Consider the following 72,089-nt stretch of genomic DNA (forward strand, 5'->3'; position numbering starts at 1 on the left):
GAGGGGGCTGCCCGCCTCCGCCTCGTCCCRTGGGGAGCGGAGGGAAAGGGAGGGGGTCGTTTCCATGGAGATGGGGCCGCAGCCGTGAGGTTTCGGAGTGAAACTTTGCCGCGGGCGGGCGGCGGGGGCCGAGCCCCGGCGGCGCTGAGCGGGGCGGTCGGGCCGGCTGTGAGAGCGGGGTCCGTCCCCTTCCACCTCCCCCGCGGAGCCGCCGGGGGCGAGCGCCACCCGGGCACCCCGCTGAGGAGCCGGGAAAGTTTTGCGCCGCGGAGCCGCCGCCCGCCCACGCCCCCCTCGGCGGCTGCTTGGCGGCCGTCCCCCCGGCAGCTCCCGCGGAGCGCTGCTATGGCACCCGCCCGTCGCCGCGGGGCGAGCAGGGGGAGGCCGCCTCCGGCTGCCCGTGCGCTGGCGGCGGCGGGGGGGCGCGCAGCCCCGGGCCAGCGGGCGTCCTCCTCCGGCCGGCAGTGACCGCCCCGGCCCCGCTCCTGCCTGCTCGCCATGCCTGCCCCCGCCCGCCTCTCGCCGAGCACGGTGCCGGGGAAGGGCGAGGGGAGCCGCCGCCCTGTCACTCCCTGAGCCAGCCGCCGCCTCACCGGAGAAGCCCCGTGTCTGACGGGCTCGGCGCAGCTCCGCAGCTCGCTGCGCCGGGAGGGCTGCGGGCACCGCGCACCTCCCCACAGGTAAGCGGCGAGGCGAGGGGCAGTGCGTGTGCTCGGGGTCTACCCTTCGCCCCGAACTTCAACCCGCCCGCAGCCGTCAGCCCTCYTCGGGAGCGGAGGGGCTGCGCCGTGCCCGTTCCTGCCGGCGGTGGCTGGGGGCACCGGGAGACGCGCCCTGCCCTCGGCGGCGAGGGGCAGGGAGGGAGCGGGCACGGGTGGGTGGGTTTTTTTCCTGCCAGAAATGGACTTTCTGCCTCCCGAGCGGAGCGGGCTGGCGTGCCGGCGGCTGCCGCGCTCCGCGCAGCTGCTACACACCCTCTTTTGTCTGCGCTCGGGTCCGAAATACTTCGGTGCTGCCGTCGCCTGCCCCGCCGGTCGGGATCCCCGCTCAGCCCTGCCCTGCTGGGGCTGCCCCTGGGCTGCGCCCCCCGTGCCGCCCCCGACCCGGCGAGCTGCCCCATTGCTTTTATTTTCACAGGAGTTGGGCTTTCCTTAACCTTTGTTTGCGGGAAAAATGGTGGTGTGCTGGTTATCTGGAAGGATGAGAGACAGATGGGGATGACAAGGGGGTTGCCCTATTCCCTTGCGTGCGAGCATAACTCAGTGCTARATAAATCGCTCGCCGGGTAGACATAAGCTTACTAGTGAGGCAGACTTTGGAACAAAAGTACTGCGAACAGCTCGGGTGCCTGGCAGATACTCCCGATATCCTAATAACATAAACATTGTTAGTGTTTGCGCTTGAATTCAATACGCGTGCAGCTGTTGTGCAGATCTGGAATTGCAGGAGCTGTATCTGCTTGACACTTAATAGCCTATTGTATGCGGGGGTAATGAAATGCAAAGCGGGTTTCATTGTTCAAAGGCAAAAGTATCCAGACAAAAGTATTCCTTTAGTGTAGCGTTCCGTGTAACATGAACTGCMAAATAACCTGTAGCGATGTAGTGGACTTGCACTTCATAATGCTTTTTGGACATGAGAACTACATTGTTCAATAAAATTCTCTCCGCAAAGGTTTTGTCTTCTCTGACTTGTCTTTCTAGATCAATATGCTAGCAACTATTCTCTAAGTGGATGGTACATACAATCCATGTGATGGAAACCAAGTGTCCAGATAGGAAGAAACAGTGATTTTTTTTTTTTTTTTTTTCTTCAGTAGTTTTAGTGCTGCTTTGTAGAAAGTGTGGAAAAACCCACAACATTTAAATCAGAAAATTATATTTTCATTGAATGTAAGTTTCTTAACAATGAAGCTGAAGGGTCATTCAAGTTTGGAATGATTTAGCGGACTTATGTTGCCAGGAAATGTACTTCTATCTAAATACTTGTTAGAAGGTAATTGTAAGATAATTTTTAGTAATTCAAAACATGCATTACAATTAGACGTTTTTGTCCTGAGAACAAAAAAAAAGCACTCGTGGAAAAAGATAGGAGGTACTTAACCAGTAATTTGGCAAACAAAATAATATATAATTTATATTTTGTTGGCATAGAAACATTTTATTTGTTGSTCCTAGGTTGGATTGCAACAATGATCCAAATGAAAGTTGGGCTACTGATGCAAGCATTCAGCATGTTAGAATTATTTTATTTTATGTRCAAAAATGGTTTTTAATATAACCTTGCTGGAATTCATTTTTATGGAAGCCCTGTAATCAGATTATAAAGAGTGGKCTGTTTGAATCTAATCCTGTGAAGTATGGACTAAGCAAGCCTACTCTGACAGAGCAGTGAAATGCATGCTCACTCTCAAGCAGGTATGTTGTTCCAGCTTCCATCCCTACCCGAGGTCTGAGTTCATTGCACAGGGGGGTAAGTTCTGGTAACTTCAGTGAAACTCTTCACTGTCTTAACTGCTCTACTGGATTCTCTCCGGACCAAGCTCTCTCCTGGGGTTTCCTGCCTCCCGTTCGTTGAATGCTGGGCCTATAATACAAAATACCTGTGCCATATGTGCTCACCTACACCACGTCTCAGGGGTTGTATGTTCTCTGTTGGTTCTCACCTCTCAGGGGTGAAAGGGGAAAATGCAGAGTCAAAATTGGTTAAGGAGTAAAGTACATCAATGCAACAGCAGGAGGAGACTTCTGCTTCTTGTTTTTATTTCAGTATGTTTTAGGAGCCAGAAATCTGAAATGCTGAAAATCAGTGAAAACTCTCACTAAAATTACTGGAACCAGACAAAGTTATGATATAAAAGATATGAAAGCTGTTGTGAATAGTTTCCTTTAGGAAAAAAAAAAAAAAAAAAAAAAAAAACCAAAAAACCAATAGAATCCTGACAGTCTTGTCTGTAATAGTGTAGAGAATATAATAGAAGGGGAACTTTGTGTCTTAGCTAGTGATGATTTGATTTGCTGCCATTGTGCTTCATAAACAGATCAGTTACTTTTAATCTCCTTTAATCAAATGTTTGCTCTCATGATACTGGAACAAAGGGGCAGTTGCAAATCATTTTCTAGTGTGCAAGATGGGAGAGTAATGTAGGAAGACCCGTGAAATATGCAAACAGGCATATCATGCCAGTTTAAGCATCTTAAGGTGCTTCAGACCTCTATGAGGCTGGTAAACAGAGTCTAAGGAGAATACTTCTGGAAAGGCAGCTGAAAACCAGGTAGAATATTCTATTAGCTAATATTTGTACTGGAGTTCTGTGTAAAAGCTTTAAGTCTTTAAGAAGACTTCAATCTATTATCTGAAACCTTGCTAAAAATTCTGATGCTGCGTTATGATGAATGTGGGAAGAAATCCCTTACTATCAGGACTTAGGGAGGTCCATTCTTGATGCCCATTTATCAGCAGAATATTTGTATTGCTTCCTGTGCTGTTAACTGCCTTTGAGTAACTCAAAGGTACTAATGGATAGTTGAGGCATTAAAAATCTTCTTAGAGAAGTTTGATACATATTTTAAGACACAGAGATGTGTGTACTCTCCAAGCCCAYTGGAAGGAACTGGAAGTTGCAGGCAGCATTGAGTTAGTGCTCAAGCTTTAGGTAATACTGTAGTTGTACAATARAAGTGCTACAGGGAAAAGTTTCTGGTTTTCTTCTTTACTGGGTAGAACATAAGAACTTACTTACCCAGAGTAAGTAAGTGAGAGTGTGGGTTGAGTGGACTGTTGGTTTTATAGGAAGGGTGAAGTGGTGACAACGTCAGTCACCAGGAGCAGATGTTTTATACAGCTGTTATTCTGCCCACTGGTTTTACCAGCTCCTTAATGCCCACCACTTGTGGAATGTGTGATAATAAGCATGAACTTTTATGTTGAGGCWTCAGCCTAACTCTGAAGCAAGGTGTTGTTACTCCATTCCATCACTAACCATTTTCACATCAGACAATTTGTACCAGGTGTATGTACATACATAACTGCTTTTCAGACAGATGAATCTTGCCAAAGGCAGCCCAAGTGACCTGATGACAGAACTTGGTACTGAAATATGACATTATATTGGTCTCTTAGTATAAATGAAATTACATTTTTCTTCCTGTACTTTTTACAGGATCAGTGATTTTAAACTAGATGATTCATAGCCTTTTCTTAAAAATCAGTTTTTTCTATTTTTGCACAGCTGGCCAAGTGGGATGGATAACCTGTAGCACAGAGCTAGGTGAAGCCTTTTATCTGCTGCAGCAGATAGAACTTGTTTCTATCACTCAGTTTTCTTTTGCTGACAAATATTAAAAAGAGYACTTGATTGTTTTAAAATGATTTTATGTCCAGAAGACATGAGAAAKAAGGATGTTTATCCTCTGTCCATCTGTGTTTCTAGTTGGGGAAAGTAATTGTTCTTTTTTCTGCATGTTTTAGTACCTAAAAAAGTGTAGCTGGGTGGTGCAARGCCACCTAACCAAAACTGGGCATCTGAGGAACACTGCAAATGAGATGTAATGATACAGCAGAGATTTTCAGGAAAAACAGACTTRTGGAAAAYAGAGCAATAAACTACCTTTTTTGTRTATAAAGAATCAGAGAAGTCTTACRTGAAAGGTAAATGGTTTTTGCTTTACTCTCTTGTGTCTCTCAACTTCTTATTATTTATGTACCACTGGAATTGTTGCTTTTGTTGGAAGTGTGACCATTTTCCTCAAATTAAAGTAAGTAGAAGCAAAGGAGATGTTTCTCTACRTTGTCTTTTCATTTTCCCACTAAGCTGAATGATGAAAGTCTTACTAAATCAGAAGAAACAGGATTTTGTCACTTCAGTGAAGAATGCTTTAGATATACACAGTAATCAGATAGTAAAAATCACGAGATGTAAAATATAGCATAGGTTATTTCTCATAGGAACTAGTTTAAAGACAAAGAAGTAGAAGGGAAGAGAAAAAAAATCCCTTTTTATATTAATTTATCTTTTTCTAATTGGTGTTTCACAGATACAGTTGGACTGAGCTATGGTTTTAAAACACATCGATAAAAAGAGCTAAAATTTGAGTCGGTTGAAACTGACATACTTCAATTCATGCTGGCTGTAAAATGGGAAAGACATTTTCAACAAAGCATTAATGCAATTGGGTGCTAATAGCCTACAAGTTCTGACAATTGGTTTGTTTCACTTAATTCTTTATGTAGTAAAGGTTTGTGCTTTGATACCTGTGAATCTGAAGCATTAGCTCAGAGAATGGATATGGTATCAAACCAAGCTTTTTAGAGCTTTTCARTAGTAGTCACACTACTAATATTCGGGGATATTCTGAAAGTATTTTTAATTTCTGTCAATTTAAACCATCATCAAAGCACATTAATTAGAAGGCCATTATAAATGTCACTTATTATGTTGAATTGGGTGTCATAATGGTAACAGTAATGTAGGGTGTTTTTTTTTCCCATTCTCCATCTGAATGTGTCTGAATAAATTGCTCTGCTTATCTGTAATCAGTTGCACATTGTTGAAGAATGAGTTTGTATCTAGTTAATTTTATCATTTCCATTTTGCTAGGTGTTAAATGAAAGAAAAAGTGCTATTACTCCTCCATGCATCTAGTGTGAAATTGTTCAAAATCCTGGAGTTTTCTCTCTCCTTTGGATAATTCAAAGTAACAAAGGCACATCACATATATGATGCACATGTGAGATGTACAACTGATGTATTCCTTCATAAGGAGGGATGAAAGCAGCCTTGTGTGTTGGGGCAGCATTTTGCTGCAGCAAACAAGCTTTCCCAAGGACTGTTCCTTGGAGCACACAGGGTGTTTGACAGCTGCTGTAGCTTCTGTCTTTTGCATGATCTTGTGCTAGACAGGCTTGGTGCATAAGGTGTGAGGCAGCCCACTGCTTGGAAAAAGGGATGTGCCCTGGAACTGTGCTTTCTAGAGACACGGATGTCATGGTGGGGTCAACTGAATAAACCTGATACARTGTCTGAGACTTGGCAGAGGTGTGCTGCTTCCTGTAAATTATTGTGTATTTAACAGTTGGCTTGTCCCACCAGAGGTGTGCCTATTATTTTTTTAGGAAGGACAAGTTAAATGACAAAAAAMAGAMAAAAAAAAAAAAGAGGGGAGGGAGAAGGGAAAGTGGAAAAAAGAGCAAAAGACAAAACAGAAATATTGAAGATAGAAAAAATATGAAGGCAGGAAAAGGATGAGATATAGTAAGTTGCATTTCTAAAGATAAGTGATGCTACTTCCAGTGTTATTAATGAAAAGAAACTCGAATAATGAAGACAATAGTAAGAATAAAAGATGCRTTGGTATTTAGTTTTTGAAGCATCTCATGGAAAACCAGACTGGRAAATGAAGAGATTAATTCTTGTCTCCCTGAGATGCATTTTAAATGAACTGTCTTTGTTGTGTGTTGAAGTAAAACGTCTGCAAAAATGAAGTTAAACACTTCTTCCAGAAGATACACTGTAAGTAAATCATTTCAAACTGACATAGGAAAGCAAAGGGAGCTATGAAGGATAGTTTGCTTACAAAGATAGAAACTGCATTTTGAAGTACTTGAAAGTTAGGTGAACTGTTGTTTTCAGTTGCCAGCAGACTAGTACTCTGAACCCAAAAGTTATTACCATGTTGATCCATGCAATTTGTCGTTGTCTCACAGAAGACCAGTGAGTGCGATGAGCACAATGGGGACATCCTTCAAATAGTGGATAATTAACTGGTATTTATCGTTAATACTTAGCTACCATAGTTACGCAGCTTTTTCTTTCTGATATGTTTTCACTGTATCTGTGTTAAGAAACTAATGAAGTCAAGAYTTGTTTCCTGGCCATGAGGTCAGCCAGAGTGGTCTGGCTCTGTGTGGGTGTTAAACTGCCTTTCAGATGATCATATCCAAAGTGACTGTTTGGAAAGAGCTTCTGGACTGACCCAGCTAAATGCCTGAGGGGTGCTGGCTGACCTTGACCACAAATGTCCYTGGCATCCTTGTGGTAGTGTCAAAGACATGTGGTGGGTCCCACTGCCTGAGCCTGTGCCTGGGGACACCAGGCAGTACTGAGCATGAGATCCATCTCAGCCGAAACAATCTTACTACAATGATCCTAATATACGCAGATTGTAAATAGAAGTAGTATGTGAAAATCTATATTTGGAAGACATTGTGTGCTCTAATTATGTTAAAAGAAATCTGATGTCAGTTTGCTATCACAGTAGTAACTACAGTAACATGGAAAATGRAATTTGGAGCATTATGTTTGGATGCACAAAATTTGTGGAGTTGGTGGCCAACAGAATCCTTGGGTTCCRTTAGAAAGASTRMTGCYAGCAGGATGAGGSAGGTGATCCTGCCGCTCTRCTCAGCCCTRGTGAGGCACATCTGGAGTGCTGTGTCCAGCTCTGGGCTCCTCAGCACRAGAGAGACATGGAGCCCTTGGAGCAGGTCCAGTGCAGGGCTGTGAGGGTGGCTGGGGACTCTCTTAGGAGGAAAGGCTGAGGGAYCCAGGCCTGTTCAGTCTCGAGAAGAGATGACTGAGASGGGACTTCATCCATATGTATCAATATCTAAAGGAGGTGCCAAGAGGATGGAGCTGGGCTCTGCTTGGTGGTGCTGAGCACTAGGACAAGAGACCATAGGCAAAAACTGAGACACAGGAGGTTCCACCTGAATATGAGGAAGAACTTCTTTACTGTGCAGTGACTGTGTGGTGGAGCAGATTGCCACTGCTCCACTCCAGAGAGGATGTGGAGTCTCAAACACTGGAGATATTGGAGATCTGTCTGAACACAATCCTATGCCTTGTTCTCTAGGATAACCCTGCTTGGGAAAGGAGGTTTGAACAGATGACCCTGTGTGGTCCCTTGGAACCTGACTGATTCTGTGACCATACTGTCGAATGGATTATAGGAGGTTTACCAAATAAGCAGAAAATTTGAACACAAAATAAACCTCTAGCTGACAGTTCCTTAATGTCACAATTTTTTGCCTGGTAATAATAGCCTGTATAAAAATGACTAGCAGATATTAATAATAAGCATCCAGAGGCCTGAAAGACTCTTCTTGTGAAGTACTGTCTTGCCTATTAATACAGTTGATAGACTTTAGAGCAGTAAAATCACTTTGCATTAATTCAGTGCCAAAGTGCTTTCCCCAAACCCTTCCTATGACCCCTACAAAGCGTTTACTTTGCTCTTTGCCAGGAAGATTTTCTTCTCAAATTACTTTGCAGATGCCTATTCTGAATTTATTGCCATTCTTTTGCTAATTTAATATTATTCTCCTAGGACGTGGCCTCATTAACTGGTGCCCACAGTGGAATATCTGCATACATTGCTGGAACATAGTTCAATAGACTATATTGTATTAGAAAGACGTGAGTCCAATCCAAGCTTGCAACCAGTATGCAAACCAATTAAATTACACACAGAAGCATTTACTGGTTAAGGACAAGCAATGTTGTGTTTTGCAGAAYGTCAGTTTGTAACATTTTTATTGTCACACTAGCTGTATAGTTGAAATGGTAATGAAAAGAGGTTATAGCTGAGACTGTAGTTCTTTTTTCTTTAAGTTCTTAATCTTGTAAACTTTTAAATTCTGTTAGATTGGTGTTTGGTTTGGTTTTTTTGATTTTTCTCTGTGAAATTTGGAAATGATGACTAGATGGCATTACATACATTATATAATTCCTGTAAAAGAGGTAAGAAAGATTATCACAGAATCACAATAAGATGATGAGAGGCTGGGCCCAGATGAAGTAGTATAACTTTCTGGTAATTTTTTGTTGTGCAGCTTTTATGGCACGCAAGTGCATGATTATAGGTTAGGAAAAAAATCTCCACTGAAAGGATTGTCAAGCACTGWACAGGCWGCCAAGGGAAGTGGTTGAGTCACCATTCCTGGAAGTACTTAAAAAGCATGTAGATGTGGCATGTAGAGACATGGTTTAGTGGTGGACTTGGWAATCAGTGCTAARGCAATGGTTGGACTTGGTCTTTTSCRACCTAAATGATTCTATGACTTAATGACATATGATGATTGTGGTTTTTCTTACTTTCTCCAAAGAATTTTAAGAGTACTTAATCTTTGTTTTTACAACTGTTTATGTCAGTGTGCATGTTACCAAGTATTTACCCTATGTTAGGGAAGGCAAACTCCAAAGGGAGTATGTGGAGCACAGACTTAGGGAAAACTCTTTATCTCTTTTRTAGAATATTCTAATTGTTACTAGACAAAATTTAATTTTGAGTAAAGTTTGTCAGTCTTGGTTTTTTAGGTTTGCACTTAGGCGGTAATTTTCAGCTGATAATATTGAGTGCCTTGGAAATAGGCCTAACACATTGCTTAAAACTCCTTAAGAAGCCAATATCAGACTTACCCTCAGGTTAAATATGCCTTTGTTAAACCTTGTGACTGAAGGGRTAGACTTGAGAATTCAATTTGGAGCCTTCTTTCCTAATTTAGCTATTCTCACAGCTATAGAAGTGTTTACTGGGGAAATGGGGAGGAAAAAGAAAAGGGAAAATATAGGTCTGCTACAGCAGACCATAAATTCAGATGGGGAAAGTGAGAGTCTAGTTAAACCAGTCTGGAATCAAGAAGGCACTTGGAGAGGGTTCTGATGTTATGGAAATTTGGATTAGAAGATTTTCCTGATGAGTCATGTGCTCTGAAATTAGCTGAGAATGTCACCCTTCCAACAGTGAGACTGTACTTGGGAATACCCATATTGCTGAAAGCATGTCTGAACTTTGTCTAGGACTCTGAGGCTTGTGGCTTCTCAGGTTGAACCTGAAGCTTGGAGATCTGGATAATGTTTGTTATGTGGGTTCTTTGATTACTTTATATTAATGGTCTCAYTGTTGTGCTTAATCACCTACATTTGATTCAGTTACAGTAGCTGTGTGCTGTAGCAGAAAACCCACAGAAACTGACATGATTTATTATTCTTTTGTAAAATATTGTYGGTAAACAACTGCAGGTAAATTCTCACTTCTTGACAATTGTAGGACTGTGAATATAATGATATTATGAAGGCAGAATGTAGACAGATAGGTCAGCAACAACCACAAACATCAATTATTCTACAGTGACAAGACTGTAATTTTTGCAAATCATACCTTCGTCAAGTAGGAGGGAGGCTCTTATCTGAGTAACTGGAAGAAGTGGGTYTTATGTAGCGTGGGTAGAACTATGTGTGGCATTAATATCATAACARTATTTTCCTTCTTGTCTTTCAGTAAATCCACAAGGATTGATGAGGTCTTGGCATTTGTCAAGCTTAGCAATTTAGAAGAGAAAAAACATGGTAGGAATAACACTTGGGTCTTCAGCAGTGACAGCAGAATCTTTAACATGGAGAAAGAAGTTAAAGGCCCCTAGAAAAGGGGTCTGATCAGTTGTGCCTGCTGCTCTCCAGAGGTTTGTACCTTTAGAACTCTTTGCAAATACTCAGTTCAAAAGCTTCTATTCAACAACTGCATTTCTCCAAAAGATTGTCCTTAGCATGGTGATATGCGTGTTTGTACTGCTTCTTGTCTCCCTTTTCACCACATTTCTGCCTTTTAGACTGTGATGTGCTGTGGGTAGTGTGTCCTGGGGGATGTTCTGGCCATGCTCCAGCCCACACACACTGGTTCACWACATGGAAAGTAGACAGAGGGTCTGCAGGAACAGGTATTCACAGAAGTTGCTAAGATAAGCATGAGGTTCAGGTTCTCAAGATTTTTTGAATCTAGATCTTGAAGCAGTTTGTTCTTTCAAAAGCTGAGACTTTGAGCATGTAATCATGTGGATCTTGAAGTTAAGGTGCTGGGCAGTTTTTAACAATTCCTGTGCCTAAAATCACATCTTGATAGGAAATTGCCTTCTCAGACAGAAACATCAATGAGATGATGAGACGGAAAATGTCTACAGATCCTACTTTATACATTTCTTACTGTTTTAGATGCAGTGAGGTTTTCCTCAAAAAATAGAATTTGAGATTTGGTCAAAACAATAGAAATGATTGAAAAAGCTTTGAAGATCASTTTCATGTACATCACATGTAAAGCCATGTGGCTGTGATTAAACAAGCTCATTGTGAGCAAAAGCTAGAGGATGACTGTTGCTGAGCATAACTTGCTTTAAACAGATTTTTCAGAAAGATTATCAGTCATCATGATCAAAYTGTAAAAACAGAAAATATGAGCTGCAGCAGAGATCTGAAAAACAGACAAAGAAATGATCCTGGATTTCATCAAAACCCAAAAGATTATATGACTTCATGTTACACTTTGGGAGAATGATAAAATTGAAGTTGATGAATGGCTTCTGTTAATAATTTTATATTTGGCTTGTGTTTTAGTTTTCAGGATACTTTATTGTAAAACTTTTTTATTATTCATTCTTGGTATGGCTTTTGCTTATTTTTACAGAGACAGRCTTCATATTTATAGCACAGCAACTCTCCACATTCTCTCTGAATAGCTCTCGAAGAGTGAGCATGGAAAAAGCATGGCTATGTGGCAARCTAGTATTGCATTATTTGAACATTTGTCTGAATCTAATGTAGCCCTTCTGGCAGATATGACAGTAATTTCTGTTTTTCTGAAGCAAAGCTGCCTTTTCCATATATGAGTTTGTGTGTATGTATGTGTGTATATGTGTGTGCATGTGTGTGTGACACAGAAATCTTAGTACAAGAGTGGGGAGTTTGTGCAACAATTGCTCCTCTCTTTGCTAAAAAAAGTAAATCCAGGTAGTGGATTTGCTTCATATGGTGGCTTGTAAGCTCTGCTTTGGTTTTTTGCTTCAAAGAATAGCTGCAGAAGCRCCTTAATGCTGTAGCCCTACTTCATGATGTGAACCCAAGCCATYCCTGTGTTGTACAGATGTAAACAAGATACCAGCGTGTAGTAAAACATGTAAGAACCTCATGGACATGTTGTTGTATGTAAGGTGTGGTAATTGCTGACTTACTCTATTCCTCTGTGAAATAATACTTTAAATACTACTGTTTTTTTGTGTCCAGTCTCTCTTTGTTTGTAGTGTAGATCCATCCTCTCCTCCTTTGCTTCACTCCTGTTTTGCTTTTTCCTACATCAGAGCAGCAGATGCCTCAGGAATCAAATTAGATTTGCCTGTATTTARGGTGCACACAGCTAAGAACTGTATACTGGACTCCTTCAAAGCTAATTTATAGAGTTGTATGACTTAAAAAGGTCAGCAAAGACAAAAGAATTTGGATTGTCTGCTATTGTTATATTTTGCATCAGCATCAATCCTCAATTTTAATCTAAGTTTTACTATGTGTCACAAAACCGATGGAGGGTTAGATATAACAGATTGAATATTGGATGATGCCAGTCAAGAATTGTCTTTTCCTGCTGTGAGCTGAAGAATGCTGTAAAAAGATTGAATTATTCTTGTTTGGTTACTGTTGCTCTGGTAATGTCTTGAGATCCTGACTCTGAAGTCAGAGGCAAAATTCTTATGTATTTCAGCAAGGTTAGTATTTCACTCAGTATGTTAGGGAGTCGTGGGCCTAGCGCTGGTTCTTTTTTACATGGCCCAAAAATGTCAAAAATGTTTTCTGTGAATTATGCCTTTATTACACAAGCAAGCCCAAACRGCTCTCAGCAGCTAGAAATGTTTTWGTTCAAARCCATGACAATCAGTTTCTGCTAATAAGCTGCCATGCTGGGAAATCCCCAAAGCCTTCCAGAATGTGCTTTCTGCAAAGAAGACATTCTAGTTTATCTAAGCCATGTTAAGGTGCTATTTTTTTGTTGTTGTCTTAATGTCCCTGAACATATGCTTTTATCAGCTGGATTTTTAAAAGTCTGTGTTCTTAATTTCTAAATGATATGTGTAACATGTCTGAAGTAGAATGAACTTTGGAAGTGGAGAGATTTATTCCAYCTAATTTCTTTTATTATAGTAGAATCTTATGAAAGCATGTGATAGGTTGCTTAATCAAGATAYTGAGTCGATGTTTCATTTTCTTATTAGTGATATTCAAACTCTTAATGGAAACATAGTGGGGAAGATGTCTCTCCTAGTCCAGGAGAAACACTTTCAAGAGGACTTTTAGAAATGCCTTACACAGGTGTGGAATACCTTCTGAGGCCAGTAAATTTCAGGTGGTCACATGTTCATTCTGCAAAAAAAAAAAAAAAGAAAGACCATTAATGAAAGCCCATATACCTAATTTCAAAAATAGTAGTAAAATTTAATTAACCTTTACCTCCCAACCAGTGTGCTTGAGCAGTTAAGATTGGAGTTGTCAGAAGGGTTATACAGATGTGTTGAGAGTTTACTTTCTTCCTTAGGGTTTTGCAACCCCATTTGTTGGGGTTGGAAACATTAATTTTCTGTGATCTGACCTGCTGTTTTGTATAACAGGTCTCACATAAGGCTGTGAGAGTGAGAGGCCTATGCCTAATAAAGCTCTTCTCCAAATAYACTCTGATAGCTGATGGGTGCATTTTGGAGAAAACCTATTAAGTTCTTTCATCTACTCAGCAGTATTCACTGATCCAGAAAAAAAGCTTCCTCCCAGGTTCAGATGTGAAAAGAAGYGACTGAGTGTGCACGCTTCCATTGACAGAAAGTCACTGGGGACTGACTGCCAGGCTGAGGTCTTCATTTTCTCTGCCATAGGTCAGACTTKCAGCAGCTGCCAAGGCAAATTTGGGCTTGCTGTGAGTATTGGTGTTTGTGATTCATTAGGCTTAAAGTGTCTCATTGTATGAAAAGGGTTAGGAGCAGCCATTGCTTAAAGTGGTTGTTGCCACGTGCATTCCTGTGCTGGACAGTTTGTGCAGTTGCTGTAATTGAAACATCAGTATTAAATCTGTAGTGCATTTCTGAGCTGTTTCAAATGCAGAGTTGTACACCTGAGCTTTATACAGCAGTATGTAGAAATAATAATGATCAAATTGTAATGGTCTTGCTGTGGAAGCACAGGCATAAGAATCTTGATGATGAGGGATTTGTTCCTGGCTTTTCCAGAGTTTGCCTGTTACTTTGGAGAGCTTGTCTGAYCCTGCCTTCCCAGAAATGCAGACACTTTGTTCCCACGTTGTTTTTGGGGAATGTGATCTTTGGTGTCTTTTCCTTCAGTTTTCCTAGCTGCAAAATTGGGATATTTCTATAGGAATTTTGCCGCTCTTACACACTCAGGAGGATTTTTTTGAGACATTTGAATGAAGGGTGCTATCCAAAATCAAATCAGTATTATATACCATGAGTGAAAAGAGCTCTGTACATTGGTACCTGAGCWGAGTCATTAATCCTAGAAGACATCATGTAGCAAAATGTACTGGAAATCAAAATATTGAAACTGTAAGTAAAATAACAATTGAAATTGGAAACATTTCTAACAATGAAAAGAATTAATTAAAATGTCTTCTAAGAGATGAGTTGTCTGTCTAAAATCAAGACTCTCTTTCTGAAATAAGTAATTCATGGAGGAGTTAATGGCTTGACACAGAAATCRGAACTGAATTTCCTTGCTTATGTATGCAGATGAAAATGATCTTTTCTGGCTTAAAAGATCCATGCAAATACAGATTTTTTTTGGCTGAAGAGTCAGTCGTAAGTTTGTGGCTAAATAGTGKTTTTCTCTGGAGGGATTTAAATTCCATCAAAGCTATTATTTTGAACTGTATAATGTAAGCTTGTTATGTAGACAAAYATAATGGCCCAKCTGTTTATTTTAGACAACTCTCTCYRACTGTATGGATAAACACATCTTGGGGATAYTGTGGTTCTCCAGCATKCACCTCCTTGCATAAAGTTTATATYGTGCATGTTCAATGTAGYRAATGAAAAGAATGTGTCTAAGTAGAAGCAAAATTCTGCAGACACATCATRCCTTTAATGCATTATTTGTGTTTGGCAGAAGTAGGGTTGGGGTYGGTAAGCTTGTCAAATGAAATTCAGTACCTTTGGTGATACCTGAGCTAATATGGCACTGGACATGGGATGTCTGTTGGATATGTGCTTCAGATATTTCCATGCAGGATGGGATAATTGACACAAAACCTAAGTTCAGGGGCAGCTGTCATGCCACAAGTTTTAAGGACCCAGATTTAATGTGCAATACAAGCAATTTGGCAATATGCTTTATCGTTTGAACAAAGACTTGAATAATGTGACACACATGGCTAAATAATTTCAGCATTTTCTGAACTGTTTCTCAATTGAAATAACAGTCTTTCTTTTGTCTTCCTTTGCAGTTTATAGGAAAACCAATGTGAATTGCATATGTGATCTAACCTTGGAGTTAGTGGTGGATGTTTTTTTCAGCCTACATTTTTCCATAGTTCTGTGATTTTGGTTTGTGTGCATGTAAGAATGASTCTGCACCCTTGGGGGCCAGGTAGTTGGAGAGATGGAGAGGTGGATGGATGGACAGATRGATTTAATTTGAGCCATTCTAGATGTGAAACAGTCTGTAGGCATCTTTCACTGGCTGTGGAGATGAGGTTCGCTATCTGTCTAACACTTGTGTGATGGTCGTGGCTTTTGCCCTGTGAAATTCCCTGCTTGAATTCCTSATTGTGCATTGGCTCAGCAGTTCATCAGGAAAGCCTGAGCCTTACTTCTGGGGACTGAAGGAACAACAGCTGAAAGGTTGACATTCCTTTTTTGTCTTAAAACATCTTGTTAGTGGAATGTAACCTTTTTCATAACCAGTGTTGCCTAATATTTCAAGAAGTTAATCAGGGCTACCTTTCCAATAAATTTTTGACAGATGGAGCATCATGTGTGATCTTCATATTATTCTGTGTCCTGGCTTGACTTCTGACTGCTGGAGACCTCTCTCAGTAAGAGGCAATAATTACCTGCTGGTGTTGCTTAGAAAATGAGACTGGTAAGAAAAACAGTTGGTTGCTACTKCTGGAGCCATTGCATGACTAATTGCCAGGCTAGCTTAGAATAAAATAAATCTGTGATTAAATACTTAAAGGTATATTTTATCATCATGGTATTTAGTGACAATGCTTTTGGGTGACAAGGTCCTGTATTTCCATGAAATGCTGSGGACAAGTGTGACTGGGAGGACAGGGAGACACCCTGTCTACTATGGGGCAGATGAGAAGTTTGCCTGGGAGGAAAGGATGGCACATGCAGGAAAGAAACTCTTTCCTTCCCTGGGAAAATTGCCCTTTGAGCCAGCTAGCACCTTTGATATCTCCCTTCCTGGAAGGACACCCAAAAAGAAGGAAGTCCCTGTAAGACTGCCTTTTCTCCTTCTTACAGGAAACTCCTGTTGGTGGAGTCTCAGTCTTGTCTCCTTGTCTCCTCAAGTGTGAGATTTGTGGATTCTGTCCAAGGAACTGATGGGGAAAAATCATATTTTTGAAAGGGCATGATGACATTTGTGCTTTGTTCTTGGTGAGGTATTGGACTGTCCCATTGGTAGACCTGAGAGAAGGAAAGTTAAACATTCCAGTTTTTCCCAAACAGAAATAAAATACATGACAACGTGATCTGGCTAACTGTGAATGAAATATGATTTTTAAACCAACATTATCTCTCTAGCATCTCATGCAAATGCTATCTCAAACACACAGTGTAAGGAGGAATTCATGTTTTCATAAGCAAAATATTGCTTTGGCTGTTTTAAAAAAGAAGGTAAAAATTTTGAAAAAGAAGGTAAAAATTACTAAACACACTGTTTGTGAAGAAATTGGTTTGGCTTATTTATGGGATAATTATCAAGTTGAAAAATTTTGCAGTAGCACCTGCAGAGAATACTGTAGATGATTACTGTGTTGCTTGTGTGTTTGCAAAATGTGGGTAAGTCTTCTCACTTCATTCATGACACAAAGCAACCCATGATGTGGTGGTCTCAAAGAATAATTCAGAGTTCGTCTGTTAATTTCAGTRGAACCAGGATTCCATATGCATAATTAAATAACATAAGTAGCTTTGTTCTAAAATTCTCATTTGCTATGCAGAACTCTTGGACTTCAACAAATCCTTTGCAWTTTCAGAGTCTGGAACTGGGCTCAAAGTTTGATTTTCATGATTTAAAATGAGTAACCTTTGTTATTGCCCAGATTCATAACTTAATATGATTGTGCAGTTCTTTCTGACTTACTCTTTTTTACAAAACAATAATTTATATGAGGAAGATTAACAGAATGCTATGTGAAGCATTCAGGATTATCCCCATTCTTAAATATGGTGTCTTGGTTAATAATGGAGAACTGAGGTGTTAGTCTGCAAAATCTGTATTGCATAAAGAAATGTTTTGTGATAAATTTTTCTTTAAATGGTATTTTGCAATTTTGCGCAGAATAGATCATTAGTCTTTGTGTGTGTGCATATCCTGTTTTTTCATCTTATTGTAGACCCTGAATGGATCACAGAATTCATGTCCCAGTTAAGCCATCAATCAGCTTAGAATTTATATGTATGCAAGAAATTGCAGATTTTCAAATAAGCAGTTAAAAATATGAATGTCACTGTTGCTACATATTTTTCTTCAATCTCGTTTAGCATTCAAGCAACCAGTTTTTGGTGAAGTTAAGTTTTCACAAAAACATCAGATGTAGTTTCATAAAAGGCTTAAGCTGTTAAATTCTGTCAAAATTACAACAAGGGTTTACAAAAAATATAACCAGGTAACTGGTTAACTTGGCAATTTAAATGAACTTTGGAAAAGGAAATTATTTCTTTGCAATGATACAGAATACACTGTATCACAGGAAAGAGGAGAGGCAGGCCTGACTATGTAGGATAGTCATCTTAAAAATTCTTGTGGTTTGTGACAGAATCAGCTGGAACTGCTGGACCAGGTTCTGTCAGGCCATTGTGTTCTGTCAAACCATCCAATATATTATAGCAAAGTATTTGGAAAAAATTAGATCTACAGCTATCCAGTTAGTTCTAAATTTCATCTTTCCTGCATACTGAAGGTGTCAGTGCAGATGGTGGATAATCTTGAAAAATATCAGAAGGGAAGACTCAAGAATTACCAAAGAATGACAGATTTTCATTACTGTTTCTTCATTATAATGCTTAGGGAAAGAAAGGTGAGTCATATTCTGGATGCTTTTTTTTTTTTTTTTCAGTGAACGATGGGAGGTTTCATTATGCTCAGTTTGACTTCAACTGCAAAAGCTCTTCATCTGGAGTATATCTGACTGCAGTGATCATTAACAATGATTGCATTTTAAATTGATATCCTGATAGCAGAGAAAGCAGGAGGTTTTGCAGAGAGGACATCAAGCAACCTTAATATGCAGATATACAATTTTTTCATAAGGATTAAAAAATAGACATTCATGGTCTACTTTTCTGTAGGTTTCCTGAAAATCTAAGAATTTATATTGTAGCACATGATTTAAATATTTGGACAATTGTATACACTAGTCCATCATTTGTCTGTTAGTGAATTACAAGGCTTTGCAGTTAGAGRTACTTTGACTTAATACACTTCCCCAAAACCTAATGGGAATTATTTGATGTCAAATCATTACAAAATAGTAAGTRGTCTGCAGTGGACCTTTCATAAAGATCTTCCCCTACAACTATGCATCTCATATTCCAGTTAATCATACATGTTCGTAAGAAATTGTGCTCGGTCGTCACACGCAGCTATGCTAAAAGATAACTCTCTTTGTGTGAATGTGGAGAAAAGGAAACACTGGTTCTCAAAATGTGAGGATGGACATAGGGACTGATTTTCTCTTRTACTTTCTTTAGGATGCAGTTTGCTCAGACAAGCAGCAATCCTTGGTACCAGTGCCTGCAGGGCAGGGCTATTAGTTTCCATGAGAGCCCTTCAGCTGATAACGAGCTGCTCAATACAAAGTTGATTGTATCTGCACACYGCAGTGTCAGAGATTTTGTTACCTGCTTGACCAGTACCAGCACTGGGGAAAGCAGCACCTCTGCAGAAAGAAATAGAGAAGCAGTGTTGCATCCAAGGCAGCAGGATGTGCTGCTCTGCTTTCAGGGCACCATTGCAYGATTGCACTGTGCCTTGTGTTGGATTTTGTTATCTGTAGCTCAGGGTTCAGTCTACTGCACCTGGTTGCATGGTGTTAGTGTGCCCAGTGGCTGCAATTCTGGYTGATCATAAAAGTGGAAAAGACTCTTTTTGGTCTGCACAAAAGATCCTGAGTGTCTGTTCAAAGGCTGGCCAACAGAGAGTATCCAATGATTGTTGTAAAAGTGCTGCTAATGTTGTAAAAGCAAATATTTAATAACACATGCTGTAAAGCCCCTTGTTTTATCTGAAAGTAATAATTCAGTAACTTTTTATTTGCTGAAAGCTCCACATTCACTGGATATTAGTTCATCTGTAGTAATGTACATGTACACTATCCATTAGTACATGTATRCTGAACAAAAAATAAATTTCTTTCTACTTCTGTAAAGTCTATACACTGTGCACAGTACATTAGTTCASTTCAGTTTCTTGGTGATTTCTTGGTGACTAGATGAGGACTAGTTATTATGATTTATCTTTACCAAAAATCTATCCAGTGCTGTGCTGMGTGGAACTCTTAAGATGTTGGGACAAATAAATGACTTATTAAATAAAATATGAAGATAAGGATAGACAAGTAAGGAAATCAATGTTGTCTTGTTTTACTTGGCTATATGTTTTTTGTTCATGTGGTCTACTTCATACTGAACATACATAGTTGTCRTGGTTTGGACTGTGCTGAAAAGCCAAAAGCACTGTACCCACGAGGCTCTCTCCCCTCCCCCCACTGAAGAGGAAGAAGGGAGAGCAAAAGCCCAATTAACATGAAAATTTATGGCTTTCAGATAACATAACATAATTGAGAGAAAGATACGTATGTGCTCYRGAGAATGGTCAGACAGGCTGAATAACTTAAGTTGCAAAATAGATTTATTACTACAAACTACTAAGAATACTACAGCACTGGGGAGGGGAACAAAGATAGGGAAAAATTTACAAGGAGAAGAAAAATAAAAACAGACATTTTAAGACACCTGTTATCCTTTCCAGGACCCGTCTCTTTCCCAGATCCTCCCTCTCCACCCCCCATGTTTTCCTGCACACACAGGGGACAGGAATGAAAGTCTTACACAGATCAAACCACTCATTACAGTTGTCGTTCAGCATCATAGGAGAAGTGTTCTTACAGCTCCAAGCTGTGGAAGTTTTTTTCCCAAGAACAGTCAGTGTATAACTGGTGGTGGCGAGGGAGTTTTTTCTTTACCTCGTAGGAGAAAAAGAAAGAATGTCCTTCAAGGCCAAACTGTGTTGTTTTGGCAGCGTAAGACCACTATCACAAATCTCCTGGCAGAACACAGCTTCACTTGCTTGAGCGGGGGCATCTCTCCCTCCCCGCAGAACTCATTTTCTTCTTAGCATCAACTCGTTTCAAATGTCGTGGGGGGGGGCCAAGCCTCTTCCCCATTTTTGGCAGTTTAGTCCAGTCCTCAAAGGCCAGGTTTTTTTTTCCTCAGAGCAAGGTCGCTCTCCTTTTTCTATTCAGGTCTCTCATTGATGAAATAGTCCTTTCGAGAGCAACTTATTTCCTCCATGTCCGAGCACCACAGCACAGCAAGCCAATCCCATCTTCTCCTTACTGTGATCTTTGGGTCTCCATTTTTCTTCTTACATCTCCTCACCCTCCTGCTCTGTTTTTCCCCAGTGCACGATACTAAAACTAAATGCTAACAACCTAAAAACTACATGGCGGCTGCCCCTATCTTGTTTTGAATTCTTCTTAAGTACAAGACCATATGTCATCACAGAGGTGTAACCAACCTGTGCAATTGGCCCAGGCCTGATGGGCAGCCTGTCCATCAACCTCAGAGCCATAATGTATTGGTTCTAAAACACAGGGGGTAGGGCTCCTTTTGCTGGAGAAGAAGAAGAAAGTTTCTAGAACTTCCTCATAGGAGCCTTCTTTGTGGTTTCTTGGTCCCATCCCCCCACCACCAAAAAATCGGACCAAGTAAAACCATGACAATAGTGAACCTCAGTCCTTGCTTTGTCTCAAGGCTGCTTTGGATAAAGCCTTTATTGTCACTCTGAAATAGTTTTTGAAGGAAGATGAGGCAATGGTAGGCATTATCTATAAATGTCAGAATATCATTGTGATTGTCAACATCTTAGAATGACTGATAAAACATGAGTTTGACAAACCTGAGTTTTCCTGGTTCCTCTGTGGAAGTGAGGAAGTAACCAACCCTATTTCTCACATGTGAGCATGTACCATACTGACAAGCCATCTACCACAGAGAGACCAGGCTTTGTTTCAAGAGAACACTGGGAGCATGCCAAAATAAGGCTTTTAGAGTACAAATGCATATGACAGGCCGAGATTAAAAAGATATTCAGAGAAAATATTTTTCTCTGGTGGTCATACCATACTTAACTGCAGTCAKCTTGCTGAGGATGAAAATACACTGCTGAATGCACCTTTCAATTAACTTTAATTTGAAGAACTCCTCAGGATAATTGATGCACCATAATAGAAAATTAAAATCTAGGGGAAATTTGGGGGAGTGAAGGCAATACTACTTTTGCTGGGARCATATACAAAAATGTGCCTGCAGGAAAGAAGAGGCTTGTTCTCTRCAGTCACCAGCTGGGTCAGGCAAAGGCAATATTTTTAGTGAACTTACTAGGAAAAGAAGAAGTATAAAGAGGCAAGGAAAATCTATACACTAAAGGTGTAACATGGGAAGCACTGATCTCGTCTCTCTGGTGCCAGARACAGGACTTGAGGAAATGGCCTGAAGTTGTGTCAGGGGAGGTTTAGGTTGGATATTAGAAAAAGGTTCTTCACTCTGAGGGTGTCTCAGCACTGGAACAGACTTCTCAGGGCAGTGGTGACAGCATCAAACCTGACAGAGTTCAAGAAGTGTTTGGACAATGCTCTCAGGCACAKGGTGTGACTCTTGGGGCTGGTGCTGTGCAGGGCCAGGAACTGAACTCGAGGGTCATTGTGGGTCTCTTCCATCTCAGGGTATTCCATGATTCTATGATTCTTTCTTAAGAAGTGGACTCCTGTGTTTTATTTTTATGGTCTGTGWTGCTGAAAGGAGTTCACAGGTGCCGTTTTTACTGTGTATGTTACTGCTGCTAATAACTTAAAAGCTGTGCTATTGTCATAAACTAAAAATGGAAGAAATTTTACACAGCAGAACTACTTTTAAAAATTTTTCAACTTTTTGGCGATATGTCTGCTATTAATTCCTTCTGGCTAGTCAAAGAGTCAATCCTATAGATAAATTAAAATGCAGCCTTAGAAAAATCATACAGCTCATTTGTTTCTTTGATAAGCAAACCATATGAAATTACACATATGATTAGATCTCCCAGTTTCTGTGGAATGGCAATTTTTCCTTAACTGCCAAGCAGCAACATGAAAAGCTGTTGTATTCTGGCCTCAGCTCTGCACATTTTTGCCAGTTTTAGGAGCCGTTTGTCGCATGAAAAATAACACTGATTTTAATGGAGGGAATTCCAGGATTTAGGTGCATTAAAGGCATTTTATTTCTGAAGAAATTCTGCGTCCAAATTGTAAGATTATAGTATTATTTTGCATACAAGATGCAATAACTCTGATCAATTTGCTGCAAAATTTTTGTGATTCTAAAACAAAGGAAGTGCAGATAAGCAGATGTTTACAAATCAGGCTCTCTGTAGAAGTTTATACTAAATTTATAAACATAAAGCATACTTTTGTTGCTATAGAAATAACAGTTTAAGTCCCATAATTCCTGTGGGTACATTAAAAGGAGTATTTTACTTTTTAGGGTTATAAAACAATCAGTGTTTTCAAGTTCCACAATAATGATCATCATATTGTTTAATAAGTCAATTTAATGCTGAAGCATGAATGCTTTAAGAATGAAAAATGAGATCTGACCTCTTAAGATTTGAGAACACATCCAAAGACTCCTAAGCATATAAATAATAAACCATAGCAGCAATTATTTTGAAAAGCGGCAAGGCACACATCAAGAATTATTGAGAAAAAAGAATTCTGAATGCCTTATAACATTCTGATCCCACTTAAATCAATGGCAGCTTCCTGTTGCTTGAACTTAAGATTTAACCTTTTGTCTTGTTAATGCTTTCAAAGCACRTATAGGTATTCAGATGTCTAATTGATAAGACAAATGACTTGAAAATTATGCAGAAAATGGGGAAACKGAGATGAAGCATAGGCAGAAAACCAGGAGAAGGAAGTAAATCCTAGAATTTGGTGGCTTCTATGCCTCTTTATTTCCAACCTTTTTTCTCAACTAGATTAGTTCATATAACAGTCCTATAACTAGGTGGCTAAACAAAGTATGGGCTTATCTTCATTTTTATGGCATGTTTTTACTTACCAGTCTCCTGCTGCTGGGAGGTAGAAGATGAATTGCTTTTGTATTTTATTCCAAAATCCTCAGCAGTCTTCCAGGAGCAGTGAGCTAAGACTATGCCKGTGAATTAAATTTTTTTCATAATGGGAAGCTGGTAGTACGGGTCCTGTAAAAAAGGGTTGTTTATTAAGAAATGTTCATAYGACTATAGTATTGCAGGACATCTATACATCAGCTTTAGGCAAACAGTTATGGGATGTTACAAGTAGYCATTGCATCGGGCAGCTCCAGAGACTGACAGCTTTTCCTGGCTGCTGGAGCCAGCCTGAGGTGCCCTAAATCCTAGAGGTCTCCTTCCTTCCCAGGTGATGGACACAGCTGCTGTTCTCCTATTTACAGGTTCAGCCAGCAGCAAGGCTAAACAGGGAAACACACACACAGAGTACGTGTGCRTGGCTGGCCACTCAGGCTGCCAGAGGAAAGGTACTTTATCAACAGCATCCACACACAACAGGTTTATGGCATGGTCTCTGTTTATTCCTTGCCTTATCAGTTTGTGTCCCTGTGCTTTTGTGTCCCTGCTATCCCCTTTTGTACTGAAGAGATTCTTGATTGGACAGAGTTAATGAAGGTGTACTTTCCMCATGCCCTCCACAAACAGGCTGTGGTGTTTGTAAGGTAACAGCTTGAGCTCCCTAATATCTTCTTGGCCTCCCCAAAGGCTGGGCAGGTATCTGGCAGTACCAGACAGTGTTCCTGGTCTCTGACCCCAGTTCAGTGGCAGGGTTTGCAGTGGTAGTCTGAGATGTTAGTCCTGCAGATGTCCATCCCTGTGCTTGCCAGAGGCTTCCCTCTGTTGCTGAGCAGCAGGTGTGAGCACATGACAACTCCTCAATTGCTACAGGTCATATTTTGGGCTTATAAGCATAAATCACTGATGAAGATTAGCAAAGTGTTTGCATGTTCCATTGCAACTTGCAGTAACTTTGGCCCTGGCACATCTGATTGTGCTGTTCCACAAGKGCACTGCAAGGCTGAGCAGARAAGTTTTGGAGCTGGGTRCAGCAGGACAAAGCWCAYTTCCCTTGATAGCAACACTCARTCCTGCTGAGCTGGAACGTCTTAAYTGCTGAGAGTTCCAGTCACTGTTTTAATAGCTTTGTAAGCGTAGCTTATCTGTATGTTTCTTAATCTTCATTAGGGTTGTATCTCGCTAAATTTTGGGGTGTTTTTAAATGTTTTCATTCTGATTCCTGGATTTTCAGTTGCCTGTTATGCRGAGATCATTGTGGGAAACATTGCACTAAACTGAAGAGCTGCTTGGTGCCAGCTCCTAGAATTTTTGTCATAACAGATCTCTATCTCAGATCTTACAATCCTTCCAGTAAAACTGAAATCCTGAATTGTTTCCTAAATAGGAAAAAAGTGAGAAAGGTTGAGGAAAGTGTATGAAGAAAGCATGTAGTACTGATAGGATGCAGAAGAGCTAGAGGTGCACAGACCCWAGTGCAGAGAGTGTAAGAAGGACTTGCAGTAGTGTATGACTTSTTCTCAAGGCTCCTCAAGGATTTTATAATCTGAAGTTTACTGTGTGTTAGAAATTGCATTTTTCTTAAGAGATGCTAAGAGCCAACTCTTTCATGTGTACCAACAGCAAATAAAATCTTATTCAAATGAGTAGCTCCAGTCTGTTCCACTTGAACTGTTCGTAACAGAAGAAGTAACATATCTTGGCATCTGTAAGTGCCCCAGAACAATTTCTGTGAGCTACTGTAAAACTCCTACATTGAACAGACTGTAGTTCACAGCAGGATTTCTCCTGCAGCGTGGCGATATCCCAGATGAGTCACAGCAACAGCATCTAGTCCAGCCAGCAAAGAACTGATGATGGCAAGAATGGCTGCAGCTACAGGCAGCAAATCTCTGTCCTGTGTTCAAGAACATGGCTGCATTTCAGCTCGAGGTTGATGCCATGTCTGTTTTAATTTCATTATTTCAGGGGGAGGTTTTTTTACCCTGTCTTCCTTTGTTGTCCTGGGATTCTTTTTCCTATCTCAGCAAATACTGCAAGAGAATGTGGACCACAGGTCTGTTATGCAGCTGTGAATTTTTATGATGGCACAGCAGCAGATGTTCTGTATTTGAATTCATTTTCAGATGCTACTATTTTGATAAACAKCATTCACGGACTTTTTACTTTGTTGCCTGAGTGTTTTCCAGTTTGGCATTTACGTAGTGGAATGTTGAATTCTGGGACTATAGAAAGTGSTAAGTTATGGTGGCTTTATCACCAGCACAGATGAATTGAATAAGTGAACAATATTAACATTTGTGCAAAAGTAACTTTATATTTCAAAAATTCAATGAATGCCAGGAAAAATAATGCTTTCAGACAGACATCTTATTTCTCAGACAGGATTTCTTTATTTCCAGGTTTTAGGGTTAATCCAAGTAGTTATTGTATGGATGCTTTCTTCCTATGAGTAAAAGCTTCATACTAAGCTTTTTGTTTTTTTCGATTTCTTCTAATTTTTTTTTTTTTTTCTTATCAGGTATACTTACTGTTACACTGCAGAGATTTTACTTAATTTGTCATAGCACTTCCCACAGTTACATGTGTGTGAAACAGCTTCTGTCTGAAGGAAATCAGCTATCTTGGGAACTGCCAAAGGTTTCCTAGCAGGGAGTGTAGGGAGTTCAGGATTCAGTCAAAGTCAGCATGGAGGACCTGGACCCAACTGTGAAAGATGTGCTTCATAGCTCAAGTGTGCCTGTTTAAGACATCTGGCTGTTAAAATAACAGTTAGACATRGAGATTTGAGCAGTTACTTGATGGAGACATAATGGTGATGGAGAGAGATTCGATSACTCCCAGTTCTGCCTTCTGGAGCTGACATGAGACTTGCCATTGACTTTCAGTAGCATTCCATTAAGGCTGCAAGAGATTTGGAGATCTGACCTTACCATGGGATTTGGACAAATGGATTTGGCCTTGAGAGGTTTGCTGCAATGTCTGGACACCTCTATGAAATTGTTCTGACATGCAACAAAGAAATTTCATGTATATGTTTTTTCATTTTGGTTTCATGCCTCTCCCCCCCCCAAATTTTTCATCACAAACTTATTTTCTAAAATGAATTATTTCATCTTTTAAAAAATGGTTCATTTGGCTGCTGAATTTTTAATTGTGGCCTTCAGCATGTGATCTTTGGAATTCATGGAAAGTTAAAGGGGGTGGGTCTGGGGACAGCTTCTAAGACACTTAAAGAAGATGACTGAGGATAAAAGTTTGTATAAATTCTACAGGAGGTTGCATTGAAAAGTTTTAGAAGTTTGAAAACCCCTGCTTTAGGATATCAGTATTTTACTAGGTGAACTACAACTGCTAAGTCTTGCCCTCCTCTTTGCTTTTAGTCTTTGATAGGCATTTTGACTGGAAACTGGAATTTGGTATTTGCCTTTTGGCTGGTGACATCATGCAGTAATCCTGAAGTTTTTTCCCAGGAGACATACACATTTTATTTTTCATTGCCATTTTTGTGACTGACTGTTAGGACAGTGCAAAGAGTTCTAAAGTGCTTTTAGCTTAAATATGTATTATTTGTGTATTAAAGAGTATTAAAGGAGACAATGTACATTAGAAATCAGTTTGTGAGTTTCAAATGCTAGACTTCTGGGTGCTCCCAAATATATTAATACATTTATTTCTCTTTTCTATATTGCTGTGTAATAAACCTCTTACAAATAAAARTCTACATGACTACATTAAAAACAGAAACCTGCTGTACGAAAATATTGGCAAATACACAAAGTTAAGAGAAGATAAAATGTGTCCTCATTGCTCTGCTCCTGCAACAAGTAAAACAAGGAGTAGGAAATACTTGGAAGTTTGGTTTTATTTTAATGAGCTATGTTTAAATTCTAAACATGGATTCAGGGCTTCATCAAGGTGTTGGCCTTGCTGTGATTGGAAGATTCATGTGTAGGCCTGAGGATGCAGTGGGACCAGCTTCTCTCCTGGTGATGTATTTATGACCRTATGTGAGGCGGGGGGACTGAGGGAAATATGGGAGATGTGGGAGCGTGAGTTTAGCCCTGGCCTTTCACCTATGATGAGCAAAGGCATCTGTTGCCACCATCTGTTCTGTTTCTCTGCTTATCTTCCCATGTGTGATACCAGCCTGGGAGCCCTAGAAAGGGGACAAAGGGTCACCTCAATGAAAGTAAAATGAATGTGGCTCAGAAGTCCCCAGGCAGCAATTGGAAGGATATGTGTGGTCTTTTGCCTGGCAGAGGGGAAGGTGCAACAGGATACTAAAAATGTGATTAATATCCTGCAAGGAAATTTTCCTGACTGAGTTTCTATCCAGGATAAGTACTATGTTGTCTGGCAAAAAAATTATAGTGAAAATAAAATTCAGAAACTCCATCACCCTTAGAGAATATCCATTTGGTGGAGCTTCCTGATTTAAAATAGCTTTGCAGCTACTGTTTAAGAGTTCATACTTCATAAAATCCAGCAGGCAGGAATATGTAAAAGTTTGGCAACTGAGAGTACATTTCAGTGAGAGAACAATGGGAAAATAACTGGTCATTGCAGTAAACATCTTCAGCTTTTCTAATAAACCTACTCTATTTGGGCAGCAGCTTTTTAGCTCTTGGCAAGCTTGTAGGATATTCTGTAGCAAAGACAAGAATTTGGAAAACCTCAGGAGGCAARCCTGGCTTCAGTCTGTGACAGCTGGTAATGTATGAGTCTAAAAATGGTGTGAGTATTGTTTAAAAGTTTATAAGAAGTAGCATAACTTGTAGAGATCAGAATCACATTTTATAAAATCAGATTTTTTTTTCTTCAGATGGATTTCAGTTCTTTGTGAAGTGCTTCTTTTGACAGAAGTTCTGTGATTTATAATATGACTCATTCTGTACCTGAAATATTTAGGTTAAAGAAATCACTTTCATGTGAAACATTTAATCTCTATTCACTGATGACAATAATATGAAAGAAGAGTTGCTGTAAAGTTTATTTTCATTATGTTTTAATTTAATAATTGTCAGAAATATGAAATAGGGTGCAGCTAAAATTGAGGATATACTACCTGTATATCAGAACAGCAGTTTTGCTAATTGAATCTGTTTGCAGAAAATGCAGTACAGATTAAAGAACTCAGGATCCCTCTATGGGCATCCATACTACATTCAGCAGATGGGTTTGGCTGAAGTAGTAAAAATTGAAAGCAAAAGCTGCAACAACTAAAATATTTTTTGAGTGTTTGGAAAGTGAAACTTTTTTCCCCTCACAAATGGATGTATTTAGTCAAAATCTGAAATCTGTGTCATTTTAGACTGGTAATGACACACCAGAAAAAAATGTTGTTTGACCCAGAACTAGTTCGGCTTGCTTAAGATTTTGCCAAGAAAGCTAAGAACTATTTATGTTCGTATCTCAACAATTCTCTGTATTGCTCCATTTTTACACTCACTGCTGGGGTACTGGGCCTATGATTGCCCAGCATATGGGCAGCTAAAAATTCAGAATGCTGAGTTTGCGCATAGGTTGCCAGATACCCTCTAGAAATAATAAATTTTATTTTGGAAAGCTAACACTGTTAGAAAAAGTTTCTTCTTTCAAGCTACATTTTTTCATTTTCTGCGTGGTGTTCATCACATTTCTGTAACTTCCGAATTATGGTAGTGTGTGTGAAAGGAGTGCTTCAGAATATCCACACAATAATATTTTAATTCACAAGTGAAGGTCTGTCCTTGTATAAGTCAGTGCAAATTTTGCAATTCATGTCAGTAATTAGGATTTTATGCAGTGGTGTCACAGCCCTCTTGACTTTTGTGACTTAGCCATCATATCTGRCTTCTTATTTTTCAGTAATGTATCAGAATTTCAGATTACATTCCATAAATGTGGAATGGAAAAATGCTTTGGCAATGATGTGAGAAGTCTTGGAAAGCTGAAACAACTAGAAATTGAATGAAAAGACCTACCTTTGCTCCATACTGAGAGGACACGTCTGTAAATCTGTGTGCTCAAAATTCAAGAGATCTCATCACCAGCATGGTGATGGTATTCAAAATACTATTATTTGGTATTCAAAATACTATTTGGTATTCAAAATACTATTTCATATAAGAGGAGCAACCTAATATTACAGACTCACAAATTCACATTCTGAGTTAGAAGGAACCCACAAGGATCATCAAGTCAAACTCCTAAGTAAATGGCCAATATCYTTTAGTATGATTTTTATTCCTTGCACATTTAAAAATTCCATAGAAGCCAGTCATAATTTTATATGCAGTTAAGAAAAGTAGGACCAGAAGGATAAATGTAGGGGATTTTTTTTTCTAATTTAGTTTAAATAAATGACACTGTTAAATAAATGGAATCCTAAAAGACATTTCCAGAACAAATTTTACTTACCTTATGAATGCAAAGTTTTTGTTGAGAGCTGGGCACCAATAAGAGTAGCATTTGCTTAGCCATAAATCTTTGAAAAATCTTCTGATACATAGCAGGTAATTTCAGAGATAAAGAAAAGAGAAAAGAGAGTAATTGTATCCATTTCTCCACCTTCTATTTGGAGATAATTAAGTTCAGAGGTTCTGAAGGAACATTGACTGTGTTCCAGGATGGCCTCCACACCAGAAAATGAAATTAATCAGTCATTGCTGTATTAAGTGAAAACGAATTAGTTGCAGACAAAACACTGTACTTTCATTAGTCATGTCAAGATGCAAATGTGAAGATATGTATCTTTGCATAAATGTTCACAGATAAACAACATAATTAAATTCACTATTGAAACAAACTAATTAAATTCACTGCTGTTATGCAACAGATATTCTCTTAAATGTAGGATATTCGGCTTACAAGAGTACGCAGTAGGTTCTTTATCTGTGTTTTGTCTAAGGTGATAGGAGAATTTAATTTTTGTTAATCTGGGGTGCCTGGATTCAGGCGGTGACTCAGGAAGACATCTGTGTTTATGCTTAGCACAAACAGTCCATCTARATCTCACTGGCTGCAAGTTTTTCTTTTGTTTTAATAATGTTCCCCTGAGGGGTACAGTATGCAATCTGATCTCACAGTTTTACAGCTGTCCCTCAAGATGGATCCAACAAGACCACTTTTGTCCAAGGACTCGAACTAAAACAAATGTTTTGCTTTACATATTTTCAAGGAATTTTATTAATTAGTGTCAAGCAATCTTCACCAAGCATTTGCTTTAATTTCTGAAATTTATCTAGTAACAGAAAACACTTAAAAATCGCCTGTTGGCTAAAAATTATTCAGAATTCCATTGATTAAGATTTTTGCTGTTGAATTGAGAGAATGCAAAACAGGTGAGTGGTAGTGATGTTCACAACCTGCTGTGCAGGAGTTGTGAACGCCTGCAGGGCTTGGGAAAGGACAGCAGATCACAGTCAGCGTGTCTGCCCCGAAGAGATTACAGTCTAACAGATACATCTTCAGATACTCTTCTGTCACAGAATTGTAGAATTGTTTGGGTTGGAAAAGACCTTTAAGGTCATCCAATCAAGAGTCCAGCTATTAACCTAACTCTGCCAAGCACATTGATAAACCGTGTCCCTAAGTGCCACGTCTTCATATCTTTTAAATAACTCGAGGTTTGCTGACTCAGCCCCTTCCCTGAGTACTCCTATTCCAATGCCTGACAACCCTCTTGGTGAGGAAATTTTTCCTAATATCCAATGTAAACCTTCCCTGGTTGAGCCCTTTTCATCTCATTCTGTCGTTTGTTATCTGGGAGAAGAGGCCAACTCCCATCACACTACAGTCTCCTTTCACTACTCCTGTGTAGTTCTAGAGAGCYATGAGGTCACCCTGAGCTTCTTTTTCTCCAGGTTAAAATCCCCAGCTCCCTAAGTCTTCTGCTCTTCGGGACTCTATTTATGCTGCTTTACAGCAACTGGAAGTAGAAGGCTCTGAGAAACAGGATTTAGAGTGGCAGTAAGAGAATTTCATGAGAACTGGATTAATCCCTAAATTTTTGATTGGCCTTAAGAACAGCATTAAAGAGAGAATATTTAAAAAAATAATCAAAGAAACATTTTCACTTAATTGGGAAAGCATTATGAGGAGTGAGGTCACTTGGTTTGTTGAGCCTGGAGAAAGGGAGATGGAGGGGAGACCTCCTTGTAGGCTTTAAGATCCTTGTATGGGGGAAAACAGAGGGGCAGGCACYGGTCTCTGCACTCTCATGACCAGTGATAGGACTCAAGGAAATGGCCTGWAGTTGTGCCAGAGAAGGTTTAGGTTGGGTGTTAGGGTGGTTGGGCACTGGAACAGGCTCCCCAGGGTGGTGGTCACAGCACCAGCCTGATGGAGTTCACWAGGAATTTGGACAACACTCTCAGACACATGGTGTGGCTCTTGGGGAATCCTGTGCATGGCCAGGAGCTGGGCTCAATGATTCTTGTCAGTGATTCGTTGGTCTCTTCCAGCTCAGGATGTGCTTTGATTCTTTATTTGTGGAAGTTATTCTGAATGTTCACATGATATAAAACATAGATTTATTTTTAATTTTGTATAGAGAAAGAACAAAATGTTATTTGGGCAGTTGAATATTTTATGTAAAATGTGAAGTGATTCCTATGAAGAAGACTATGTCTASGGGGCAGCTGCAATGTTTCAGCAAGGCAGACTGTTAAGGGGAAAAAGTCTTATGTAATTTGTTTACACTATTAATATGTTTATTTTCTGTTTTATAAGCAAATCAGTTTTGAATGTATGGCATATTCAGTAATGTAACACTTGTGTAATCATTGGATGATCATTTGATGCTAAGTCCACAAATTAAATACACAGCTGACAAGAGAGAGCTTTTGAATAAACTGTTGCTGCTGCCTATATGTGATAAAATGATACGTTATAAAAAATATTGTTTTCTATGTAGATTTATTATATATGATTCTTTTTCCCCTTCCACTGTAATTTTCTACAGGAGAGCTCTTCAGAAGTTCACAGGTGGCCTGTGAACCACAAGGAAGCATGTTTTCAAAGAACAAAATTGAAAGACTGTATAATTAGATCCTTTCAGCCAAAGACTGGTAAATCTCTGATAGTGACTTTGCTAACACCTTCTGAATTGACAGGCTTGTTTTTTATACACACAAACATACCTCCTTGCTGTATAAAGCCCRCTGTAATTTAAAGGACTATTGAATTTATGCATCATTTGACATATTTGAAATCTGCTTTTTATGCTTTKTTACAAGCTGAGATCCCAAGCAACCTGGACTGCTGAAATGAAGTGTGAAAAATGCAAAGATTTTGTCCCAAAATAATGACAGGGCAATCCCTATAAAYACATTAGGGAAGTGAACAATATGACCTGTGTATTCTTGCTTGAAATGGTACTTTTCCTTTTTGCATCAACAAAGACTGTTAGGCAGTAAAGACCTATGGGTCTACAGACAGCAAAGATGTGAATTCATCAGTTAAAAGCTTGTCTGAAAATCTAAAACCACAATTCTTTATAAGGTTGATATATGGGAGAATAAGGCAGAAACGAGGAAGGAAAAACTGCCTAGGGAAACAATTATAACTTAATTACTTGGTGATTAGTAAATAGGAATTTGAAGAGGTGTTGTAGGGTCAGAGAAAAAGAGCCATGGCCCAGTTAACATATGGAATCTGGGAATTTCTAATACTTASATGCTTAAAGGTAAAACTTTTTGTAGTTGTAGGTTCAGACCCTAAAGGTAGAAGTGTCAAATACTGGTAAGWCATTTGGGAACTCAGTTTCCATTTTGAGTGAAGATTCCTAGGTAACTTCTGAAAAAGATTCTGAATCACTCTTCAAAATTTTGCCCTTAGCTTTTTTGTGCATTAAGAGGAAATTGGTATTTAACTTTAAGAAGTGTTTTAAATTCTACTGGTTATAATCTCCTGATGATGTCGCTTTCATAGCTACATTCCTGGAACATGACTTTATTGTGATGTCAACTAAGAGTAGGTTTTGGTGTGGTGGAGTCTGGTTATGATTTTACAGGTAAGAAGCACATGTCAGTACTTTTTAGCTTAGAATAACATCTTTTCTTACCCCTTCCATGAGCCAATAGAGTTGGCACTGGATGGTTGTAATCTACTTACTTTATCCATGAAATAAATGTTCTTAACAACTGAGCTGTAATGCAACCACATGTGCTGTCAAAAGAAAAGGATAAGAATAAAGATGTTGTGAAACATATATGCTACTGCAGCCTATACAAATCTAAATACATAAATCCTTCCTCAAAACACAGGTTGAGTTCCTGTCTGCCCTCTCTTTGTCTTGTTCTTACTGCCCCTGCTYTTTTTAAAGCAGTAGGTTTCTGTGCTATCAGTTTCAGTGAAGCACATGAAGCTGATGTGGAGCATATGGTTAATCAGCGGTAAATCAGGGATGCAAATTGTGAACAGCGCACATTGTGAAGGAATGGGAATGGATAAACATATCCTGCACTGCAGAAAATCAGAACAGGATTGGATTAATCAGCACAGCATGTATTAGGAGGAGGCCAGGGCAAGCCCTACTCATTTGAATTTCAGCATGTCACAGCTCTCCAAGCCAGAGTGTCTGTAATTAAATCAAAAAAATCAATGTYAATGCTCAGCTGGGTCACACCGCTCAAATCAGAGGATAATCAGGAAGTGCYGGAAAATTGAAGGTTTAATACAAATATTCTGCGGGCTGTATTGCACTTCATCAATGTTCTTCAGTAATGTTCTTTCAGAACAAGTGCTGTATGGTGGTGTGTTGCAAATAGAGCTGTTTGACACTTACCTAGGACAGGTGTCACTATGCTGGTTTATGAGCATAACAACAGTAGAATAGAATAGACTAGAATAAAATTAGAGTGAATAGAATATGATACTAGAATAGAATAGAATAGAATAGAATAGAATAGAATAGAATAGAATAGAATAGAATAGAATAGAATAGAATAGAATAGAATAGAATAGAATAGGCGTATGGTCCGGTATTGTGCATGAATTGCACATTTTCAGGCTAGAAAAAGATGGCACATCAGTATCTCAACTTCTGGTCAGCTCTCAGAGCTCGCAGGACATGAAGCTTTTGGGGTGACATGGATGTCCCAGCAGCTCTGAAAGCTGTTTATGTGACACCATGGTCCTGCTTTAGGAGTTGCATGATCTATATCATACCTCAGAAAKAAAGAAAATTAGAATCTTCTTACATATACTGATCTTCTGTGAGCAGGATCACATGGGACATTTATGGCACCAGGGGATGATGTCATTAACATCTGTTAATGATTAATGACCTSTTGGAGTGAGTCCAGAGGAGGCTGCAAAGATGGTCAGAGGGTTGGAGACCTCTCCAGTGAATGYAGGCTGAGAGAATCAGGTCTGTTCAGTCTGGAGAAGAAAAGGTTCTGGGGAGACCTTACAGCACCTTCCATTAGCTGAAGGGGACCTATAGGAGATCAGGAGAGGGACTTTTTAAATAGCCATGTAGTGATAGGGAAGGGGAAATTGCTTTAMACTGAAAGAGGGTAGGTTTAGATTAGATACAAGGAAGAAATTGTTCCCTGTGAGAGAGGTGAGGCACTGGAACTGGTTGTTCAGGGAAATTGTGGATTCACCATCCCTGGGAGTGTTCAAGGCCAGGTTGGATGGGGCATTGAGCACCCTGATGTATTGGAAGATGTCCCTGTCCACAGCAGGGGGATTGGAAYGAGAAGATCTTTAAAGCCCCTTCCACCCAAACTGTTCTGTGAATCTTTGATGATAACAAAACTGTTCTTTACTCACATTTCTRTAATGATTTCAATATAAGTGAGAATATTTTATCAAGAAAGGTTCTTCATGCAAGGGAGTCTTCTTTGGGAAGACCTGTGAGCTGGAGAAGCAGTAATTYCTTCCTGGCTAGTTTAGGGATCTGTCTCACTAGTCCCCAAGCAAGCTGACATGTCTGGGTTTGTCTTCTAAGATCCTAGCTTCGTATAATGTGCACACACAAACTTCGTGCAAAATGGGTAAATTCTTCYGCTGCTTGGATGGGAACTTTTCCARTCTAGATTCCTGGATCTACCTGTCGATTAAGAACTGAAAAGTTAGGAAGAGTGAACAGCAGTTGAGTTTATGTTTGGAGATTTAAGTCAAATAAAGCGGTTCCTACTATTGTCTCTCTCCTTTCAGCATGTCTGCCAGGGATGAGCTGAATGTTGTGCTCCTGTTATGGCAAAGGCATGTGGGAGCACCCTTGGGAAACCATCAGGGTCAGTGTTGTCACTGACTGTTGCTAGGAWGGGGAAGGCTCCTTCTGTCTGAGAGGCACGAGGCTGCTCCATGTTATCAGTAAGTGTGTAATAGAGGTCTGCTATACAAGCTCTTGTATAGCTTGGAAAAGGTGACTTGGAACTGTATGGAGATRGACTGTCCATGTGAAAAATCTAAACATAGCTATTAGCCAGTCTGAAGTGCTGGGCGTATTCAAGGCTGCAGTTTGCAGCAGGATCCTTCAAAGATGCTGAATAAAACGTTGCAACAAATAGACACTTACCAGTATTAATGACAACAACAAAAATACAAAATTATCTATCCTGGTTTTTGACAGTGCAGAAATTATATCTCATATTATGCAGTAGGCATCTTCCGAATTTAGCTTTGGGTGGCTACAGCAGAGATGTTGTGAGTGCCCTCTGTTCTGACCCATTCTTTCACCCACTCAGCWACTCAGCTGTGAAAAATTGCCAAAGGCTGGTGTTGAACCTTTTCTCAAATTCRCAGCTATTTGAAAGGCAGAAGCATTGGAGTTGTCAGGAATCCGGAATGCTCTCATTTGGGGTGTGCCTCTCTTAGAACCACACCCTGGGATGTCAAGGCAGCCTGAAAGTCGCATGCATGTGTTTCAGGGCCATGCAGGCGCGTTTCCTTGAGAGCTAGATGGTGTAAGTGTCAGAGGCTGGGGGGTTGTGACCCACTCTGACGGTGGCTGTGCTGGTTGACTGTACTGAATGAGCATAGACGGGTGCATGGCTTGGGAGAGGACTGCAGCCAGGCTTCTTGCTTCTTGCAGAGTCTTAGTGATGCCCTAGGATAAGGGCAGTAATGTAAAGAGTCAGTGTGAGGTCTAAATGAAGCACTTGTGAAGGGATCGTTTTGGCCTCTGGGCAGGTGATGGTTGATCCTTTCTGTAGGGGAAGARCAGGAGTGTGATGTGAAAGGAAAAGGAGAATCTTGCTCTGTAAAATCTTGTCCTCCGGCTGAACCTGGAGGATGTGATCAGCTGCCAAATCTGCCAGAAGCTGCAAGTGTATCTGACTAGTTAACTCCCACAGACCTTACATATTTCCTACAAATCAAACAGTTCTAACCAGATGCTTTTTTTACTTTCCCTTTTGATTTTATTATCATCTGTCATGTTTTTTCATTGCTTGCATAGGTATCTTTGTTAGTTTGATTTTTCCTTGCTTCCTAGTATGTTTGCATTTGTTATCTTAATTTTTTTGGCATTTGCCTTGGTTAAATTACATTCTATCTCTGACATTCCAGGCTGTTTGCGCRTAGTTGCACGATCTGGTTCATCTTKCTGCGTGCTCCTCTACCTCTTTATTCACTTTGTGTGGTCCTCAGCGTTTKCAGCTCTATCAGCCACTRTTTCAAATGTCAGGCTCAGTTCATGAGCTCAGTTATACAGAACTTTTTCTTTTGATATTTGCTCTGCTAATTCTTGGGCACAGTTTTAGAAAAAAAAGAAGAGTCATCCTTTTATCAGGTATCTGGATTACTGTGGCGTTACTGCACTGTGAACAAGTAGTAATGACTTTATTCACATTTTAGTCACATAATGAACTTGAACTCTTGTATAAATACATACATACMCACACTAATCCAGCTCTCTAACTCATTTGCTTTACCCATGGTTTTCTAGGAAGTGCCTTTTCTGCAGAATCAAAGCCCTTGATGCTTTCAAAGAGACCTCTTCAGAATCTGCACATTATGACAGTCAGTATCTCACAAAACTGGATACTGGTTGTGCTTCGGGCATGCTGTGGTTGGACTAATCTGAAAGGTCCCAACAGTTCCATAATGTCTGTTGTGTTTTAATGCTGCCTCTTCCTCCATACTTATAGCAGCATTGCTGCCAAATTTCCTGTAGGAGGAACATGTGTTGAACTGTGACCTCTGAACACAACCGTGAGAAAAGAGGAATCATAAATACATATTTGTTAGAAAAGGTTCTGTACATTTTCTTAAACTATGCATACATAATTTTAGTGTTGTTTTTCTTTGTTGCTTTAACTGTCTAAACAAATGTATTTGAAGTAATTTGGCAACATGTTGCTAGCCTTCTACTGAAAACATAATTAATCGGTGACATTGTGTTTCACTCTTTCCCCTATACTCTGAACTGACAACTTTATGGTGAACTGCTGACAGCTTCCTGTAACTACATTTTCTACTTAATCTCCCTTTCCCCATTTCTTCTTCCTGCTTTTTCTACACAAAGCTGGTAGCTTTGCAGTAGTTTCTTAAAAGAAAAAGGAGTAACCTATACTGTATCTGTTGTCGTTCAGTAGTCTGCTTTTACTGACCCTTACTTTCTTTTTGCCTCAGCAGTGTGYCCAGAAATTGGACTAAATGTTTAGACATACCAGACTGACTGATGGCTGCAAAAATGCTCTGTGATTGTCTGAGAAGATTSTAAAGCCAGAAGTGTAAATTTTACACTAACTAGAAAAACTTGACTATATTTTCTATCTTTTGGACTTTTAACTTCTTGCTGGAATCATCTCTTAGTTGTTTATGCTGTCTATAGTTGCATCAAGGTCAACAGTTTTTAACAAGGTGCCTCAAATAATTGTGGTTAGGCATTCATTTTAGTTTAAATGTGACTAATTTGTAAGTGCTTGGTTCTGAACATTATGTTGGCTTTATGTTAGTCAGGAGAATGTTCATTGAAGTAAACTGATAGTTATCATTTTGATTAACAATGACTATATCCAGGCTMAAGCAAAGTAAGCAAAATATTAATGTCATGAGGTGAGGTAGCAATAATGTAAATGAGGACCTCGAGGAATGAAAAAATTCATGTAGTCTTCATGAAGAAATTGCAACCTATAATATGTGCTAATAATAGTTTGCAACTCCTCCTAAATTAAAATGYTACCTAGTATCAGTCAGTGTTGACATCTGTCATGATCACATGAGTCAGCTGAGATCACGTTTGAAATTGCATGGGCAATTACAGGGTAGGTCAAATATGTTAAAACACAGATATATAGACTTTACAAATGGAGGGCACCGAAAATGCACAACACACCAGATAAGCCAGGGTGCTATCAGCAATGCATCCATTAACAGGTCTTTAAYTGGGGCACCACACTTTAGCTAGCACTACCATTTATCATTCCTCATATGCTACAAATATTCTGATTTTCCTAAGGCCTGGCAGCTTACTGTTAACACAAGCTCTCTGTTAGGAACTCAATCTAACTGGAACAACTGCAGGGAGATGGTTTTCTACAAAATAGCAGGACAGGCATATGCTGATTCCTAGATGTAAAATAAAGTAAGAGCAGCTCTGCCATGTTTCAGAGGACTTGGTCCCACAGTCCTACAGTGTGGATTTGAAGTGCAGGGCAGCAGTATGGGGTGTAGGTGTCTGAGGGGAGGGAGGCAAACTTTTAAGGGTCTCAAGATCTGTGCTGTATGTGAAGTCCCTTTGTGAACAACACCTGGACATTCTGGGAGCAAGTAGAAGTGAGGAGGAAGCAGTTATTCTGCTCTATGTAGGTGGCCTTTCTTTATGTAATACCAAGGAATTGTTTGGCTTTAACCCCCAATGATGTTCCAGATGGATGATGGTAAAAGAAAAACAGGGTTTACTCTGCAAGTCATGTATCCTGTGTAAGTGAATTCTGCTACCAAAGCTTAAAATAGAGTTCCATAAATTTGGCCCACAGTATTTCAGCATGTCTTTCTCTTAACATYTCACTGCTCATAGTTTACTTTGCTCCCAGTGGGTTCCTCCTGTTTGTAGTACCCTTATTTCTGGGTAATGTAAAGAGAGTGGTTATCATAATGCAAGTGATAATGGAGCTGATTACAAGTACAGAATAAATTTGTGATGGATAATTTGCATAACAGAAATGCCTTCATATTGACATTTCTGTTGTTTTACACAGGTAAAATATTAATCTGTGTCTTGAAACTGCTGCTCTTAGGTGTACTTTGTAACTTGTGTTTACCCATTAACAGACAGTACCAAAGTGGATGCTTACAGATTCTACTGATGCCCCCATGTGGATGTCTGGCTAGATTATTCTAGTCTGCAGTTGAAGACATAATTGAGGTTTCCTGCTAATTTAAAAATAATTTATTTCTGTGTCATCCATAAACGGGCAAAAATGCTTGACTGGGTGGGATATCAAAAGTATTTTTGAGCTATGCTTTCCATTCCCTGTGAAATAGTGCTTGACCATCCCTTTTGTGTGTCTAGCATTTGAAACTATTGTTGACGTACTGGAAATAGCATCATACTAACCAGTTTGCTTATTTCTGTGGGATTCCTGAAACCCAAGAAAATTTTCATTCCTTTATTAATGTCCTAATAATAGCTGTGATACAATGATGGCCTAATTGGTTTGCTAACATGGARTAACCTGAACCTCATACACTGATTTTTCTGCCCCTTTGAATGAATATAATAGTGTTGTAACTCAGAGTCCRCCTGTACCTCTGAATCACCAAAAATTAATGTTAAGATGCCGGAGCTGTCTTTAAATGTGACAGCTCARGTACTGTGACCTTGCTAGCAATAGCAAAGGAGACCTTAGAAGGGGCTGATTGGTGCTGCTACTTGGCAGAGTTGATTAACTTGCATGAACACCTTCAGTGTAAAAGACACCCTCACACTGCCCTGTGTTTTCAGAAGCGATTTCAGAAAGCAGTGACAGAGTAGATGAATGTAATGATAGTTTAGGGTCACAGTTGTGCCATGGCAAATGCTTCTCTTGGCCATATAAACACTCAGACCTTGTGGCTGGGGTGCTCAGGGAGCCCAAATTCCAGTTCTCYTTTTAAAGCTCCCTTGCATAGACTTTACTAATGACAAGGAAAAAAATTCTTCTGCTGCTGGTGGGGTTTGGCACTCAGGATACTTCAATTCCCAGTCAAGTATCTTSGCCACTAATTTAAGACTCTGCTGCCAGGCTTAATGGACAAGTAGCAGAGCCAAGTTTGTGGCTTTTGCAGTTAGCTTTTGGTCCTCCATCTTTAAGTTCTGTTAAGTTGGACACTTAACATGATTTTGGTACCTCTATCGTGCACTGAGATTTTCAAATACAACTACACAGTGTGGATACCGAACTACTCTTCAGACTTAGGCTATTGCATTATTAGAGTTAAAAAAATTGGTCCTAGGTCTCTTGACAGTAARCATGGCATGCTAGCTCCTGCTCCTTTGAGTCTGCATATTTTATAAAACAGGAAGTATTTTCTAGGTCAGGGGGAAAGGATTGCTGAAACATGTTAGTTGTGGAGCAAATAGACTTGATTTAATATCTAATATGTGTATTACTTAAGCCTCCTGTGAAATACCTRCTTGATTTTGTTCCTGGTACTATTTGATCTTACAGCTATTGGGCTTGTATGCRGTGGGAAATTACAGTTGTTAAAACCTGCTAATTAACCTGATTAACTGAGTGTATAGTGCAGRTAAGGACCTTTGCTTGGTCTTTGGTCTTGAGAGCTGGTGCTTCCTCCATTAGGTGTGTGTCCAGGYTGGAGGTTTTTCCTCTGATTAAATGAAGTAACACAATGCTAGTTAAGCAGATGATGTGTGAGTGAAAATGGTAGCCAGAGCAACCCCGCAATGCTGTGCTTTTACCTCCATACCCAGTGTCTGACAGTGTCTTATTCAAAGTTTTGTGTGTAAGAACTAAAGAAACAGCAATCCTAGTGCTTGAAAATTACAGTATTTCCTAACATTTCCAATCTTGTTTCATGTTTGGTTTTTATTAGGAAACTGAGTTTATCTGGCATRCTGAGACCTGGAGTGTTTAGTCATGCTTTCCTTTGGAGTAGATGACAGAGAACATATCTTTTACTCTGCTTTTACAAACTCCATGTTTCAGAAACATCTAGGGACTTTTATAAAATTTATTTCATGACATGTGGTTGATAACTAATCAATTCTCTGATCTTCATTGTATGAGCTTGCTTCAGAATTTAGATTAGTTCTGTGCATTTTGGATTTCAGTTGTAGGGTTGATGTGCTCTAGTATTACCTCAAAATTTTCCCTTTCTTCCTGATAAAAGAATCTCCTTTTTATTCTTGGCAATATCTAAAAGATACCAGCTAAAAACCCAAACTAAAATAAATACATAGATATCCATAGATATAGAAGCATAGATATGCTTCTTTTACACATTTTAAATTAGATTGTGCTTATAACAAATATGCTTATTATTATTATTAATAAATATAATTATTATGCTTTAATAAAATGCATTACTTTCTGTTGATGCTGGAAGTGACAGATTGCATGGCATAAAAGATTTAAAATAGTCTACTTCTCTCACCTGTAGGGTTATATAACTGAGGATAATTTCCATTTACTGAATATGAACACTAATAAACTGAATAGGCTAAAGTCTCTAAAATAATTATGAGTATTTTTTTTCTAAATAGCCAATATCTGCTTCCATTTGTGGTACTGATTTTCAATGGAAAATGGGTTTACACAAACTAAAGTGCTAAAATAGCTCAGAAACAGATTTTGTCACTTCAGTTATTAAGGGCAGGTATCACCTTGCTTGGTTTAGACTAAAAAAACCTTAGCTGTTTTTTAGTAGAAAAACTCTGACAAACTGGATAATGAAAGCAAATGAATGCAACAGTAAAGCCTCATTATYCAGCTTTTATTTTYCTGTGTGCATATTCTGGGGATTTTTTTTTCCTCTGGGAAGAAAATATAAAAACTTTATTAATCAATCACCTTTTAAACAACTTTTCTTCAAATCTTACAAAGCTACTTGCCATTTTTGTTTCCCCAGTCTTTTTTTAGCTCCCTCTTGCTTTTTGCTGTAGTTCTGTAATAGATTCTGGAACAAGATGTGATGTATCTGTGCATAGGAAGTGGAAATTTTTATGCGTAAGTAAAGAAGTTATAGGTGCACTCTTCCAAAACCGAGTTATAGCTCTAAATTTACTGATAATTTAATACACTGAATACAGARGTTATRTAAGCATCCCACGAATAAGTACATMCAGTGCCTGAGATCTTRTGTTTCTTTAGTCCMTCATCTAGGACTTTTAACTGAGATGGWGCAGCTAGAGAGAGATGGGACCGCTGGGAATTCAGGACATCAGAAGTGACAGTGGGGGAACAGGTGGGTTTATGTCATGTGAGATAGGTGTTTTGTGACCTGAGCACACGTTTGGTTCACTGTATAATGACTGGAAGGCTGTTTGAGCCATAGAAGACCTGGCACCAACTTCATGTTGTGTGAGTTCTGCGTTGGTAAAATCCATGAACTTCTGCATGAACTCACACCTGATTTACTGCAGTGTGCCAGTAGATATATTTGAGGATGGAACAAATTTAAAAGTGAGTTCAACTGGGCCAGGCAAAAGCTGGCAGACCAAATCTAGGCCAAGTCATAGAGCAGARTCTTGAAAACAAAATATAGAAACTCAGGTTCCTTCTTTCCCTCTTTGATGTGTGCTCTGTGCTTTTGTGAGTAACTAACGAGCTCTGTGTAATGCTGCCAATATTGAATGCTGCTGATTTTGCACAGAATTACAATATGTGACCCAGTGAAAGGATCAGGCTGAAGGAGAAATAATAGCAAAGTGGATAAGCAGCACTCAGGCATTCGCCTTTATGCATTATTGCTGGGTGTTCACCTTATATTTGACCTTGGCATAATAGTTGGAATAATTAATGGATATGGCAGATACTGTAAAAGATGAAGTAATTAAAAAGGGATTTTTTTTTTCACCTGTGATTTAAAGTGTGAAGTCACAGCATTCTCCAAATCTAGGTAACAGGCATCTTCACCCTACAATTATATTTATCAGTATTTCTGAGTTTGCAGTTTTTAGTTCAAAATCCCTWGTTATTTGTTGATTATTTCAAATTAGTTTAGAGCCAAATGAAAGCCCAGGTGGTTTCAATAAAAATGAAGTTTCACATTCATAAAGTGTGAAGAAAGATGTTAACAGAGTGGAGGAAATCCAGCATGGGGCTGAAGCTGCGTCCTGAGAACGGGCTGAGCTGAGGGGGCTGATCCAGCCCTGGAGAGGAGGCAGCTCTGGGATCAACAATCCCCGGTACCTACGGAGGGGGAAGCAAGGAGCCAGAGCCAAGCTCTTCACTCTGCCWGATGGTGTTAGGATATGAGACAACAGGCACACACAAGAGGTGCAAACTGGATATAGGAAGGAACTTTCCCCCTCTGGAGCAGAGAAAAAAGAGTTCTAAAGGGAAGAGAGGCTTGCATTCCTGCCAGCGCAAACTGAATCACTGTGAAGGTTTGGGTATTGATCAGCTCAGTCTTTGTAAGTAAGGCCTGTTCCTTGTCCAGTTGAGAGACTTGCTTAACAGTAATAAAGTATAACTTTATAAGATTAGTTTGGTGGTTTGGTGTGAGTTTTTTTTTCTTTTGATTGTCATTTTATCAACATCCCCCCCTCCCCAAATAGCAGTGGAGAGTCAAGGATTTTTTATTGTAGTTACTGTGATTTGGTGTAATTTTATAACCTTTCCACTGAGTCATTATGCAGACACTTAGTGCAAGAGCTYGAGGAAAGCTGGGTTAGGAAATTAGGTTACTCACAGGCATACTTGGACTTTCCTTGCTGTAGCACAAGGCAGTGGACTGTCATAATGATCATGGTTTGGAGTGCCACGGTCCAGGTTTGCTAATGAAATAGAATGAATTTGAGTCCAAGTACTGTGGATTCAACATTCAACTCCTTCAAAGACCTGCCACAACTAAAATTTGCATCAAAGTCACTGTGATGAAAAGGACCTGTGCCCCTTTGTACAATGCAAAGGTACCTCTTTGCATATGTTTCAAAATGATATAGTGTAGTTACAGAACTATGTATAAAAATGGGATCTTGTAACTCTCATTAAAGACTTGTTTTTAAAAATTCATTTTCCCTTCTTAATTCATTTGAGTTCTCAAATTTGTACAGTAGAACAATGTGAAAGTTCTGACACCATGCCTAGGTGTGTTTCACAGATTCTGCAGAGGTAACTATGGGCCTCTGTGGTCTTGCTTCAACCAGTTCAGCAAAGATTTGAAAACCACTGCGACACCTAGATTTTCTAAAATAACTGGATCACTGTCAGAGTTCAGATTTCCCAACAGATGTGTCTTAATAGCAAACTTTTCTTTTTCAGTTGTGATTGCAAAGACTTAATTATTTAACATAGCACTATTGTAAAGCAGATACAGAGTGTTTGATCCAGGGGCATGGTCTACCAACATCTAGGGAACCTCATCTTCTGATGTCTGCAGTGGACTTTCTGCAGCCTGCTGCTGCTCAAACACCCTGGTGCTCTGYCTTGCCTGACTTGTGGGCAGCTTGCGTTTCCCTTTTTGTGCTGTGAAAGTGCTTGCACGATTTKTCCTGCTTCCACAAGCTGATTGGCAGCCAGGAGGTTAAAAGGGCGTGATTAGTCCCTCAGGTTATCCCTTTACAGCCTACAAGAGGCACCACTAAAGGGAATTGGAACCCAAAAGGGTTGGATTCAGCTGGAAATTTCAAAGCTTTAATGTTTTAAATGTCACATCCTTGGCTTTTGCTAGCATGATATGAAATACCAGCTGAAGCTATGAAGATTTTTAGTACCATATTCCACATGCTTTCTTGTCACCTATTGCCAGTTAAAGTGCATTTAAAATACCTCATAATTATGAATGAGATTGTTTTTTGCTTGCTTGCTTTGTTTTTTTTTAATTTGTTCAGCCAGGTCATGTTTTGTTGAATAGATAGGAGGAGGGAGATGGATCATAAGGTGGTACCATTGGTGTGCTGGGCACTTAGAGGGGGMTGCTTGCTAAACTCTGCTAAATGAAAAACTGCTCCTAAATAAAAATGTAATTTGTGGTGGTTTTCTCTGCTTCTTGTGGAACTATTCTCTGTTTGGCTACTGCTGTATTATCTCTACCAGAATGATTAATCCCATTGGGCCTGTAAAGCTGGATATTTTTACCCATGTAATAGAACAGATTTTGTACCAGATGACAATCTCTATGTGCAGATAGCATATTGATATGTATACATCGCTCATCAAGAGAAAGTATAGATGTGTTTAAAACAGCTTAATACTGATTTATTTACCCAGCTATGTCATCATTTATCATTTTGTCRTTTGCATGCTTGATTATGAGAAATATTTTGTGAGTAAATAGTCTGTCACCTCCTTAATTTCTGTGACTTTGAGTTTATCAGAGCTGAAAGAAACTTTCCCTGATATTAAAATTCTTGTTCTTGTTAAAATTCAAAGTTTAGTCACTTAAATGATAATAAATCAAATACTGTTGGGAAATAAATTTCCTATTAAGCTGAAATAGTCAGATAGGAAATGCTACAGCAGTAGAATTCAGATTCCATCACACACTACTTCTTGCTGCAGTAATGTTTAAATCTTTGCTGATATATAAGAACTGAACCTTTTAGAAAGTTTTACATAAAGTTAAACTTCATGTTTAAACTYTAAACAGGGAAATAGCATGTACAGTTCTGATAATTCCACATAATTAAGTTTCAGTCATTCTTCAAAGAATAAATGAGAAAAAAAGGAGACATTTATGCAAGCAAGATTATCATGCCAAGATTTTAAGTAGTAAGGGACACAGAAATGTATCTGGAATAAAACATAACATTAAGGAAAAAAGATACTGGTAATCTTTAATTTGCTTCCTATCTTTGCTGGGAAGAATTTAAAATTAAGTGTAAGATCTCTGTATAATTCAAATTATTATGCATGTATTCAAAAGATTAAGTTGTAGGTAGAAGCAATAACTTACATAGTACCAAAATAGTTGAACAAATTAGATAAGGCAATAGATTTCAGGCATTTAAAGTAAAAGCCTTGAACCTTAAAGCTTACCRCAAGTTGAGAATTGATAATAGTTGCTGAGAGATTAATTAGATTTTTTAATAGTTAGACCATTTCTGAAAAAAAGTTACTTGGCAGCCGTACAGTTGTGGTAAAACTAGTCATTAGGCAGGAAAGATGGGTGTTTAGGTGGTGACCTCTTAGGTCCAAGAGAGAAATAAATTGTAGAATGAGGAGAAGTTAGTTGGAGCTACTAGGGCATGCTATGAAATCCATTCCTTCCAGTTGCTCTGTGTTCTGCAGCTGCTCCAGCAAGTTCCCAGGTCTCCTGCCTCTCTCCCTCTCTCTAGGCTGGCAGGTATGTCTGCATGTCAGTCATGTGTCTGTCAGGTTGGGTGGATATGAGTAATGGTAACGGCATAAATGCACCCTGTTCCTGTCTGATCCTCCAATGTGCTGGCAGAAGGGAAGGGTTCTCATCCACCTGTGCTATACTAGTTTGTCTGTGGTCATTTACCTAGGCCTTACCTTTGTCACAGGGCAAATCTACCATTTCTTTGTTGATTTGAGTTGTTTGACCTTCTGACTTTTTAGGAAAATCTCGTATTTTACTTGGCAAATGCAAGTCTCGTGGCTACTCACAGCATACTGTTTTGTGAAAGCTGTTTTTACCCTCTTTTTTAAATTTCCTTTATGACAGCTTTTCCTGGAGCAGCTGAACAACCTTTCCCCATATGGAAAAGTGATAAAGGAGAATTCCTTCCAGCCTCTCTGGCAGCCTTGGCCTGTGTAGTCAGWGTAATAAAAGGAGAAAGCCAATGCCACTCCACATACCAGCATGACTCTTCTTACATCACTGCCCCTTTTGTGCCATGTCTGCAAACTTCCTGCATGAATTTATTTCTCTGGCTCTGCTGTTTTGTGCTTAGATGGGCTGCAGCCCCTCTCATKGCTCCTCACCTACACATACTTTTGCAGATGTTACTTATTGGGYTTGTGTGGCAAATTTTGGTAATGGGGGGGCTACAGGTGTGGTTCCTGTGGGAAGCCTCTGGAAGCTTCCCCTTTGTCCAGTAGTCATGCCAGTCAGCTCCAAGTGGACACACCACTGCCTGTTGCTGAGCCCATGAGCAACAGTGGTAGAGCCAGATGCAGGAAGGGGAAAAAAAGGCAATTACAGCCAAAGGACTGAGAATATGTGAGAGGAACAACCCTGTAGACCCCAGGGTCAGTGAAGAAGGAGGGGGAGGAGGTGCTTAACGTGCCAGAGCAGAGATTSCCCTGCATCCTATGGAGACCATGGTGAGGTAGGATGTTCSCCTGYRGCCCMTGGAGGTCCAAGGGGAAGCAGAGATCAACCTGCAGCCCCTGGAGGACCCCAGGCTGGAGCAGGTGGGTGGCCAGAGGAGGCTGGGACCCTGTGGGAAGCTGTGCTAGAGCAGCTCCTGGAAGGACCTGTGGAGAGAGGAGCTCATGCTGGAGTTTTGCTGCCACGATTTGTGATCCCTTGGTGGTCCCTGCTGGAGCACTCTGTACCTGAAGAAATGCATCCTTTGGGAGGGAGGACCACAGCAAGAGTGTGAGGAGTCCTCCTCTGTGAGGAAACAGCAGCAGCAGAGATAAAGTGTGCTGAAGTGACTGCAATCCCCCTTCCCTGTCCCCCTGCATTGCTGTGAGGAGGAGGTGGAATATTCGAGGAGGGAAGCTGAGCCCAAGGAAAAGGGAGAAGTGTGTGGGGGAAGGTGGATTTAAGATTTTGTTTTGTTTTTGATCATCCTACACCGATTTGATTGGTAATAGAATAAATTAATTTCCCCAAGCGGAGTCTGTTTTGCCCCTGATGGCTGTAGATGAGTGTACTTTCCCTTTCTTGATCTCAACCCATGGGCCTTTATATTTCTTCTTCCCCATCTAGTTTAGGAGGGCAGTGACAGCACCTTTGGGGGTAATCTAGCATCCCCACCACATTTATCCAGGTCTTCCTTTGTCTCTATTTCTCTGTCTTTGCTGTGTAGCTCATTACCAGTAGTTTCTGCTGAAGGGTCCATCCTTTATTCATATTAAAAGGGCATAGAGCAACCTGTTGCTCCATCTGCTGCTGGATTTTTTTTTTAAGGCATTTCCAGATGTAGAGGACTGTGTTTAGCCTGTATCCTGGATGAAAGGCCAAGTACATGTTGCTATTGATCACTGAAGTGGTTACAAGTGAATTGTCAAGAGCCTGAATCACTCTGCAGATAATGCTGAGAGAGTGAGAGTGATCAGGAGCTGCTTCACAGGATCTCTACCAGAATGGGCTTTTCTTGGATGATCTTGGAGTGGCTGACAGGGCTAATGTCAGAGCTGCTCTGCAACAACAGCATAAAACAAAGTGAAGCTAAATGTAGAGGTAAATGTGGACCACTGTTTCAGGATTAAATCCCTAAGCTGTCCAGGCCTTTGGATCTGATGTTCTCACTGAAGATGAAACAAACTGAGCGGTGACAAAGTTAGAGAGCTGCTCAACACTTTTTCTTCAAAAGGAGCTTGGCAGGTCTGGTGATTTGTATCAGCAAGATGTTTGTGGTTTATAAAATGAATTACAGGCCTGTCCCTTTCTTTTTGCTCTGTATTTCACATCCATTTTACCTTTACTTGTTTCCTTGCAGAGCCAACACGTATCATTCACAGTGCCACAAAAGAGATGCTGTCTGAGCTCTTAACAAAATCTTTATTTACCACTGAGTAAAAGTCTTTAAGTCATTTACTTGTTTAGAACTTTCAGTTCAGACTTCAGTGTAAAACTGAAAGTAATCACTGCACTAAGTTAAGTAAGAGAAGCAGCATTTAATGAGCAGCACCCATATTATGGCTGTTACATGACAAAACTAAACAGATTTGCYGAACAAATCATATGTATCTACAAAGTCTGTTATAAATACAGTATTTTCTAAGATATGGTTTTCATCCTAATATGCACTTCATTGTAATTGATTTCAGTAAAGCAGTCAGCCTGAAGTGAAACCATCTCATACCATGATGTGTGCTAACACTATTGATTTTATTAGATGGAGAAGAGATCAAAATTGGCGTATTACCAATTATTACTTACAAACCTGATTGTGGTTTTTCCATGACAGAAAATATGATAATATCAATATGAACTCAAGAAATAGAGAAGAGACTTTTTATGTATAAAATATGCTTGTATCTTTTGGCAGCCAGRCTTTTTCTCCCCTGTGCCCAATTTCTGATGCAGGTAAAATGAACAGAGGAACAGTGTGTTCMCCTGAACTCRTAGAATCATAGAAYGGTTTGGAACCAGCTRTGTGCCTTGAGAGATCTTGCTTTCTCTCTCACTTTCAGAAATCTCAATTTCTGTCCTTCAAGTAACAGGTAATAATGAAATTGAGATATGGTTTCCTAGTTTTTGCAAAATTTGCAAATGAGAACTTTCTGCAGAAAGACACCCCAAGATGTAATGTTTTTATTCTCTCTGCTTCTCAGAGTTAGAGGGGAGCTCTTGCTAGAGGCATGTTTAAAATATTTAGCAAGTAGATGTAAGCTTATTCTGTTCACCSTTGGGTGCAACTCATGTGTCTGTGATAAGCACAGAGCAGTACACAAAATATCAAATCCAGCCAACAGGCACAGTGTGAATTTAGCACTAAACTGCTGTACCTGTGCAGCTCCTTGGCAGCCCTGAGAATGAACAGAGTGARTTCATGTGTGCCTGTGAAATACTGCATGAATATGGAAACTCCTTGTCCCCCTCAAAGGTCTGAGAACTGGGAAAGGTTAATGGAACAAACTAGATTATAGATAAATGATTTTTCATTTGAGAAAGATGTGYCATAATTATCTTAATTTATTTCATAGAAAAAGCTAATTACATCCAATTTAGTCATGACAAAATACAACAGCATTTATAATGGCTAAATCCTGCTTATTTCTGTCCAGACATTCAAAATATTGTTTTACAGAATAATGAGCTTTTGTTTTGGCAGAAACCCATAAACATGTAAGCACGTGAGAAAGTTTGAAAGACTGTCAATGTCAAATAATTTTCTTTGGGGTATTTGTAAAATTGTTATCTTTAAAAAGCTTTTTATTAAGCACCCACTACATTAATTTGCACTGAAGTGTGGAAATTGTCCAGGTAGCATCAAAAAGGGAAATTAATTGCAAAGCCTGAGAATACCCAGAGAGTTTATGAACATGAAACCTGAGAGTACAACTGAAATTTCTGGGATTTTTTTAATAATGGTCTGAATTTCTCTTGCAAAAATTCAGAAAATGCAGTATACTTAGTCTAGACCTTTTCAAGTCTTTCCTTTGTAAAAAAAAAGGTCTGTCAGAAACAGGAAGGCCTCTGTCCTTAAATAATGAGGGTGCAAAGAGGGAGTTAGTCTTTCTATCTCTCATCTGAATTGCTGTTTAACAGATAATAATGAACACTAGATAATTGTTTTTTCTGGATTATTCCTTACACTTGGTCACCTATCTCAAATTCCATATTAATTGCATAATCAAGTTCCATATTAATTGCATAATCAAGTTCACCTGTTTGCAATGTTGCAAATCTGGGATAGTGTCATATCATAACAGAATCTGTCTGTTTCTCATAACATGAGAGATCTAATACTTTTTTTTTTTCCATGGGTGCACTGCTAAAATTTAAAATAAAATGAAATGTTTAAGAGATCTGATGAAAGTCACTGCCTAAATTGCAAGCAGTCACTGATTTGCTTTACYTCCTATTCTCGGCACTTCACTTTATTCTCCATTCCCACTTTGGTTTTGCTTCTGAAACTGTCCCCAGCTTTGACACAAAGCCTTTTCCACTGCAATACACTGTCAGCCTTTCTTTATCTCTGAGCATCATAACACTACCAAAGAGGACATAATTATTTCATACCTAGCTTATAGTATCTTATTTTTACTCTATAGTATTATCTCTCATCCATTCTAATACTAATTAATTAAGCTCAGAAACCATTTTTGAGTCAAAGKTGTCTTGTAAGATAGAATTATCCTGAACTGTGTTGTTTCATTTGTTACTTTTGCTCATAAAAAACTATCGAACATGAGTTTCTCTTTTAAATCCTTGATAGTTAATATTTCTCCTGTAACAGGCAACCAAGCATGAAAGTAAGTCTAAAATGAAATAAAATTTCCTCATAAAACTTAAGAAAATTTCTAATTATTAATTTGAAATTTATGAAAATTTCTTGTCTGATAAAACTAAAAAGATTTTTGATCTGTAGTCCAGGAGGAACAAACAAGGTGGCAAAAATATCTAGATATGTGAGGATCAGCTTTATTAAGAAAGGCAAAAATGATTCTCTAGTTGAGACTCAGGAAATCTGAATAGACTTAATACAAGCTTATTTAAATGCTGCAATAAATATGTATGAAGATATGCTGAAGTCTATCAGGAAAGGTCTCTTAAAGGGGAAATATAGAATATACTGTATTCACAGCCATTGTGTGTCAGAAGTTTTCAAAAGAACTAGCAGCTAAAGTGCTAAATTATCAGCAAGGTAATAATACATTGTTAACATTGCTGCAAACCAGTCAAGAGATAAATTAGCTATTAAAACTTCTGAATATTTTATCTTTAGTCCTGGTATATAGCCACCAAGACCACTAACTTTACTGTCTCTATCACTGATGGAAACTTTATTGTCTATATTTACAGTAAAAAAGGACTTTTGAAAATTTTTTTTTAGGATACCATGTGAGTCTCAAAACTGCTACTATGTCACAACTGGATTAAGCTATAGTAGTTTTTTATAGCCAGGAGTGTTTTAATTATCAAGAAATATCTGCATATTAAAAAATGCAGTTTATAAGTGTGGAGACAACCTCTGCTGGACTCAACATTTCTGCTTTTTTTTTCTTTTTTTTTTGCTCCAGGGCACCCCATAGAACTATGATAGCAACCGGAGGAGTCATTACAGGACTGGCTGCCTTAAAAAGGCAAGACTCTGCCAGATCTCAGCAGCATGTAAATCTTGCTGGAGCACCACCTTCTGAGGAGAAAAAACCTGTTAGACGGCGGCCCAGGACAGATGTCGTAATTGTCAGGGGCAAAATCCGTCTCTATTCTCCATCGGGATTCTTCCTTGTTTTGGGAGTGCTTATCGCATTCTTTGGAATTGCAATGGCCATCCTTGGATACTGGCCCCAGAAGGAACAGCTTTTGGGGTCTGAAGATAATCTGGCTGTAAATGATACCCGGACCATGAGAAGCCAGGGAAGCGTTTTACTTCGCTTCTTTGAACAGCAYGTGCACTCGGATAAGATGAAAATGCTGGGCCCTTTTACTATGGGCATTGGAATCTTCATTTTTATTTGTGCAAATGCCATTCTGCATGAAAACCGTGACAAAGAAACCAAAATAATACACATGAGAGACATATACTCCACTGTAATAGACATCCACACCCTGAGGATCAGGGAACAGAAGGAAATGAGCGGTGCCTTCACTGGCTTGTTGGGGGAGGCAGAGCTCCGGCACAGCGGGAGCTCCTGTGCGTCACGGCTCGCTGCGAACACGGTTGCGCCTTTCTCTGGCTTCAAGAGTAATCTTAGAATGGATAGTTCTGCTGAAGAAGATGAGATTACCCTAAATGAAGATAGGACCACTAGCAGCCTCCTGCCACCTCTGCTGGCTGAGCAATCTGGCTCAGTCTTTGGACTTTATCCTCACTCCAGCAAGACTTCAGATGACAAAAACTCTATAAAGTGTGAAACAAAATCCATTGTATCTTCTTCCATTAGTGCTTTCACACTGCCAGTAATTAAACTGAATAACTGTGTTATCGATGAACCCAGTGYTGACAACATAACTGAGGACTCAGAGATCAGTAGGAGTCAGTCCAGAAATCTGTCAATGGATTCTCTGGCCATTCCACTGACTGATACCAATGAATCCTACAGACCGGCCGCTGCCGGGCTGCCACGCCACAATTCATTTGTGGACACTCCATCTGATCCGTTCAAATCTTCTGTGACTCTTGGACCAAGCACAGGAAAGCTTTTATCTCCTGGAGCTGCCAGGAAACAGTTTGGTTCCAACACATCCTTGCATCTTCTGTCCTCACACTCCAAGTCCCTGGATCTGGACAGGGGTCCRTCTACGCTCACTGTCCAAGCGGAGCAAAGGAAACACCCCAGCTGGCCCAGACTGGATCGCAGCAACAGTAAAGGATACATGAAACTAGAAAACAAGGAGGACCCAATGGATAGGTTACTTGTGCCACAAGCAGCAGGCAAGAAGGACTTTACTAATAAGGAAAAGCTTCTTATGATATCAAGATCTCATAATAATTTGAGTTTTGAACATGATGAGTTCTTGAGTAACAACCTGAAGCGAGGAACTTCCGAAACAAGATTTTAATATTTAAATTGCAGTTTAGAAGATGTCATATGGTATTTTTTAAAAAAGCATTTTGACAAGTGTTTCCTTTTCAGTGAGACTGTACAAGCCTGTTCTTAACCAAATGCTTAACAGCCCATTAAAATTGGCTTGTGCAAACAGCGATCTTCATCTTTGTAATACCAAGAGTTTCTTGTCTTAGTAACATACAGCTGCAATACTGTACATTATCATTGCTCGGACAGTTTTGATATGACTGATTCCAATTACTCCCAAAACATTGTTTCTTTTGTTCTATATAAGCATGTTACTTTCCATCAATTTGACTCCAGGAGACTGCATTAGGAAAAACGCTGAATTTACCTTTAAGTTCTCTTGATTTAAAGACTGCAGGAGACTGAAAGCAGTAGTCTCATGTTCTAGAATGGGAAGTGAGCAGGACCACATACTGGAATTATCAGATCCGGGCCCTTATTCCTCGAGGTTATCTTTCACATGCAGTACATCTCAGTAACTGCGGTCTTGCCATTGTCATTGTGAGAAACTTGTTTACATACTGGGGTGGGTGGATAGAAAAGAGTGGATATAATTAAAACCATTTTTGTGAATTCATTGTAATTGATCAAGCTGAATACCAGTGTTGTGAATTATTAACTATGCTTTGTACAGTAATCTTTCTACATCCATTGTAATTTAATCCTGTAATTCTGGAAAAGCATATATAAAGTAACAAATCTGAATTTTTTTCTGGGATTAATTCTCTAAACCACTTTGATTGGCAGCAGTTTTAAAATTAAAACAGAAAAAATTCAATTAAAATCATAGGAACATGATGAATCCCAACAGGATTTTAGAAACATGGTGTRTAATAAGATGATATTGTGACATGCATCTGAAGACAATAATGGAAAATGAATATATTGCCTCTCATTACAGTAGCAAGATGCTTAATAACTAGGTATGTGTGTTCAAAATACTGATACAAAGCATACAATTCAATATGTATACTAACATAGTATGAAAGCCCCTTGCCTAAATTTTGATTTATATATTTCACATCGTTATTGGTGTGACGGTTCACCAAAGGCTTAGCTCTGTCAATTTGCATTACAAGATTTTGCGAAAGGAATTGACATTTAAAACAATGTTTTTCTCAGCAAAGCAAGCTTCACAGTTGACAGTTGTAGGCTATTGCTGAAGAAAAGGAGAATGGGAATGTGCATATTCAGAAGGTTTTCATGTATTTCATTAAGCTGTTTAGGCCATGATCCTGCCATGACAGCCACGCTAGAGAATGTCACTTCAAGCTGCAAGGCTCACCCAACAGGATGGTGGTCTTAATTGATTGGATTTGATATATTCACTTACCCTAAATACTCAGGAATTATTTTTAATGGCTTTTCCCAAAAATAATCAAGCTTGTGAAAATGTTGTTATTCCTCAATTATTTCGATTATGAAAGACCAAGGATAAAACACTCTCTTTTTTTTTTTTTTTTTTTTTTTAATATTCAGCTCTGTATTTCAACTGCGCAGTGTTTATGTATCAGGAGCATTACTTGCTCAGTGAGTTGAGGCATAGTGTTAACTGTTAGAACCTCAAGCCTATATATTGTAACAGAGTTGGCTAAATATTTTGCTATGAAGCTTTTAATAACTCTGGTTTGTGTTCTTAAGACATTTGCTATTTTTTGCAATAAAATGCCTCTCTACACATATCTGTTCGTAAGACCTGTTTTTTCCTCTAAAATCTCAAATCTGACATATCAAAGTACAATTATGTATCATAACATTGTATATACAATTTTGCTTAAATTATTAGCCTTCCACTAGATATTTCTTCATGACTAATTGATTTCAGTGACATGTCTACACATGGAATGCTGGATGCTTTTTTTCCCCATGTAATGTGAAATGTATTTCAAGTGATTCTGATACAAGGAGGTTTTATATAAAAAGAATATCCTTCTCTTTTTAGTTTGGCAGTAAGTATCATTATAAAAATGGAAAACACTATTAAAGACATGAGTGATGTAAGCTTTTTATTTCCTTAATAGCTACATTAAATCACAGCTTAAAAGACTTTTCACATACTATCATATGTGGGAATGGCRATTCCTTTGTAAGTATAGCAGGGGATGAACTTTTAATTTTAACACAGATAATAGGTACTGAAAGATGTTCTCACTTGGGAAAAATTTACCAAGGTAAAGCTATTTAAACAGTGCCATGTAAAGAAACTTTGTGGTTGACAGACCTATTGCAAAAATATTCCCMTATTAACACAAAATGCGTTTCATTCAGATAATCACAGATGTTGAGGTTGAAAGGGATCTGTGGAGGTCATTTTGTTCAATCCCCCTGTTCCTTTTCAAGCAGGACTGACTCACAGCCTCACAGCCTAGAGCTGGTTGYCCAGAACTGTGTCAAGATGTTTTTTGTATAATCCCAAGGTGAAAGACATCACAACCTCCCTTTGTGACCTATGCCAGTGCTTGATCACCCTCACAGTAAGAGAGGTTATCTTATGGTCAGAGGCACCCTCCAGTGTTTCACTTTGTGCCCATTGTCCCTTGTTCTGTCACTGGGCAYCAGGCTCTTTCCAGAGCCTGGCTCCTTCTTTTTTGTACCTCCTTTAGGTATTTATACACCATGATGAGATCTTCCTGATCCCTCAGTAGGCTAAGCAGTCCCATGTGGCTCAGCCATTCCTTCATCATCTTTGTGCCYCTTCTTACAAGTAGYTCCAGTAWATCCATRTCTTGTTCTGAGGAGCCCAGAACATGTGCTCTTGGCAAGTAAGGAACTGATAAAGACAAGGGCATGTCTTAAATTGTATCTTTAGGCTACAAATATCATATCCAATCAGTTTCTCATAAAGTTTACAGACCTCTTTGAAATTTGATTTCTGTTATTGATGTGCAGCCCCACCATGAGTTTCTCAGGTACACTGCAGGGTGAAAAGCCAGAGTCAGGAAAGTTTTGTTGTTAGAGGAGATAATTGTGGAGCTACACCACAAGCCTTTTCCTAGAATAAGAAGAAGCTAAACCTTGCATCTGTTCAGATGAAATGATGGTTCTRCACCCTTGGTATGCAGTAACTCCAAAAAGAAATCATTTAGGTCATGCAAACAATGACTTATCTCCTTCCTCTGCCCAAGACTATTAAAAAATGGGGTTTCCACTTCCTAGGTAAGCTTCTTAATCACTGCCTATGGATCAGACAGATRGTTAAGTCTGTCCCTCCCAAGCAAAGCACATTTTTTGGGCTCGTTTCATCAGGAAATAAAGAGCAGGACTCTGCAGACATGGAACATAAATGTTGGGTTACATTCTCTCTTCGAGAATTGCTTTTTTATTTTACATGAAATGGTTGCTGGATAAAATGCTTGAAACAGTGACTGGATTCTTGACAGGTGGGTACTTTAACTACTCCCTGGTGATCCCAATTTATTCTCTCTGGGAACCAATGAACCAGACCCTTCCTTGCTGGAAGTGCTGAGTTCCACAGGAGGGAGTGGCAAATGCTTCCAGCTGCTCCAATTGTACATGGCTGAATGGATGGGAAGGCATGAGTTTTCTCAGCAGCAAGAAGATTTTGGCACTGATTACTCATCCTCATGGCTGTCCTAAGGCTGGAGCTGTGGAAAGGATGAGAAGGTGAGCTGGCACCTCCAAAATGGTTTTTAAAGAAAGTAGAATTTTATATTATTRACTAAGGAGAATTCTTGATGTTGCCAGTTTTGAAGGTAGACATTTACAACTATCCTGCCTCTTACRTTGCCTAAATAAATATTTTTTGCAACCATATCATAGTGCCTTYCTCAGACCTTAAGTGGATTTTGCTTATCCTTGAAATGTGGTATTGCTGGTCCTTTAGTTTCTTCTGAATTAAATTTGGGAGGAAATAGGATTAACCTACAGCAGCAGTTTTCTCTGAAAGGAGTTTCATGCTGCTTGTAGAGTTCCTGGATTGCTTTAGTCTTACACTCTTAAATTATYACTTTATATGAGCTTTTTGCTAACCTTTTCCAGGAACTTGTGCCTWCATCTTCCCAGCACTCTTATTTTTTGTCAATTTTCCTGCCTAATATAGTATTGGATGAGCAAGTAGAAATCTTTTAACAAGGCTTTGCATGTATATATGAGAACACAAGTGGAATAAACAGTCTATTACAATGCAGGAGCGCCTCAATTAGTATGATTTAGCTACTCAAGGGCAAGTTCTTGCCCTTTGCCTAAATCTTCAAATTAAACTCAGGAGCAAGTTAATTGCAGTTATGACAGCTGTTCTGTTTAACTTTCAGGTGACATTTATTAATTCTTCCATCCATACTCTATGTACAGCCATGTTTGTTTGTCTTTTAGGATTCTGTATTTGAAATYAACCTCACCAAAGTATTTTACACATCCAGTAAAGGCAAGTTCTTAATAGTATGACTTGTCTGAATGACAGTTGGCAGAATTRCAGCCAAAAATCTCATTAGGAATGGAAATGGGAGAGTTAGAATACTTTTATTTTACAGTAGCACAGGCCAGCAGGTCAAGGGAGGGGACTCTGTTCCTCTGCTCGAGATCCCACCTGGAACACTGCATCCAACACTAGCTCTGGGGACCCACCACAGGAAGGATGGACCTGTTGGAGAGAGCCCAGAGGAGGCCACCAAGTTGATTAGAGGGATGGAGCACCTCTCCTACGAGGAAAAGCTGAGAGAACAGGGATTGTTCAGCCTGGATGACTTGATTGTGGCCTACAAGAAAGATGGGACAAGACTATTTACAAGAGCATGTAAATGATAAGGGACATGTGTTCAAATTGAGAATAGGTTTAAATGAGATACTAGGAAAAAAATGCTTTCTGCAAGGGTGGTGAGGCACTGGAATGGGTGGCCAAGAGAGGCTGTGGATCCCTGGAGGTGTCTGAGGCCGTGTTGAATGGGGCTCTGAGAAACCTGGTGTAGTTGAAGGTGTCCCTGCCTATGGCAGAGGGTTTGGAGCTGGATGATYCTCAAGGTCCTCATCCAACCCAAATTAAAAAAAAAAAAAAATTGAAATTCGAAGAATACATCCCACTGTATTAAACAAAATGTCTGTATGTCTAATCTGTTGTGTTGGTTCTAATTCAGGTAGATAATGCTTTAGAGGAGAGTRCTTTACAATTACTATCAACTTTCTATAGGAAGAAACATAAAGCCATTGTTTCCCCTTATCTGTTTTTATTCCAGCTAGTGTAATTATTCAGGATAGCATTCACAGAAACATCTAATCCATATCTGAATCCCACTAAGCCTTTTGGTTCACTAATACAATTTTTGCAAACTACTGTAGATTAATTATGAGTTGCCAGTAAATGTATTTCCCTTAGCAGTTGGCARTACTTATCAGCACCATAATTTCATTGCAACAGCCAACTGCTCCCCTATTAAAAAATTGTTGCAGGAATAACCTGATATGCAGTGTAAATAGATGGGTATTTCAGGAGGATTGTTTTTCATATTTTTAAAGATGTCCACCACTTGATTTGCTCAGAGCTATCCTGTGATTCACTGTAGAACTGGTTTGGCACTTTTAACTTTCAGAATAGATTCCTACTTTGATATAGGCAACATTGTATCTGGTTTTGGCCTCTTAATTACATGGGGGTTTTTTTTTGCTTTTATTATATTCCATTTCATTCCATCCTATTAAACAATTCTGTTTTCCTTCTGGTCTCTGGTTKCATTTTGGAGTTTACTTGACTAGCTCACACCTGGGCTGGTTGGACTGAGCATCCTTTGATGACTGGAATATGTTATTCTGGAGAACAGCTCCTCATTTATTTACCTCTGAAGGGAGTCCAGTGTGTGCTGTGAGATCAGTGTTTGGGATGAAGTGTGGTACACAAGGCCAACTTGGAGATTTGTTTCAAAGGAGCACTAACAACCTGGAAAAAAAAAAAATTTGCTCAGCCAGACCCTCATTGACTTCTGAGAATTGCATCAGTCCAAATGTACATTTTTCATAGATCTGATAATAAATGCCATCTGGTAAGATTAGTTTCATGTCATCCTTTAAAAACTTCACTGATTATCTCCCTGAAGCCTTATACATCCCGTACTAGTCCAATTTGCCAYCTCCTTATTTGATGGTTTATACTCAGCATATTTTTGCTCCAAGTTCTCTTCTCCATTTTAGGTAATTTGACTTGTGCTACTGTTTGAAATAGTTTGCTTAAGTTAAAGAAGATAAGATCTACTGCATGTTTTGTCCAGAAAATTACTATTTCAAGAAGAGGTGTCAGTTTAGTGTGGCACGTCTGCTCTGCATCTTACCCAGTTTCCTTTTTCCATTCTTCTCTTTGGTGCCTGGATTTTTATTTTTCTGAAGCCTTTCATGCGACCTCTATCTTACTGACAGGTTTGCAAGTGGACAGATAACTTCTTCTTTCTACAATTTCATAAATACATGGATTTAAAGAACTACTACTTTTAKAATACATTCCCTTTCCTCTGGTCAGCTCAGTTGATTTACTGAAATCCCTTGCTACAATGTGTTGCAGCAGGTGCCAATTTTTTCTGTCCACTGTATCAGAGATTATGTGCCCTCACACTGTGAGAGCATTCAGAGCTCGAATTTAGCTTTTTCATRGGCATGGATTTTCATAGCTTCCATTTTCACAGTTTCTTTCTTCCATTTTACACATTATTCTATCTCCTGCTTCCAGATTTCGGTTTTTTTTTCCCCCACTAGTGACCTTTTCTTTTCTAATGCAGGTRACCTAGCTGAAAAAATGAGGCAGAGTATTCACTTAGCATATAGGCTTAATCTGGAACAAACCTCTCACTTCTAGTGGTTTTGAGGCAGGGGTTGTTTAATTTTAAAATTAATTAAAGGGTGTCTGAACATGACCCTTCAGGCTTCGCACTGTGCTCCCACACTCACTGCTCTGTTACATMCATTTTCACACTGTGTTTCCTCTCCTGTGGTGTTGGGGTTGTTTGTTTTTAATTTTGTCTTGGTGACACTGTCATTAATCCAGCTGGGTCTGGAATTATTTCCAGAAGCTTTGTATAGTTGAGGTGTMCATTTGTGTGTTGTTGGTTTAAAAAATATCTGCCTTACCTGAGAGCCAAATCACCAGCCTGGCTGACTTCAATAACTACTTTTCCTCTGAAACTGTCAAAATTTGTTCAAAAGAGAAGAACACTTTACTTGAAGTTCCATTGTAATTTACCTTTTTTGTTTGCAGTTAGTTGATCAGCTCATGAGCACTTGAGTTCCAAGGAGCATCTTGTCTACAGCACACAGTGCTTAACAAAAGCCAGTTGGTATTTGCTATAGTGATTGTTTGTGAGAGGTTTTTGGCTCTTGTACCTGGGAATATCTCTGCTTAGTTGTCACAACCATGATTTGCTCCCAGTCTTTTTTCCTGGGAAATTGTTTCATACAAAGTGAAGGTRAAAAAATCAAGGTAAAGACAATATTTAACTTGGTTAGCAATTATCTGCTTTTTAATTCAGTCATCACAGGAAAAAATACTCCTGTGCTTTCATCTACTTATCTTGATTATCTGCAGGTTTAAAATATTTGTCCAATATAATTCTGAAAACAGTGAGCCAAAATTGTTATCCAAGATGAGAGTATAGTGTTATTATGGGGACTCAATGGAATACAATATTTTCAGTAATAACCTCCATAGTTTCTGTAGTATAGTCACAAAACTTCATTTTTGAGCCTGTTAAACATGTATTTTCACTRAGATGCCTTCATAAGTGTAATTTTGATATGATCACCACACAGAAGCACTTCACGTAACTTTCCAGGGTGCATTTTTCAGAAATAATAATTAACTCATGTATGTTTTATTCCACCTTAAAGGAATATTGCTCCAATTTTTGTTGTCAGGACTGACTTACTGTAGTCAATACGTTTTTAGTGACTACTGTAGTCACTAGATTTCAGTCATGATTGGTTCAAATAAAAATATGAAGATCACCTGCTATCACACAGAGSGTACAATACAGTTAAACTCATCTGGCACCTGTAGAGAATTCATTATCATTTTAACAGAAAGGAAGCACTCTGATATATGATGTGAGCATATTGTATTATCTCCAGCAAACAAGTGTTGTTTGTTATCTCTTTATGGGGASTACAAAGTGAATTAGATTTATAACTTAATTAAATGGCAGTACCCTTTGATCCATGCATAGAGGAGTCAGGTGRATACAATAGATTAGGAGGGTTTAGGAATTAATAAAACAGACATTAGATTCTCATTAAACTAAATTTTCTAAATCCATATGCCTTAWAACTAACACTGAAGTGGAGGGCTCTTGCTTATTGTCACAGAAAACAGTCCTGGTCATTCTACTAAAGAAGAATTTCTTGTCCACTGAATTTTTGAATGAATGCTTTTATACTTATGGCATCATTACCTATCCCACTGTTACCTAGACTGACAGTTTTGCAAGTTTTTCATACTTTCTCTTGATACTTCATTTTATTCTGCATTTTCCTTTTTGCAGGTAAGACAGGTTAGGACATTTCTCCAGGTCAATAGCAACATATTTACAGTAGCACCTGTATCCCTTTGCAGCAGTGCTTTAGTCTCTTGTCTCATCATTGGGGTAAGATGACTCCCTGCCAGWGGAAGGAACAGATTCCCATTCTCTTGTTTCTTCCCACCCGTCCCTCCATGATCCTACTCACTAAGCAGCTGTGGTCAATCGAGTCAAGAACTGGAAAAAGCCCATCAGCAGAATCAGCTGCAGCAGCAACAACTTGTTGCAGCAAACAACCAGCAGCAGCAAACAGGTCTGGGGTCAGAGAGCTGGTAGTGCAACTCACCCTCTCTTCCTAATATCACAGTGACTCAGATGAATTGTTGTTTTGGRCAGCACTAATAGTCTAATGGTTTTTAGAGAAACATAACAGGTCTGTGGCTTCTAATATCCATCCTGGTAACGAAGCCCTGTGAATCTATGGAATACCTGTCTTTGATTTTCTGTCTGTTTTTACTGTTATCGTCTTTCAGGCATCTAGTTTCTTTGTGATTGTCTGTGAATGAACACACTGTTTGCAATAATCAAAATCTATTCCTGAAAAGAGAAGAGAGCAGGAAGTTTTCTTGATATGTATTATTGGTAAGTTGTTTATTCAGCTTCTGTTCTATTGCTAAAGGCAGGCTTGGGTGCTTTTTAATGACTGTGTTCATAACAGGCAGGTACTTTCTCCTCAGAGATCTGCAGATCTTAATTAGTTCGTGTTGTAAGCAGCTTTCCACACCTAAGGCAGATGAAAAGAAATGAGCCCTTCTATGTCTTACTGAATTCCAGAACCTATTGAAAGTTTTATTTTTGTAAATTAAATTACTTCATTTGAATCATGTGCTACATCATATGTGCATATGAATTTACAGGCATAGCCGTATATGTATATACGCACAACATTTCTTATTAGATTGGAAAGCTGATCTGTTTCTAAACATTCTGCTTTTGCTGCTCAGCAGAGGTAAACAGCATGGTGCATAGGGAATGGGGAGAGGAAGATACATTTGTCCAAAATGATGGGCTGCCTTTATTCATTCCTGCCGCAGTGGAAGTAAGCACAATATAAATCAATAAAGCAAAAACTCATAAAAGTGTGAAATTTATTAATGAGATTAAAGAACTGTAAAAGGAGGCTAGCATCTCRAGGCTGAGTCTGGGAGTGTGCAGCTGAAAATATTACCAAATGGAGTCTTGAAGAATTCAGGCTACTATGTTACTAAATTCTAACTTTTAAAAACAAGATGRAGTCTCTGATTTTGTTTTTGTTGGAGAACCCAAGAAAAAAATTAAAAGGTTAGTGCACTGAATCAGAAAGAGGTTTGTTGCCTATAGCAGATTTGGAAAGTCCATTGGAAACATATTTCTGTTGTTATCACACAGTTGCACATGGAGTAATGCCCTTTCCTCATGCAGGGGAATAGGTAAGTAGTAATATGTTTATCGATATAAGCCAGTTATTTAACAAAGTTTCATAGTAAATGTGACCGTGGTTTAACAAACTTTRATGGTGAGGTACATTTGATTATTTACTGCACAGAGGACAGGTTCAGGCAAAAGTGTCAGGGAAATTCTCCTGATGGAGTCATGAGGTTCAAGAAATKCCYTTTTGTGCTCTAAACTTCTCAGARGGGAGTTWASGTACAGCTGGATCCAGAAMTGGCCAACAGTTTATGCCCWAAGCAWTRTATGTACACAACCCTTTRTATCACTTAGCTAACATTTCAAGGAAGATTGGCATCTCTTACCAAGAATCTATTGTGYCAAGGAATCTCTCAACCGCCAGAAGTAACCTTCAAAGGAATCACTCTCACAGGGAGATCTTGGCATGCAGGAGAGCTCAGCAGGCCCTGGGATGTCCACTATTTATGGACTAAGATGATTGACTTCCAGTCACATTTGCACACCAGCAAGATGTCTGGGCCACTGTTCCAGACAGCCCCTGTCTGTTGTATTTGCCCCAAAGCCCAGAGTAAGTTGGATGAACACATCTCAGCTCCCACTGGTGTTTATGGAATAAGCAGAGGGGGACCAAACCACCACACATATTATTAACAAAAAGAAAAAAAAAAAACTGATGAAGACATGACCTCCTTAATATAAAACAATATAAAACATCACAGTTTCCAAATGAATGTTTCTAAATTCTCCAGGCGAGAAGGAATCACTCTTTCCTTTTGACATCCTGGAACTCAAACCTGAGTAGTCTGGGAAGGGGAAAGGGTCGCTGGACTTCCCAACACACTTTTGCACTTTCTTTGAGTCAGGCTCCTTACAGAGTAAATATTTATCAACACAAGCAGTAAATTCCATGCAATCACACTGGTTTACTCTCTTCCCCTCTTTGACATCAGGAATGCGTGCCACGGTAAAGAAACACTGGATCTGTTCAGATATGTTGATCCCAGCCTTTGCAGGCAYATTTAGGGGTGTATTTGCATATTTAGCTGCATATTTGGCAGCTTGAAAGGCATTTAAATGCATTGTAAGAGAACAATGCTTTGTAGCATAAAAGCTGGAATTTATTTAAAAGATAGCCAAGCCTCAGGCAGAGTCCTTGCTTTTCAAATGCAGATGAAAAGTATCTGGTAGGGATAAGGAATAAGCTGCACCTGAGACAGGCTGGGCACATGGCTTGCAAAGCCCCATGACAGGTGAAACACTGGCCTGGATCATGGTTATAAACTTGGTTTGGGGAAAAAAGGACTGCTTCTCACTGAACTGAACAAATAATTAATTAGCCATAGGTAACCTTAYTTGCAAGGATATTATTCACACTTGCTTTTGATGATATCAGCACTTAAAAGTACTTTCACCCAGGTGCCAGGATAAGCAACACATGAGTGCTCCTGGCAAATATATAAGAGATCATGAACCACAGTCCAGCTGACCTTCATTTTCCAGTTAATACCTGCAGAAAAGAAAATCTGCCTTGCATTCAATTTAGATTTCTTTATGTTCTCTAAGAAAAACTTTTGTATTTAATAAAATATATATTCAGAATAAAGAAACACATGCAGTGGAAGACAGAAAGGATTTGTGTTATTTTAAACCTGAGCACAGTGAGATGTGAAGAGAGTACTGGCTTTCTTGAAAGGGAAAATTCAATTTGCTGAAGCTGACATTCTCTGTAGCTCCTTAAGATCACCCAGGCTGAGTACTATGACAAGGATGATGGATCATTTCTAGGTGTTCAGAAAGCTGTTCAGCCATAACCTGCAAAAATATTTACCCGAATGTCTTCCTAAGGAGCTCTGGGCCTGGTTTAGTGAAGTGCTTTTCTTTTATAGCCTACAGATTTCTTTCTTTCTGAATGAGTAAAAGTGTCTGCTAGGATAAAAATGTAATTTAAAAGTCACTTTGAAGCTGCGGGCATTTGGAGGACAAACATGGTCGTGTTGTCATTGCCTTTCCTCATTTTCCCCCTTAAGATAGTGTAGCCTTTTGTCTTACATTTTCAAGGCTGTAGAAGCAAATGATGCCACAGAAGAATAAAAATTAAGTAACTTTTAAAACTGGCTTCTCGGTTATGGAGCTCTGCCACAGAACTTGCAGAAATTGAATGAAAATTATTTTGGAAGACTTACACCTCTTGTCAAAAACCACACTCTTGAATGAATTCTGAATAAGTTGGGTGTAGTGGAAAGACATAAATATCATCATCTGRCAGAATTAGATGCATGCCATTTTAGAGAATAGATTTTTTATATGGACAAAGATTTTTATCCTTTTTCTATTTATAGAACAGAAGCTGTTGCAGAAATGTGTCCTGGCCCCCTCCTTCATGCATACAACTGCGTGAAATGTATTTATTTTCAAATTTTTGGAGCTGGACAGAAGAGTTAAAATGTCAGTATGTCTTCATAAAAGTGTTGACTTTTCCATATCTGTTCATTATTTTATATCTGCTCTTTAGAAAATATCCCCGAATACAAATCYAACTGAAGTATTCTATTTCTTTTAATGCCTCTTTAATAGTGGAAAAAACCTTAATAACTGAAGTTAGTGGTAATGTGAGTGTGATAAGAAAGTCTRAAACAGACTGAAGACCCTTTAGTTATTTCATATATGCTGATAAGTGGTAAGAGATAATATTTTATGTTTTATTATCTTGGGTACATTTATTATCTTAGGTACATTGGRAACTTTACAAAGGTGGAAGAAACTTCAGTATCTCTGTTTTGCACAATAAGGTTTACATCAGTATTGGGTACAGCTCTTTATGTAGTCAGCCCCTATCTCCTGCAAATCCAGTAGCTGATACTACAACTGATTTTTCTATCTTAAAATGGCATTTAGTCTCCAGTAGAATTGCAGAAAATGTCAGCTTCTGGACTTCTACCTACTAACTTGTGAAAAGCTGAACAGTATCAGAAAAGGCAATACCAACAGGACTAGCATGATGCAGACCCTGAAATTATCAGTAAGTTTCTGCTTAATCTTATCCCTCTCTCTGAATCAGCATAGTTCAATTTACAATAAATTATTTCAGGATTCTTTTGTTACTCAAGCTTCTGGGCATCATCCTGAAGCTCAGAATGTAGTACATGCCTTTTTCAGTGCAAAGCAACCATCTGTTTTTTCTCCTACTCAAGTAATACTGACAAAGGACATATATAACTGCTGCAATTTTATCTCAAAGGAAAACAACATTTGCTTTCTCCAAGGAACATAAATAACATATTGAAAAGTATATGAACATCCACAGCATGTATGTGGTTGGATATAGAAGCATTTAATTAGTTAAGGTAGCACAATTTTGATGCACTATTGGTAGTAATTGAGGTTTATATTTCCTCTTCTCTTAGCCCTGTCACCTTTCTGTGTTTCCTGTCACAGTGAAGGTTGGCTTTAACAGATAAGAAAATGAGAAGGAAACMTTTGCCCAGCAGATTGTCTAAATCCTTCCTGTTTCAGGCTCTCGCTGTTCCAATTTTTATGCTTAAATTAACTGTATTTTCCTTTCGACTTTGTCCTTCCTTTCCAAACTACAGATGTTTTCAGCAGGATCAGCAGCATCCTTAATTTCTGGTGGGGAAAGAAGGATTTAACAGGTACTTAAGGGAATGCAACAATATCAGGGGCATGGCATAAAAGTCCGAGCAGCGCAGTGTGTCTTGCATATTCCTTGCAGTAAAGCCTTTCCATTGCAAGAACGGCTGAATTAATTTATTTTCCATGTCATTCTTCCTCTGTTACAGAATCCCTGCTTATCCTTCGTAGCCTGCACCTTATAATAGTGATATCAAAAGCCTCAGGCTACAGATACCCTTGTAAAGGTGCCACCAAAGACAATGCATGCTTGAAAACATACTAGTTCTTGTTAAAGTTATCTTCGTAGAATCCCAAATATACATTCATTTTGTTTTTTTAGGGTTCACAGAACTGTATCACTATGAGCACTCATAAACTTAAGAGCTGATGCTATTGACAGTGTTTCTAAAGCAAYGACAAAAMCCCCCAAAACATCCTATGTGCAAAMAATAGTGTTTCATGTTTAGTTAACTTTCTCCTGTTTTTGTTGGTTTAAATGTTGCATGTGGGGTGGAAAGTGATTTACTTAGTGTTTAGGCCCCTACAGATACCTGGCTGGCACTGTTTGACTTCCTGAAGGAAAACCCAGCTCAAAACTCACAAATAGTAATGAGGAAGGTGGCCACAGAACAGCTGTCTCTCCTCCATGGAAAGCCTTGACAGTGCAGGGCAGGCTCTAGATTCTGACTTCACTTTCATCATCAAGCCTTGATTACAAATAAAAAAGATGTTGAACAGAAAAAAAAAAAAAAAGGAGAAAATTTACAGGATGCTGGTCCCTTCAGTATTGGGTTTCCTATTTGGTTGAATCATTTCTTATATTATGTGGAATCAGCCTTGCTTTCCTCACGTGCAAAATGTTTATTCTCCTTCACGCCTTTGATGAAAATAAGACAATAGTAAAATACTGAATAAGAGTGAAAATAAGMAACAAGTGATAAAGTATCAACATGGAATAACTGAAAATCAGAAGTCTCTCTGAAATGCTTATTTTGAAAGAGAAAAGAACGGAGGTGAATTTCTTGTTTCGGTTCCATGCAAAGATATTAAATAAAGGGATACATAGGTTTTTTTTTTTGCTTTTCTTTCCCTTTTTGCTGGGGCAGAGGAGCTGCACTCTGATCTCTCACATCCTCTTCATTCAGCCAGGTTCAGTACRCATTTGTCTATAAATGCCACAGCAGGTAACAAATGGAGCTGGACGTGAAGTTCTGCAGCAGCCAGCCAAGGAGTGAGAAGCTTGTTGTGTGGGGAGACTGCCAGGGAAACTGGAGGGGAAATTGCTAGAAAGGACAGAAGCATATGGAAAAATAAACAGACTGACCAATTGCAGAAAATGTCCTTTTTTTTCCCTTGAAGTGGCATCCCTCAAGAGGGAAAACAGACAACTGAGACAAAAAGGAAGGTATGGTAGTCCTCCTCCTGGTCCTTGTAACCCAGAAACTTGGTGACAAACATGGATAACTGCTCTGTGAAGAAATACATCTCTCCCACCCACCATAAAATCAGCAAATATACAACAGACTGTTGCAGAAGCCTAAAAWAATCAGCATCAGGAGACGATTTCAAGTCTGGAGATAGGAGAAGTGCCTGAGGTCTCTGCTGCCCTAGATTATGAACCAGGTAGGAGTTCTGGTGACAAGAAAYTGGGCAGGTTGCTGAGCAAGCAAGAAAGCTGTCAGAGGAGTGACTCTCCACAGGAGGGGTACAAGCTGGCCCAGAACAGAGCTAAAGGGGCTCTGTCAGAGACAGTGACCCAGTAGAGAGCTGGAAATTGTGTATTTTGGGAAGTGGGGGGTTGAGGACTATTGGAAAGAGTCCTGAAAAGCAATAGGTGCCAAAGAACTGTCTGCTGTAACCATATTCCCAATTGTCATGGTTTGATTGTAAATCTTGCACAATTTGGAGACTAATTTTCTTGCTCTTTGTGGGAATAAATGCTCCCACTGGAGGGGAAAACAAACCCTAGACAATCCCTTCATTCTTAACCCTCTGTCCTACCAAAACTCCTGCGAGTGTTTCATGAACATATTCTGCATGCTCTCAAGAGAGAAAATGATGGGGGAAAAAAAGCTAAAATTTTCAAATCTAAGAAGTTGTTTGTAAAATAACAGAATTTTTTTAAAGGGAGACTCTTGATTTTTRTTTAACTTCATTTTGATGACCTGGGCCTGGGGAGAATTTGGGCTAGCTGTAGGAGGGAGCTCCTTGTAAAGCCATGTGCACCCAAAGGAAACATTCATGTTCATCTGATGTGGAACAGCTTGTAGGTATCCCAGCAGCGAGTCTGAATCTGTCTTGTGGCTGCATATGGAGCTGGCAAGTGGGATTTGTAACRTCTGACTGGGTGAATGAGTTAATGCCACCTGAATTAACAATAGGATTGTAGGTGTATGTGGATAGATTGCTACTATAATGACTTTTTCCCCAGTTGGTGCTTTTTTCTTTCAATGATCTTACAAGAGAACATAGAAGACAGAGCTGAAAAGAAGACAAATTTAATTTCAAGTTGTGGTTTCTGTGCTTTTGTGTAGAGAAGGTGTTTATTTCAGGATYGGATTTCAGAATGATCTGCTTCCTTCCTCAGAAATGACTGATGACAGGATTTGGCAGGAATGGAGACCTGTGCTAAGAACCTTTTAAATCAGTGGGTGTCAGATCAAAACACAGAGCAGATGAACCAAAGAGRGTGAAAGAAGAAATTTCCTGGATATGTAAGATTTTCTCATTCTCTTTCTTTTTCTTCTTGATCTGTTATTTATTGAACCTCTTATTGCAACAAAGCAATGTGAGAAGGGGGCATTTGACTTGTGAGATAGGAAAAGGGAAAAGCATTTTCCCCGCAGGTGTAGGTTTGTCTGCATAACTCCAATGATCAGCAGAAACCTTTGAGTAGCTACCCTCCCTGACTCACCAGGCTTTCAAATAAAGTGTCTCAGTATTTGGTTTCACACTGGGTATGCAGGAACCTGCAGGGACCCTATAAACTTATATGGCTGTGACATTTTACGGGGTGTATTCTGCTGGGGCCAGGTGTGTGACCCTYGGAGGCTGCCATAAGGCACTCTTGATGCACACACCAGCCTTATWCAAGCATGCCAGCCTGCAAAGAGCCCCGTCTGAGGAAATAATCTGTTCTGCTTCTCTCCCAGTTCAAGACAAATGTCTGCGTTAGCTGGTGCTGGTGGCTGGAGGCTGAGGCAAATGAAGTAAGAACTCCTGAATAGATGCACTCACTGGCATTTTTATCTGCACTGCCCTGAAATCTGGCTRTCCTTTGCACTTGACAGATAGGAASGCTCCTAAGCAGCTGCTGTTTGATGGCTAAATATACATTTTTCCCACAGAGATTGCTGTCCCCCCTTGCAGGCTGCAGCAGAGCCTTTAAACCCCCCGTGGACAGAGAAAACAACACCACACAGAGCCATCACATAGATTATATAAATAGTKGAGAGACCCTGGGGCACAGAGGAGAATGTGCATGCTGGCTCCTAGGGCRACCATCACTGGAAAGGATGGTTCTTATGTAAGAAGTTATAGGATAAGGACATTTGTATTTTGATTTTCCCTGCAAATACAGAATGCAAGAAGGTGCCATTTACTGGAGTCCACTGCCATAATTTGGGGAGTGTAACAGSAAACACAGCCCAAAGTCAGGCGTGGAAGGGAGGCTGATTTCCTGTGTGGTACACCCTTGCAGGGCTCACAGAGTCTTGCAGGACCCAGAGACAGCATCCCCACCTCAGGGTGGTTTCCCTGCAGTCACCTATTTGAGGCTGATTCTCCTGCAGGTTGCAGAGAAAAGACATAAAAAAGACAGTGAAGTCTAATTATGCTTTGTAAATGAATGGGACGATTAAAAGATCAGGAGGAAGAATGCCTTTACCAATTGAAAACGACAGTTGTTTTCTGCTAAGCATATGCATACCTTGGACATCTTGTTCTCATGACTGAGGCAAGTRAGGAATTCTGGTAAGATCCTAAAAACCACATGGGAGAAACCCGCTTCAGCCTGTCAGTGAAGGCAGAAATCTGTTTAAAAGGCCACATTAKTGATCTGGATAAGAAACAATACAAGTGGCTGATTTGACAGAGTATTGATCAGCTGTGCCCATGGTGAATTRTCTTTCTGTCTTTTGGGAATGGAGCCACTGGATTCCTTTGACAAAGGCTCCTCTCACTGCTGTTCTGCAGTGATGTATGCACTTCTTAGCCAGTCTCCTCATAGCCTAACAGGATGTCCATGTTGATCTGTCTCATTGCTGGCCCTGTTTGCAAATTTTCCTAACTCAGACTAGGCAGCATCCACAGCACTCTAAATGCTGATCTCAAGCAACAAGAGAAAATGTGTTATTCCTCTCTTGCTCTGTGTTTTCTCAAACATGAATATCTTGTACCACTTCTGCRCTCTCTTTGAACATGAGATTTTAAGTGACTCAGACACTAAGATTTATGCTGATAAGATAAAGACTTGGGGCTATACTTTTGTTATTCACAGCAGAGGCCAGAGATCTGCTTTTAGCCCATGGAAGGATGTTTGATGTGCAAGTGCTACAGCACTACTGCAATGGCAATATTTTCCATTTTATCAGCACTTTTTATCAGAAGTTCTTCTACATTACTGAGCCCCTGGGAACGCAGCTGGAATTTGCAGACATACCACTGGAAATGTGCTTGCAGATCTGATGTCATTTAAGCAAATTGCCTGTCTATGGAAGAAGCCAAATTTATATGGTTCACTCTAGTTTTTTA

The 72,089-nt window shown here is 39.4% G+C and overlaps 1 protein-coding gene across 1 annotated transcript; it reads left to right on the forward strand.

Annotated features, from left to right (window-relative positions):
• Positions 1-580: 580 nt before the first annotated feature.
• On the forward strand, positions 581-55,493 carry TMEM200A (transmembrane protein 200A). The gene is made up of 2 exons (XM_057364372.1): positions 581-680; positions 52,312-55,493. The coding sequence occupies exon 2, from the start codon at positions 52,328-52,330 to the stop codon at positions 53,795-53,797; it is 1,470 nt and encodes a 489-aa protein (XP_057220355.1). The 5' UTR covers positions 581-680; positions 52,312-52,327; the 3' UTR covers positions 53,798-55,493.
• The last annotated feature ends 16,596 nt before the right edge of the window (positions 55,494-72,089 follow it).

Source organism: Malurus melanocephalus, unplaced genomic scaffold, assembly GCF_030028575.1.
Source record: "Malurus melanocephalus ecotype Western Australia unplaced genomic scaffold, MMel_1.1 scaffold_38, whole genome shotgun sequence".
Lineage (NCBI taxonomy): Eukaryota > Metazoa > Chordata > Aves > Passeriformes > Maluridae > Malurus > Malurus melanocephalus.